Source organism: Triticum aestivum, chromosome 3B (genome assembly GCF_018294505.1).
Source record: "Triticum aestivum cultivar Chinese Spring chromosome 3B, IWGSC CS RefSeq v2.1, whole genome shotgun sequence".
NCBI classification, from domain to species: domain Eukaryota; kingdom Viridiplantae; phylum Streptophyta; class Magnoliopsida; order Poales; family Poaceae; genus Triticum; species Triticum aestivum.
In genome coordinates, this window is record NC_057801.1 from 181337926 (window position 1) to 181403671 (window position 65746).

At 46.0% G+C, this 65746-nt stretch overlaps 5 protein-coding genes across 5 annotated transcripts; 4 read left to right on the forward strand and 1 right to left on the reverse strand.

Annotated features, from left to right (window-relative positions):
* Nucleotides 1-2949: 2949 nt before the first annotated feature.
* On the forward strand, nt 2950-6285 carry LOC123069262 (multiprotein-bridging factor 1a). Its single transcript, XM_044492075.1, has 4 exons — nt 2950-3211; nt 4799-4882; nt 5712-5794; nt 5882-6285. The coding sequence occupies exons 1-4, from the start codon at nt 3070-3072 to the stop codon at nt 5999-6001; spliced, it is 429 nt and encodes a 142-aa protein (XP_044348010.1). The 5' UTR covers nt 2950-3069; the 3' UTR covers nt 6002-6285.
* A 701-nt stretch (nt 6286-6986) lies between these two features.
* LOC123069260 (protein MALE DISCOVERER 2) lies at nt 6987-11607 on the forward strand. The gene is made up of 12 exons (XM_044492072.1): nt 6987-7625; nt 7728-7860; nt 8114-8185; nt 8662-8805; nt 8873-8974; nt 9097-9161; nt 9255-9719; nt 9972-10162; nt 10267-10399; nt 10490-10647; nt 10776-10961; nt 11061-11607. Exons 1-12 carry the CDS (start codon nt 7529-7531, stop codon nt 11316-11318), a joined length of 2004 nt encoding a protein of 667 aa, XP_044348007.1. The 5' UTR covers nt 6987-7528; the 3' UTR covers nt 11319-11607.
* Nucleotides 11608-13033: 1426 nt separating this feature from the next.
* Nucleotides 13034-15052, forward strand: LOC123069261 (CBL-interacting protein kinase 5). Its single transcript, XM_044492074.1, has one exon. The coding sequence runs from the start codon at nt 13359-13361 to the stop codon at nt 14751-14753; it is 1395 nt and encodes a 464-aa protein (XP_044348009.1). The 5' UTR covers nt 13034-13358; the 3' UTR covers nt 14754-15052.
* A 1473-nt stretch (nt 15053-16525) lies between these two features.
* On the reverse strand, nt 16526-17174 carry LOC123069263 (uncharacterized). The gene is made up of 2 exons (XM_044492076.1): nt 17030-17174; nt 16526-16948 (listed from the first exon to the last, which is right to left on the reverse strand). Exons 1-2 carry the CDS (start codon nt 17091-17093, stop codon nt 16785-16787), a joined length of 228 nt encoding a protein of 75 aa, XP_044348011.1. The 5' UTR covers nt 17094-17174; the 3' UTR covers nt 16526-16784.
* Nucleotides 17175-32546: 15372 nt separating this feature from the next.
* Nucleotides 32547-40426, forward strand: LOC123067434 (uncharacterized). The gene is made up of 3 exons (XM_044490230.1): nt 32547-32550; nt 32792-33622; nt 39633-40426. The coding sequence occupies exons 1-3, from the start codon at nt 32547-32549 to the stop codon at nt 40214-40216; spliced, it is 1419 nt and encodes a 472-aa protein (XP_044346165.1). The 3' UTR covers nt 40217-40426.
* Nucleotides 40427-65746: the final 25320 nt, after the last annotated feature.

The following is a 65746-nucleotide window of genomic DNA, read 5'->3' on the forward strand; positions in this document are numbered from 1 at the left end:
ATGGCAGCCTCGTACGGCGTACTGTAGCCATGCGTACTCCGGGATTCGGGGGCGGCGTGTTTTACTGTTGCCACGCCCCGTCCCATCGCCATTATATTGGTGCAAACTTTGAGGGCCCAATCCGGGCCGCCTATTGGGGGCCGGCTTCTTGGAGTCGGTCGTGTTGTGGCCGGCTTCTTAGAGTCGGCCATGTGGTGGCCGGCTTTCTGGGGTCGGTCCTCCCGCAGCTTTCTCCAGGAGGATTCTTGGGCCGGGCCGCCTCCCGGTAGTCGGCCGATAGGGTAGCCGGCCGGGGGAAGGCGGCCCCGCGTCTTGGGTGCTCGAAGGCTTGATCAGCCTATTATTTGTTTGAAGAGCCAGGGGGAGCCGGCTAGGCTACCCGTGGTCATTTACTCTGACAGCTCTCACCGGATGTCCTGTGGATCTTCACAAAACGTAATTAGCGGATTTCCGGTCCTCTCCGGATGGCCGGCCATCAGACGTCCGTTTTCTCTCCGGGCATCCGGTACATCCTCAACAGAACATTTTTTACGGATTTCCGATCCTCATCGGATGACCGGTCACCGGACGACAGGCACATTCCGGATGTCCGGTGGCTGTGTGTCTTGTACTGCTATGTGGCCTGTGGATTCCCAGCAACCGGGCGACCGGTAGCCTGTCGGGCGTCCGGTCCAATCTGTGCCACCGGAAGTCCGGTATTGTCCGGACGTCCGACAACTCCAGTACATTAAGTGGCTCAACGGTCAGTTTTTACACTACTACTATATATAGCCTCCTCCCTCCACCGTATAAGGTTGACCATTCACTTTAAGCTTTCCAAGAACACATCTCACTCCCTCTCTTGATCCCCTACACCAAATCCTAGATCCCCAAGGGATTTGGGAACATTTGAGAGAAGTTCTCCAATCAAGTGATAGATCCACTCCTTCCTCTTCTACTCACCAAAGGAATTCATGATTTGAGCAAGTTCTTGAGCTTTCCCCGTCGTTCTTGTTACTCTTGGAGGTTGGAGACTCCTAGACGGTAGGAGTCATTCGAAGAGGAATCGTTCATTGTGATTACCCCCGGAAAGTTTGTGAGGGTTTGGAGACCACCCCAAGGTCTACCATTAGTGTTTGAGAAACGCCTTCATGGTGTTGTCTCAAAGGGAGAATAGGATGAGCCTTCGTGGCGTTGGTGTGCCTTCGTGGTAACATCCACCTCTCTAACAGTGACGTAGCTTCCCTCCAAGGAAGTGAACATCGGCATACATCCTCGTCTCTCGAAGTTGTGGTTATCCCTAATCCTAACTTCCTACTTGTGGTTACTTGTCTCTTAGTCTTTCTTATATCATATTGTGCTTGCTTACTCTCCTACTAGTGTTACTTGTTTACCTTGCTTATCTCATACCATCACACTTGCAATTGTTAGGCTCAACTTCATATTCTGCATTATTGCTTAAAATTGCTAAGTAACAATTAAAATTTGTAATTGTACCTATTCACACCCCACCCCTCTAAGTCCATCTCGATCCTTTCACACAGTCATCTGGATATTATTTATTTTTTCAGATTTTCTACTTTTTAGTTGGATGAAATCAATTGGCATTCAATCGTTCTTTTGTCTGCCATCTATGTGTTGAAAATCTTGCTATTCCCTTTCTTTTTAGCTCTGGGCTGGTTGGTTGTTACCGGGCTGCATTTTTTCCAAGGATACCAGTTAATTTGCGCGCGTGATGTCTTCTGGTTGAGCGCCCCTTCATTTCATAATTTTCTTTTCTCTCCCTGTAGCTGCCTTTTTCTCTTCCCTTATTTTCTTTTCCAGCGGTGATAGCTCAGAGAGGTAGACAGGGAGACACATGGCGATTTTGATTTGGATCTCTCCTTCGCTGCTCAGTTGAAGGTTTGGTCGCGAGACGTCTGGAGCTCTTCAGACAGATGTGGTTGGTTTCATCTCTCATCATCGTTGCATCTCTCTCCTTCGTTCCTAATTTCAATTTATGTTTTTGCTGGTCATGTGTTGTGATATAGGTTTTGTTGATGCTCCCTCGTTAGATGCATGTGTTAGTTCTCCGTAATTATTGCCTGATTCTATTTTCTGTAGCTAGATTTTGAAAAAGTTCATGAAATTGAGAAAACTTCACTAACTTGAGAAACGTCCGCGGATTTGAAGAAGTTAATGAAATTGAAAAAAGTTCACTAACTTGAGAAATTTTTGTGAATTTGAAAAGGTTCACAGATTTTAAAAATAGTTCACAAATTTTTAAAGAAGTTTAACGCTAAAAGTTCATGAAATTTGAAAAAAGTTTGTGGGTTTTGAAAAACTTCGTGAATTTGAAAAAAAAAATCACGCATTCAATAAAAATATCCGTGTATTTTAAGAAATTTATCTATTTGAAAAGTTCATAATTTTGAAATTTTTTATACATTGGAAAAAATCGCGAAAAAACCAAATATGGAAATCTGGAAAAAAATAAATGCGTCATGAAAGTTTTGGGAAGCTTCATCTTCTATTCTTAAATAGTTGCAACCCACTATCTAATTTTCCTCTTACTCCAACAATGACACATCATCAAGTCATGCATGTAGTCATAAGTTATCTTATACAGTACATTAATTTATTCATGCAAAGCTGCTACCTCATCAACTCATGCATACCTGCTTTTTTATGAGCTTAGTCATGCAAAATACTGTTACATTGTTTTAGTTTATTTAGCATTTTATTTTCAACAAGATTCCCGCAGCAAATCGCGCGGGGCATTGTCTAGTTTCACGAGCGAGTGTGAGTTGCCAAAATGAAGGAAAAAATGTGGTCACTAAAGAGAGAAAAAACTAAATGGGCCGAACCCAAGGTGAACTGCGACCGAAACTGATGAGAACAAAAAGAGAGGTCCAAGTCCGCTCCGACACGTTACCAGCCCATCAGGTTCGCGGAAGGCCCATTTGCGTTCACCTCAAGAGGAGTCACGAGACCGTCGCCACCTTAACCCCGATCATTCGCACCGACCACATCCTCATCGTCTCCAACCTCGGCGAAACCCTAGCTAGCCCCACCGAACCGCAAGCCCCACCGAAGCCGGAGCAAGCCGAGATGTCTCGCACCGGACCGATCGCCCAGGACTGGGAGCCAGTGGTCGTGCGCAAGAAGCTGCCCAACGCCGCCGCCAAGAAGGACGAGAAGGCCGTCAACGCCGCCCGCCGCGCCGGCGTCGACATCGACATCGCCAAGAAGCGTACGCATCCTTCCTGGCCCGACCTTTTCGACCCCTTGTCTCGGAGTAGAAAGGAATCGCTTGACGCGGCGGTGGATTTGGTTTGGCCGCGTAGTGGCGAGTTCGCCTTCGAGTAGGCGCGGGTTTTTCGTCAGATTGGCGTGCGATGCTGCGAATCCTAGGGCGTTGGATAGAGTCTCCTTGATTATAATCGTACATCGGCGTGGTAATCCGAAGCATGTTCTTGTTTCACGCGAGGGTTTTCGGTAGAATGGATTATTTGGCCGATTTTTTTCCAGGGGAATGAATTATTAGGAATTTTTGGAAGAATAAATTATCTGTGAACTTTAGAAGACTAGAGCATGTTCTTGTTTGGTCATTTGTTAGTCCTAAGCATCTTATTTTCATGAGATTTTCTTTATTTCTTTTATGATTCACTTGTTTGATTGGTGATGATGCAGCACTTGTACTGAATCTGAGGTTAGAACATACGGTTAGTGGGGTTTATTTTTTGTAGTCTGTATTGCAGCAGTGGCTCATTGGTTGCATCTCTGATGTGATTGTGCATTTGGATTTTGTACTGCAAGTTAAAATATCTACACTCTTTCACTGCATGTAAAGTCATCAAAAAGTGTTGATAAGAACCTGTGATATGTTGGGGCAAGATCTGTATAAGTAGAATGATGTTGCATTAATGTTGTCTTGGTTCTGGATGGAAGTAATACTGTAATAGTATGTTGGGGTGATGTTGTGTGTGCTAACTGGTTTAGGGTGCACTATTGTCTTGTCAATTAGCATGTCGAAAGTTTATGGAAGTTTTTGGAATAAAAAGAACAATATTTATACAACATTTATATACCTTATCAAAAAAGTTCAATCACACACTGAGAAACAAAAGAGATAAATCATGGTGTGGACTATTCACAGCAATGTTTGTCCCTTCTTTTCTGAGATTTGTGGATTGAACTTGGATTTGAAAATTAGCGTGTTTGGTAAATCCATGATGTATCAATCTTTTTCTAAATTATAAATAGGATTCTACATGGATATTAGTATTTTTAATTATGCTTTTAGTGCACCTGTACACCTCGTGTGCCTAGTCCCTAGTGCACTCCTATTGTGTTGAAGTGTGGATTATATGATCCATATGTTTTAATTGTTTATTTTTCTGGATAACGGGAGTTAGTGATGTCTACCATCTTGGTTGTCTTTGCAATAACGCACTTCATGCCAACATCAAATAGTACTTTCTCGCTCATGTCAGTTAAGTGATTGCCATTGAAAAGGCTTAAGCTGGTCATGGAATACCTTCTCATGTTGGTTAAGTGATTGCCATTGAAGAGGTTTAAGCTTGTCATGGAATACTTTTCTCTTTTATGATGAGTTATTTTCTAGTTTTCTTATGCATGTTATGGGCCTTATGTCCATCATAAATGCTTGTACATGATCAGTATGTGATATCTTGTATAATAGGCGGTGCTGTAAAAGAGACACTTCCATTGTATGATCAGAACATCTATCTGTGCTTCTTTTGCACACTTTGTTGAGATAGATATGTGAGAACTTTATATATTGCTTTAACTTTGATGGCATTGTTGATGAATGCAGATAATGCTGGGACAAACAAAGCTGCTCATAGCACCACATCGCTCAATACAAAGAGGCTTGATGATGATACAGAGAATCTTGCTCGTGAGTTCCATGCACTTTTACTTCTATATGTTTCAAAAAGGAATAACTACCTAAAATAGCTGTTTATTGTCCAATCATTTTGTTTATGTGGTGTGTGTATGTCAATCTTGTTTATGTGATGTGTGTATGGCAATCATTTTATTTATGTTATGTGTGTATTTCTTTCTCAGTTATATCCAATAATATCTGTGAAATATGGCAAAGATTTTTCCTTTGTTTAAAAGGAACTATACAGGAGTATGCTTGTCAGTTGATCAGTTTCTCTTTTTTCTTAATGCATTGACATGCATTTCAGTATATATGTACTTATATCTTGTAAAGTATGTTGGGTTTGCTTGAGTGTTCCACACTATTGAGGTGACACTTGTTCCTAATTTATGTACCATCATGGACTCATGGATTACCCTATTTTTTGATGAATTTTTTGAGGTTTGGAATAAACATAATTTGTTGTGATGTACAAGTCAGGTTTTTCTTAGTTTCTACTGATATTCAACTGTTGATCACAAGGAAAATTAGGTTCGTCTATAATGTACCTGTACTGTCCTTTCAGAGCAAATTTGCTGCTTAGAAGCCGTGTGTATCCTGCTGCATTTGATTTCATATTCTATAAATATGGTAATCATGATTTTTCTATGGGTGCTGTACTTTTATTAGGGCTACACTGTTAAAACTTAAGTTACATTATAGGAATGTTATTCTATGAAAATTTACTTTTACTTTAAAGGAATTTGAATTTGAATCCTTCAATGGTCCTTTACTTTTCATTGTTATTGAATGCCAATACGTCTTTTATTGCTTTTTAACCATTGGGGGTTATCTTGAACAGATGAGCGTGTGCCGTCAGACCTGAAGAAGAGCATTATGCAGGCTAGAACGGACAAGAAGCTCACACAGGCACAGCTTGCACAGGTATGATGAATCTTACTTAACTGCCAACCTGAAATCTGTAACATCTCTCTGCCTTTCATTCCCTAAGACACATTGTTTGATTACCAGCTGATCAATGAGAAGCCACAAGTCATCCAGGAGTACGAGTCAGGCAAGGCTATCCCAAACCAACAGATCATCGGCAAGCTGGAAAGGGCTCTTGGCACAAAGCTGCGAGGCAAGAAGTGAAGCTGCGTGCATCTGACAGGAGTCGAGTCTTTCAAGAGAGGAGCTTGGCTGGGCAAGTTTACCGCTAAATAAAGCTTGTCTACTAAATCATGCGACTTAAGAAAACCCTGGAGTTTGGTATTTCGCTCTGGTTTGGGTGAATGTAATTATTAGCTTCTGTGAACAACTCTGTATCTGGGTTTCGTTTCGTCAGTGTGTCGTCGTGAATGTGAACTCTTCTGAATGCCTGAACCTTTATATAACTTGTCTCTGTTACTAAATGTCTCTGCATTATTAACACTTAATTGCTCCTGCGTGTTTATTTTTATTTTTTGAAGACAATGGGAGTTTGCGACTCAGTTGGTTTTTATTTCTACTAGTACGATGGGCCCTTTTAGGTTTGAGCGTTTTGAAAATGCATGAATTGGATGCGATGGTGTGTTGAATTCTAGAGAATTGAATGTTTAATAAGATGTTTTGGTTGTGTAAAAAACAGAAAACACACAATTTTAAAGAATTCCAGAAGAACTGAAATGCGTCATTGAAAGAAAGAAAAACATCTATGGAAATCTTCTTTTGAAAATGCACTAGGCTGTGGAGAAAAATAACTGTTTTCAATATGGAAAAAGCCACATGGTACATACTCCTCCAAAAATAATTAAAAATTCTCTGGAAACAAAATATCTCTAAATTTCTGGTACTCCCTCTTTTTTTTTAACTCTGCATAGTTGCTTTGTCTTGAATCAAACTTCCTGAAGTATGATCAAGCTCGTAGAAAAAAATATTAACATCTAGAATATCAAATAGGTACAATATGTAAATATATTCCATGATGATTCTAATAGTATTGATTTGATATTGTAAAGCTTCATATTTTTCCGTACAAATTTAGTTAAATTTTAAAAAGTTTGACTTAAAAATAAAACTATACTATGCGGACTAAAAAGACACGGAGGGAGTATAGAATTCTTTTGAAGCAAAGATGACCTGAAATGGCCATGCTCTATTTCTGCGGTTTGCCGCGCGCGGCGGCGACGGGGACGCGCCGCCGCCAACCGTCTTCGCGGCCTTCCCTCCCTCCCCCGTCCGAATCTGACCACCACCCACCGCCTTCGCGCGCGGAATCCCCCCTCCCCTTCGCGCCGCCGCCAACCGCACATCCCGGCAGGAACCTATCCAGCTCCGCCGGGACAACCCCCCAGCTTTCGCGGAGCAGGAGGCCAAACCCGGGCAGCAGCTGCCTCCCTCCCTCATCCACCCATGGCCGCCGGCGAATAGCTCGCCGGAACCAGCGCACGCCGCGGCGTCCTGCCCTCCCCCTCTTCTGCTCTCCCGGCATGATAGATGGCCAAGCCGAGGAGAAACGCCCGCCCTGAGGCAAGGCCCGACCGGAGCTAGCGCCTCCCGGCCGGCCGTGCGGTTCGTCCATCGGTCTCGTCCTAGTTACTCGTCTTATTCTGCCCCGCTCTGAGAGGCCGCGGGTGTCCGAGGACGGCGTCGGTGTGTCCAGCCAGCGAGTGGCCGCCGGGAGGCGCCCGCGTCGTAGCCATGGGTGGCGCGCGTCGGGGGCTCATGCTGCTCTTCGTCCTCGTCGTACTGCTCCAGGCGCAGGCGTGGGCTGGCGCCGCTCCGCTCAACGGCGAAGGTAACTCACAATGCCATCACACGAGAGACCGATGGTAGCACTCGATTTGTGGTTGTGCCTTGGATGATTCATGGGTGTGGTGCCATCATGTACATCTGCTAGGATTGGCTTTGCTGGAGCTGAGGGCGAGGGTGGAGGGAGATCCCCATGGAGTCTTCCATGACTGGGATCCCATGGACAACAATCCCTGCAGCTGGTCCGGCGTCCAATGCTCTGACGGCAATGTGGAGATTCTGTAAGTCTGTTTTTTCCCCCTCTATATTCTTCCAAATGTTGACGCAATGCCTCCACGCAATTATTTATGTGCCGAATTTTGTAATTGCCTACGTTGTTCAAATCATATCTGTGCCAGATTTATGTCAGGAAATAGTTTTCTTTCCACGTTGAAATTCAGATGTTTGCAAATCATTTGTGCCAATACGATTAGCTAAAGTAGTGTATTAATTGTGCATCATGTGCCTTTAGTTCTTATTTTCTTCAACATATAGGAATTTAACAGGTCATGAACTGGCTGGAACCCTCGCACCTGAGATTGGAAGCCTACAATGTCTAAGATCACTGTGAGTATTTTAACTATACTTTATCTGGACTATAAGAGGTTAATTTAGAATTCCATTGTTTGATTCTTATCTCTATATAATGGCGTATTCGATCAGGATAATTCTGAATCACAGACGGTTGCATTTGCAAGCATTGCATGTAGCACTTACAGCCTTTCTGGTTTCGAAAAATCATGCAAAAAAGCATGGCATACATTACACTATATCATGTGCACCTATAAACTTTCATTTAATGTTATGAGTTTTTGTACCTTGTACAAAAACAAAAGGACATAAATGAACTGTATCGGGTACTATTCACTTATCTCTTGTTTATTTCGTACATGTCAAAAATGATGTTAGTTTTTGATGAAAATTTCTAGATGCACCATTGCACTTACGTTAGCAAGCGTTTGCGCAAAATGTTCTTTTGTTTGGTCAATATTATGTGAATACGTGTGTTGGGTCATATTGGCTTAATTCTTATTTCTGTCTAGTTTACTTCCAAAGAACAATTTCCATGGGCAAATCCCCAGAGAGTTTGGAGGGTTATCTGCCCTTGAAGTACTGGATTTGAGTGCCAACAACTTGGATGGAACAATTCCAAAAGAACTAGGGACGATGCCACTACTCAAACAGCTGTAAGGCCAATTGCATCATTTGTGATCTCTTCTTTGCTTCGTAGAATGAAGTACCATTGTGTTTCAGATCACTTCACAACAATCAGTTCCAAGAAGGCGTCTCATCTTTCAACATACAAGGTGGAGCTGCTGAGCAGACATGCTGCTTGAGCAGAAAACTAGGTTGCTGGTAAGTGGCTACATGGATGTGCCCGGCCCTACTTTTGTGGTCACTCAACTTAGCCTTCAACTATTCATAGGTTTCATTTCTGAAAGTTTTATTTCACATCCTAACAGATTTTCGTTTTACAGGCTGGGGTCTAAGAATTGGATTTCTTTCAACGTCCTCCGTGGGAAATATTGCAACAATCTACCAAGTAATTGGGCATTGTCAGGATGTAGACTCAACATTTTTTGTCTGATGTGTTAGTGTGTTACACATCATTAAACAATTACATTTTGTCTGTCAGGTTTTACCGAGTCACACATAATGCAGAATTTGCAGTCCATAGCAAGTGCAATGCGCCGCAGGCTGCTTGAAGCTGGCAATCTGCCTGCTCTTTCAGGGAATAATGACCTGGAAAATTCAACAGGAATCCAGAGACCTGCTGATGTTCTATCTCTAGGGACTGGTTCATTTCCTGCGTTCCCAAAGTCGGATGGCCAAATCCTGATGCCTTCGGTTCCAGAATCCGTTGAGAATGTTGATGCTGCAACACCAAAGCAGGTGCCTGCCGCAGTGACCCAATCAGACGACAAAGAGTCATCTGTTGCGAAGTATGGCATTTGGACTTATGTCCTCATATTTCTAGCTGCAATACTGCTCATTAGCCTGATTATTGCGCCGATCTTGGTCTGTCGGAAGCGAGGGGATGGATCAATAGCCCCCTGGAAAGCGGGGCTAAGCGGCCAACTTCGGAAGGCATTTGTAACAGGCAAACATTCTAACTATCCTATTGGCTTTTATTGTTTATGAAGTCAATATATCTCATGAAAGAAACATAATAAATACATGCATAGCCTGACAACATTTCAAGAACATGTGGGTCTTCTGTGATACAATTTGTATTTTATATGCACCAGATATTCTTACTTTAAAACTACTTGTGCTTCCATTATATTTGTTGAGATGCCATTGCCTCCGGGTAATACAATTTAACTTTCGATAGCTCAATTCTTTCATTCAGGTGTTCCACAGCTAAACAGACTAGAACTCGAAGCCGCTTGCGAGGATTTCAGCAACATTCTCAACGCTCTGCCTTTCTGTACCGTGTTCAAGGGGACATTATCCAGTGGAGTCGAGATCTGTGTTGTCTCCACTTCCATTTCATCGGTCAAGGAGTGGTCCAAGAGTTCAGAAACGTTCTTCAGAAAAAAGGTGATTCCTTACATCTTCTAGTAGTAGCCAACAATAAACAAGTTGCAAGTAGTAAAAAACGTGAATTCTAGTAACCTTTCTAATCACCCCATTTCCTTGTGTAGATAGATACAGTGTCAAGAGTCAACCACAAGAACTTTGTCAATCTCCTCGGATATTGCATAGAAAATAAACCCTTCATGAGGATGATGGTGTACGAGTATGCTCCGAATGGAACTCTTTCTGAGCATCTTCATCGTAAGGAATTTTACTTTCGCATTACTTCCTTGCGCATAAGCTATGTATACTCTATATATCCGCCTCCAAACTGAATTACTAACCTCGCAGTCAAGGTGTTTGAGGATCTCGACTGGCCTGCGAGGATGAGGATCATCATGGGCCTGGCGTACTGCCTCCAGTACATGCACCATGAGCTCAATCCGCCTGTGGCGATAAACGATATACGCTCCGACGCAATCTTTATGACAGATGACTATGCTGCAAAGGTATCCATTTGAAGGAAATCAGTTTTTTTTTCTTCTGAAACACGGAGTTCAGTGAAGGCATGGTTCATTAATAAGCTACCACATTATAATTAACACAACCACTGAGTGAGATGGACACTGATTTGCAGATTGCCGATGTTGGCATGTGGAAAGAAATCGCGGACAGAGCAAAGGCTGCAAAGCAGGACGGCAGCAGCCGCTCTGAACCTCCTCCCGATCTCGCGGGCAGCGTCTTCTGCTTCGGCATGCTTCTGCTGGAGATCATATCCGGAAAGCTTCCTGAACCAGGTGGCCATGAAGTGACCTGCATCTGGGTATAACACCACGAACGAACCGCGCAACTCCAAACTCCAAACTTAATTTCCGACAACATTGCATCGTTAACAACTGTGAACTTGCTTTCTGCCGCGCAGGCTGCCAAGCATCTCAAAGCCAAGAACTATGTCGAGCTCGTCGACACTGTGCTGGAGGAACACAAGGCCAACGAGCTGGAGGCCGTCTGCGAGGTGATCGAGGAGTGCACCGACCCCGACCCGACGCGGCGGCCAGCAATGCGAGACGTGACGGGAAAGCTCAGGGAGGTTCTTGGCGTCTCGCCGGAGGCGGCGGCGCCGCGGCTCTCGCCCCTCTGGTGGGCTGAGCTCGAGTTACTGTCCATAAAGTCGACCTAGTAGGATTGCTGCTGCTGCTGCTGCTGCTGCTGCTGCATATATACCATTTGTTTGGGTGGGCACCAACGTGCCGTGTAACATCATCCCTCCTGATCCTACGAACAGTTTCGCTGTAAACTTTTGCTGAACGCTGTGATCACCCGTGCAGGGAAAAAGGTTGTAAATGATAGATGTGATGCAGCTAATGCACATGTTGATCATTTTTACTCAAGATGAGGGAATACCATACCATGGGCATGTAGTACTGAGTATTTTATTTTATTATTAATTTTTATAATTGGTGTGAAAAGTCAAACAAGTGCCTGGTGCTACTGCCTACCATTTGAATCTTCAGTTTTTAGTTTCTGAACATGGCAGCTGGTTCAAAAGCATTGATGGTAAACTAGGTCTAACCAATGCATTGTACTCCTATAAGTTTCCCATGGCAATTCATCCATTTGAAACATGTTCTTTTTCTTCTTATTTTTTTGCGATGGAAATATTTTTTTTTCTTGCCTGTCTCTCTGCTACAAATTATGGAATTCAGGTGTTATTTTTAACCTAGCTTGTTGCAAACCATGCATTCAACACGTGGCACGACCATGGCCTACAACCACACCGAATTGGACATTAAAGTGTGGCAAAAAAAAATGATACTAACCAAAAATTAGCGTCGAACTTATGTCCAATCGATGAGTATCTTTGATGTCACAGCCAGGCAGTAATGGTGAAAGAAATTTTGCGCGGTCGACACGTGGATTTAGCTGGCTAACCGTACACGTGTGCCGATCACATGGTCGGGGAAGGAACCGCGCGATCTCGTCTACGGCTGAAGCATGTCGATTCTGTTGACGGATATATACCGCAGAAAGCCATGGGAAAGAATTGGCCACGCAGGGACAGAACGGCATGGATTGGATGTGGGTTACCGATTAATCAACATCTGAATGCGACATGAGTTTCAAGAAGAAATAAACTGAATGTGACATGGCGAGTGCTGCATTCTCTGAATCAAGTTTCAGCCAACCAAATATGGCACCTGACGTTTGTGGCAAGAGACTAAACTAGGCTCAGTGTCCTGGAAGGTTCTCACCATCGTCCATTTGTCAGCTAAAAATGAAAAAAAGGATGGGACACCTATTGCCAGGATTCAGAAAGAAAGGAAAGTAGCACCTGAATGCATATGTACAGCATGCGTGTGGTTCTGTCTCTGATTGTGGAGAAGTGAGAATTCTTCAAGTAAAAACACAATGTATGTAAATGAAAAACAAAGGAAGAAGCAAAAGGAGGTTGGCATCAGTTGCATCCAGATCACGCAAGATGTGGAGCAACGACGGCCAAACCACCCCAAAAACATATGCCTCATCACATGCATTGTTGCACCCTCAACCCAGCAAACTGGTCGATTACGGAAAACCTAACGTCTTGGCTCGGAGACATCAACCGTGATGGCCACATGCGCGGCCCAAGCTAAGTGGTCACCAGCCCAACACCTCACCCACCCCACTCCTTGTTAAACAAGCCAATCATGGATATGACATTCAATTACTACTATTCACATAATGCAATGCACCAGCAAGCAGTTCCCATCACGAAAGACACATGTAATTGTTGCACAGAAAGATGGAAGGCTGGGATGGAAGGCTAGGATGTGTGGATGGATTCATTCAGAGCAGGCCGGTGAGGCTCCCCCTGCCTACAAATAGCACCAGAAACCACAGCCATCCAACACAACGTACCTGGCTTATTATTAGGCGGCCTGTTCCAGCTCCAGAGAGGGAAGGGCGAGCTCCTGGCCTCATGTCGCGAGGAAAGCTCTAGCCACCGCAGACTATTCTTCTCTCCCACCATCCTCTCCTTCATCCTTGGAGGATTCTGAGAAAACAGACCAGTCGTGTATTAGTTTTCCCCCCAATCACAGCACGCTCTCGCCCTTCACCTCTCCTCCCTCTCGGGGAGGGAGGGACACAGAGGCACGAAGTGGCGCAGAGTAGACGCTTGTGACAACCCAATTTACCTCCACCAGCTTGCTGCTGCTCTTGTGCACAAGGATCCGATAGGATGGAGAGGAAGTCCACCATTCTCATGAACCGGTACGAGCTTGGTCGTATGCTCGGGCAAGGCACCTTCGCCAAGGTGTACCATGCGCGGAGCCTTGCGACCAACCAGAGCGTCGCCATCAAGGTCATTGACAAGGAGAAGGTGTTGCGTGTCGGCATGATTGACCAGATCAAGCGGGAGATCTCCATCATGCGCCTGGTTCGTCATCCAAACATCGTCCAGCTGCATGAGGTCATGGCCAGCAAGAGCAAGATATACTTTGCCATGGAGTATGTCCGGGGCGGCGAGCTCTTTGCCAGGGTGGCCAAGGGCCGGCTCAAGGAAGATGCTGCAAGGAAGTACTTTCAACAGTTGATAGGGGCTGTGGACTTCTGCCACAGCCGTGATGTCTATCACCGGGACCTCAAGCCGGAGAACCTCCTCGTGGATGAGCACGGAAACCTCAAGGTGTCCGACTTCGGGTTGAGTGCCCTCAAGGAGTGTCAGAAGCAAGATGGGCTGCTGCACACAACGTGCGGCACACCTGCATATGTTGCGCCAGAGATAATCAACAAGAAGGGCTATGATGGAGAAAAGGCAGACATATGGTCTTGCGGTGTCATACTTTTTGTTCTGCTTGCTGGCTACCTCCCATTCCAAGACTCAAATTTGATGGAGATGTACCGGAAGATCAGCAAAGGTGATGTCAGGTATCCACAGTGGTTCAGTTCTGATGCCCGGAAGATTCTATCCAGGCTGCTCGACCCAAATCCAAACACAAGGATCACCATGGACAAGCTCATTGAGCACCCGTGGTTCAAGAAAGGGTACAAACCAGCAGTGACTCTGGCAACGCCACGTGCCTCAAAGGATCTTAATGATGTCCAGGCTGCTTTCAGCACGGACCGCAAGGATGGTGAAGGCAACAGGGCACAACAACCAAATAGCCCATTGAAGCCAGCGAGCTTGAATGCGTTTGACATAATCTCCCTCTCCAAAGGTTTTGATCTCTCTGGCCTATTTGAGAAGGACCAAGAGCAGAAGTCGAACTCGCGGTTCATGACCCAAAAACCCGCATCAGCAATAGTGTCAAAGCTGGAGCAGATAGCTGAGACAGAGTCCTTCAAGGTGAAGAAGCAGGACGGACTGGTGACGCTGCAGGGATCCAAAGAAGGGAGGAAGGGGCAGCTTGCGATTGATGCGGAGATCTTTGAAGTGACTCCATCCTTCTATGTTGTTGAGGTGAAGAAGTCGGCAGGAGACACATTGGAGTACGAACGGTTCTGCAAAAAGGGCCTACGGCCTTCTCTCAAGGACATCTGCTGGAACGGTCCGTCAGAGGAAAAGCTTCCATCAGTATCGGAGTCAGTACCTCCAACTCCGTCCTCCAAGTCGACCAAAAGAAATGGCATTTAAGTGTGATATCTTCTGAGATGCAATTACAATCTATTCTCCTCTCTCTTTCTTCCCTCCTCAAAGAGCTGAGACTTTGCTCACTTGAGCATCAAGCTTTAGGGCTCTTTGTTAATCTTTTTTACAGTTTCCAATTTGTGGTAGCAATTGTAGTATATGGTTCTCCTGTTCTGTTCACCAATAGAAGCACAAAAGGTGACAGTAACACTCTTACAGTGTTGCTTTGGGACAAGCATACCATCACCTGCAAAAAAGATCTTGTAAGAGCCAAAGCTATTATAGGATGATTAGAACTTCATAAATCACCATGGCAGATAGCATAGAACAGATTCCTCATATTCCTGGTATGTTGTCTTGCGACTTGAGTATATCCTACTTGTTATGAAGTTCTAAGTAAAATACAGATGCATTAAACAAGTAGCACGGATTTGATGGAGTGCAGAAATAAAATTCTGAAGTTTCCAACAATTATTTATTTACGTGTTATACCGAAATATACTAAAGCAGAAATAAATCACGGGACCAATATTATATATAACCTGTTAACCACCAGAGTTGCTCATACAAAATAATCAACCTCTTCACTTGGTGATGTCACAAATGCATGCATCTACCAGAAACGAATGATTCTGGTCAAGCAACTTAGGATAAGAAATCTTCAGCAGAAACAAGCCACAATCAACTTACATATATATCAAAATCATGTGAAATATACAAAGTGACATCAGCAGAAGTCAAAGAAGCAGAGAGCTTTATCTTTGTTGTCCATACATGGAAAATATGAAATCACGGTCTTATGATGGCATTATTGACTTATTGTTCTAATTGAGTAAACATTATCAAACCAGTTGACATAAAAAAAAAACTTCAAATGAAATTTGAACAACATAGTTGATGACCTTTCACCCACCCAAACTTCTTGATATAACTTTATTTGCGACAGATCCAAACCAGGAAAGAACCTTGAATCAAACTTGACAGAGGCGGATTGTATTGGAGAAGTCCACAGGGTAAATCAAGAATTAGATGGTTTATAAAGAGCCCTTTTGCGAACCTGAAGACATAATACTCTTATGTATTTGAAAACTGCCAACATATCACCTACTCAAGCAGTTACACTAACAATTATTCATAGCCATTAAAAAAAATCTCCATGTTACCATCAAATCTGCCGTGGTCACTGAAATCACATAGAAAGCAAGAACAATACCATGGCTTCTGGAATGCTATAGCACAGATGTTATCAAGGAAGTGGATAATGTCCATACTAAAATCAAGAGTGTCCCAAGACCTGGTCTAGAAGGAAACCTACATGGTAAACACACAAACATTTAGCTGTCTAGTTGCTATAAAGAAGAGTTTTTCCATCGACTTTAAATTCACCCTAGTTGCTGCAAGAATCTGATAGAGCAACAACAAGAACCTAAGGATCCTAAAAATCCCTTGCAGCATGAAATAAATGTAGTTTTCTCCATTGTAAGATCAATTCACAGAACCCTTAACTGCAAATCAAGAATCCCTAATTGCATATGCTTATAGTACTTGGCAAAAGTTGATCCTAAGCATCACATAGACAGAAAAAAAGCCCCAGAGTGTTTATATGTTACTTCAATCTGTGCATACTGTTGAAGTAAAAGAGAAAAACGTTTATAACTAGGAGAATGCTGCAACTCTGGTTTTACCAGTAAACTACCTATGGTTTGATGAGCGGTTCTGCCAAATTACCACATGAACATCGGACAAAACAACATTGAAAGCTTTTCTGATAGAACTAATAACATTTAAATCATCGCAATCTCACGACTCTATAGCGAACAAAAGTGTAATATTATTATTCATCAGGACACAGCTGAGCAGGTGGATTCAAGCTCGCATCATTCACAATTTCACATTGTAAAAAAAAGGATGGTCATCGATTCATGTCATCACAACACATTATACAAACAGAATAAGTGGTACTATTTTTTCCCCTTTCGCGAGTGGCAAGCAACATCGCGAGAACCCTAACCAGCAAAGACGGCCCCTCCTCCGAGGTCAGGGCTTTGCGGCGGCGACGGCGCTCGCGGGAGACGCGTCGGCTGCTACCAACACGGCGGAGTCGGAAGTGGCTGCGGCCGCTGCTGCCTCAGCCGCGGCGGACGCCTCCTCCTGCTTGCGCTCGTGGTCGAGATACATGTTGATGGCCTTGGTGCAGATCACTGCGGTGACAGAGGCGTTAGGCCCCGCTGGCTAAAGCATATGAGTACAGGAATGTAAAGCAGAGAGAGCAGGATGCGCACCCCCGGCGCCGATGAAGGAGAAGAAGCGGAGAACCGTGGTGGAGGCTTCGCCGGCGGCGGACATGGCGGTGGGGGGAACTGCTTTGGACTGGGCTATGATTTCCGGGCTTATTTTCTTGGTTTCCTTTTCGGGCTATGTTGTTGTTTCTGTGCGAAATACAGACATGGGCCATGACATGTATAGTCAGCATTTCGCTTCAACAACTTCTAAATGAGCTGGCAACTAGCACACGGCCCATTAACAGATACTCCTACATTATTATATGTTGAAATTATGTTTTTCATTTAACATGCTCTAGAAACCATGTTAAGATATAAAGAAAAAAAATCATACATTGCAAAAAAAATGGAAAAAGTTTCATGGACTAGGATGTAATAAATGTTCACATATTTGAGATGAAGTTTTATCTCATGTATTTAAAAATGTTCTTGTATACAATAAAATATTCATGTATTTGAAAAAGGCCCATTTGTTGAAAAGAGTTATTTGTGCATGTATGAATATATGTTAATATTATTTTAAGAAGATCATGTATGCCACCATAAAAAGCAAAAATTAAAGTAAAATATAATTGGAAATGAAAGTAATCATGAACGAAAAGGGTGATAGGAAGTCAAATGGTTTCAATTTCACCGTGTAAATAAATTACTAAAATTGTAGTGAGACTTGAATTTGAACTAGTTTCAAATGTACCCTAGATTGATCTTGTTTCAAATAAGGTCTTGTTGTCAGAAATCCATAAACTTTGATTCAAAAAGATATAAATTATCTAAAAACAACAAAAGAAATAAAATGGTTGCCAAGGTGGAGATGAAATGGATCACATACAGGGCCGAGAAAGAGTACAGTGGTCTGGCAGACTGGGTCAATGCCTCCAGATGATCACGACCTTTGTATTTGTGGTATTGTTGTTTTTGTTTCTTTTTTTCTGATGCTTTTCTTGCCCTAGGACCTGTATAGCTCTTTTATTTTATTTTGGTACCTTCTTTGTATTTATTTATTTTAAAAAAATACACAGCAGAGCCCTGCTATTTCCCTAAAGAAAATGGTTGCATTTTTTACGGTGAGCAAGACCGCGGAATGTTGCATGCAACCATTCCTCTCTCTTAAGTTCTCCGTAACAAAAGCCAACACAAATAAAAGCCCGAAATATATTTCCATGTATAGCAACAGCCATGCATCAATTAAACTAGTTTTTGAATAATACTCCATCCGTTCGGAATTACTTGTCTCGGAAATGGATGTATCTAGAACTAAAATACGTCTAGATACATCCATTTGTGCGACAAGTAATTCCGAACGGAGGGAGTAGTAATTACTTCCTCCGTCTCATATTAGTTGTCGCTAAAATGAATGTAGAACTCCAAAAACAATAAAGGATTCCAAAAACGCGGGAATAGGAAAAATATACAATTGCAATGTCATGCCCATATGAATCCTACAAGATTTTGGTTTGTTTGATTGGCCCATATAAACAATAAAGGATTCTTTCCAAGCGGTTTGAGTGCATGCTAAGGGCTCCTTTCATTGAAATGATTTGTATAGAAATTTGGAAGATTAGGATCCTTAGAAAATTCTCTTATGTTGGTTATTTGATTCACATAATTGAATCCTAGTAATTTTTTTCCTTTAGATTTCTCTTTTCCCTATGGTGTAGCCAACCCTCAATTTAGTGCAAAACCCTAGCGAAACAATCTAATGCTATATATTTGAGTTTTGGAAATTCTTCCATCAAAAGAACCCGATATATATACAGTTATTATTTTGGGAGAATGCTACAATGAGAAAAGAAGAAGCAGGAGGAGATGTATATTATGTGTGACACTAGGTCGTTTCAATTTGCAAAAGGTAAACATAAACAAAGTCGACTGCTAACTTCCATTCTACAATCGTCACATGATTATGACTATTAGCACATGCAGAAAAAGATGAACGAATGCCATTACTAGAAGGAGAAAATCACATGCATTATTTACCACAATTTCAATTCTAAGTCAGGGAAGAAAAAAAAAAGAACAAAGAGGGAATGTATGAGTGTGTACAGTATGAGTATGTACATTAGGGCTAGAGTATGTGTGCAGACTTGTGAATACTCTACCCTAGAATTTATAAAAGCAGCTTAGTTAATTAGAACCCAAAATTCCTTTCACAACAAAAGAAGAACACAAAATTCCAGTGCGTGTTCTTTTTTCTTTTTTTTTTTGCGTGCTTAGAGCATCTCTAGCCGATTCTCTAGAAAAATAGAGTAAACCATCTTGGCAAAGCTTAGTGGAGAAATTTTAGTCCAATAAATATTTGCAAGATCTAGCCAATCCTCTAATTATAACGGAGTAAAATTTTGTTTTTTCGAACTTATTTCAATTCTAGTTTACACTGCAACTACATATTAGCACACATATAAAAACCAAACATAATAATGAAGGTTCACGCAAATCACGAATATAGTTTACAAATCGAATCCAAAGTTTACAAACCAAATTATTCAAATTCAAACACACTGAATGGTTCAAATGAAGCAAATAACATGATCCGAGTCAAACTAGGCCGTGTCCGATCATCACGTGAGACGGACTAGTCATCATCGGTGAACATCTTCATGTTGATCGTATCTTCTATACGACTCATGTTCGACCTTTCGGTCTCCGTGTTCCGAGGCCATGTCTGTACATGCTAGGCTCGTCAAGTTAACCCTAAGTGTTTTGCATGTGTTCCGAGGCCATGTCTGTACATGCTAGGCTCGTCAACAACCGTTGTATTTGAACGTCTGAATAAAACACCCGATCATCACGTGATGTTTTGAAACAACGAACTGTCGCAACGGTGCACAGTTAGGGGAGAACACTTCTTGAAATTGTTGTAAGGGATCATCTTATTTACTACCGTCGTTCTAAGCAAATAAGATGTATAAACATGATAAACATCACATGCAATCAAATAGTGACATGATATGGCCATCATCACTTTGCTCCTTTTGATCTCCATCTTCGGGCCTCCATGATCATCATCGTCACCGGCATGACACCATGATCTCCATCATCATGATCTCCATCATCGTGTCTTCATGAAGTTGCCTCGCCAACTATTACTTCTACTACTATGGCTAACGGTTAGCAATAAAGTAAAGTAATTACATGACGTTTAAGTTGACACGCAGGTCACAAATAAATAAAGACAACTCCTATGGCTCCTGCCGGTTGTCATACTCATCGACATGCAAGTCGTGATTCCTATTACAAGAACATGATCAATCTCATACATCACATATATCATTCATCACATCCTTTTGGCCATATCACATCACATAGCATACCCTGCAAAAACAAGTTAGACGTCCTCTAATTGTTGTTTGCATGTTTTACGTGGCTGCTATGGGTTTCTAGCAAGAACGTTTCTTACCTACGCATGAACCACAACGTGATATGCCAATTGCTATTTACCCTTCATAAGGACCCTTTTCATCGAATCCGATCCGACTAAAGTGGGAGAGACAGACACCCGCCAGCCACCTTATGCAAGTAGTGCATGTTTGTCGGTGGAACCGGTCTCACGTAAGCGTACGTGTAAGGTTGGTCCGGGCCGCTTCATCCCACGATGCCGCCGAATCAAGATAAGACTAGTAACGGCAAGCATATTGAACAATATCGACGCCCACAACTACTTTGTGTTCTACTGCAAAGAATCTACGCAATAGACCTAGCTCATGATGCCACTGTTGGGGAACGTAGCAGAAATTCAAAAAAATTTCCTACGTATCACCAAGATCTATCTATGGAGAGACCAGCAACGAGTAGAAAGGAGAGTGCATCTACATACCCTTGTAGATCGCTAAGCGGAAGCGTTCAAGTGAACGGGGTTGATGGAGTCGTACTCATCGTGATTCAGATCACTGATGATCCTAGTGCCGAACGGACGGCACCTCCGCGTTCAACACACGTACAGCTCGACGATGTCTCCCACGCCTTGATCCAGCAAGGAGAGAGGGAGAGGTTGAGGAAGACTCCATCCAGCAGCAGCACAACGGCGTGGTGGTGAAGGAGGAGCGTGGCAATCCTGCAGGGCTTCGCCAAGCACCTACGGGAGAGGAGGAGGTGTCACGGGAGGGAGGGAGGCGCCAAGGGCTCAGGTATGGATGCCCTCCCTCCCCTCCACTATATATAGGGGCAGGGGAGAGGGGGGAGGCGCAGCCTTTCCCCTTACTCCAAGAAAGGGGTGCGGCTAAGGAGGGGGGAGGAGTCCATCCTCCCCAAGGCACCTCGGAGGTGCCTTCCCCCTTTAGGACTCTCCCCTTTTTCCTTTATCTTGGCGCATGGGCCTCTAGGGGCTGGTGCCCTTGGCCCATGTAGGCCAAGGCGCACCCCCTACAGCCCATGTGGCCCCCCGGGGCAGGTGGCCCCACCCGATGGGCCCCCGGGACCCTTCCGGTGGTCCCGATACAATACCGATGACCCCGAAACTTGTCCCGATGGCCGGAACAGGACTTCCTATATATAAATCTTTACCTCCGGACCATTCCGGAACTCCTCGTGACATCCGGGATCTCATCCGGGACTCCGAACAACATTCGGTAACCACATACAAACTTCCTTTATAACCCTAGCGTCATCGAACCTTAAGTGTGTAGACCCTACGGGTTCGGGAGACATGCAGACATGACCGAGATGTTCTCCGGTCAATAACCAACAGCGGGATCTGGATACCCATGTTGGCTCCCACATGTTCCACGATGATCTCATTGGATGAACCACGATGTCAAGGACTCAATCGATCCCGTATACAATTCCCTTTGTCTAGCGGTATGGTACTTGCCCGAGATTCGATCGTCGGTATACCGATACCTTGTTCAATCTCGTTACCGGCAAGTCTATTTACTCGTTCCGTAACACATCATCCCGTGATCAACCCCTTGGTCACATTGTGCACATTATGATGATGTCCTACTGAGTGGGCCCAGAGATACCTCTCCGTTTACACGGAGTGACAAAATCCCAATCTCGATTCGTGCCAACCCAACAGACACTTTCAGAGATACCCGTAGTGTACCTTTATAGCCACCCAGTTACGTTGTGACGTTTGGCACACCCAAAGCACTCCTACGGTATCCGGGAGTTGCACAATCTCATGGTCTAAGGAAATGATACTTGACATTAGAAAAGCTTTAGCATACGAACTACATGATCTTGTGCTAGGCTTAGGATTGGGTCTTGTCCATCACATCATTCTCCTAATGATGTGATCCCGTTATCAACGACATCCAATGTCCATGGTCAGGAAACCGTAACCATCTATTGATTAACGAGCTAGTCAACTAGAGGCTTACTAGGGACATGGTGTTGTCTATGTATCCACACATGTATCTGAGTTTCCTATCAATACAATTCTAGCATGGATAATAAATGATTATCATGAACAAGGAAATATAAAAATAATCAATTTATTATTGCCTCTAGGGCATATTTCCAACAGTGTTCGGCGTCTCGAGTTAGGCCTTATATGCATCAGCTCCGAATCATGTCTTTGGTCAAATGTTGGGTTTGCCCGTCTCCTGTGTTTTGCTGCCTTATGTTCCGCTCTATCGGCTAACGCGACACCAGGAGAACTACTGCGATTGTGCCCCAGTTCGGCCTGGTGAGCACCTCAGTAGAGAAAGCCGAAAACTGACTGTCATGATATAGCGAGAGACTGGTCAACCACTCGATGGACCACCGGAATGTTTAGAATTCCTCCGCATTAATGAAGGACCGCTTCTCGGTCATGCACATACGCGCCCCGAGTTCGGGAGAGCGCGGCGCCCCCAGGGGCTATATAGTAGCCCCACCATCGAACTCCTATGGCTAAGTGAAAGTGATAAAGCATTATAGTCCGGTTGCCTAGTTTGCTACGCTATCACCTCCTTTACAGGACCAAGACATTGGATTAAGTGTGAAAATGCGCTTTTTTGCAAACACCCCCGCACTATGTGCGCGGGGGCTGAAGCCGAAGACTGCCATCTTTCAGGTTATATACACATATACATCAACGGCCGCGCAGGAGGTATTTTACTACTTGACCGCACAAGTATAAAAAGCTCTTATATTATATTGAAACATTGTTTCACAAATCATACATGTCATTTTAACATAATATCCTTCGAGCACTGTGTCTCTATTAAACAAGCGCCCTGCAGGACTTCCTCAAAATAGTGCTCGGCAGGTACTCGGCTTCTGTCCGAATCCTGGGATGCAACGTCGGTGGCCTTCATCTCCGCCCAGCATGTCTTGACATGGGCAAGAGCCATCCGCGCACCCTCTATGCATGCCGACCGCTTCATTGCATCGATATGCGGCACCGCATCATGGAACTGCTGCACCAAGCCAAAATAACTCTTCGGCTCGGGCCTTTTCGGCCACAAATGAGTCACAACATCCTTCATGGCAAGTCCGGACAACCTATTCAGCTCAGCCCATTCGGCTAACCGATCGGTTAATGGAAGTGGACGCTCTGGACTATGGAACTGCGACCAAAAAAGCTCTTCCATTCCGTGATACTTTTGGCCTCGGAAGTGCGCAACCGCGTCTGCGGCACTCGCCGCCAAATCTAGATAAGCATCCTCCGCACCCCACAGCTGGCCCAACTGAGCATACTTCGGATCCGTGAATTTCCTCCGCAGCAGAAAGGGCTTTCCAGCCGCGATATCCCCTGCTTGACGTAGCTCCTCCTTTATAGCTCTCATCATGGAGCGGGCATCCTTGGCTTCGGCGATGGCCTTCTTCAGGTCCTCTATCTCCGCTCGGCGTTCTTCTTCAAGAAACTCGCAGCGGTCGGTAGCATTCTTCAACTTCCCGGCCATCTCGGCCATTTCCTCCCTGGTTCGGCAGTGAGCAGCATGTCCGGCTTTTAGCTCCTCGGCCGCCCTCAAGGCAGCCGCATCACTTTTTCTGGCTTGCTCCTTGACTCGGGCTAGCTCCGCCCGAAGGTTCTCCATAGCAGCGGCACCATCTGCATAAAGCACACATGCTGTAAGGCATGGCCGTCAAGCTCCCTTACCAGGTGTCCGTGGAGAAGTTGCATACCTTGTGACTCGTCAAGCCGCTTATTGACAAGCGCGATGTCCGCATCCGCCACGTCAAGTTGCCGCTTCAGTTCGGCAAATTGATCAGTCCGGCTGGCCACTGGACGCTCCGCCACCTATATAGGACAGGCAACATCTTAAAACTGAGATTATGATCCTCGGCGTGCTATCACTTTCGACAACGTACCGAGTCTCAAGGGCTACTATCTATACAGGGCGCATTCTATATGCAAAACTGTCAGAAGGTATATCATTTTTGCGTACCTCAAACCCCCTCAGTAAACTTCTGACGGCTTCATGCAATCCGCTCTCAGCAGATGAAATCCTTTCAATCACCGTACCCATTAACGCACGGTGATCTTCTGAGATAGACGCTCGCCCGAGCAGATCCTTCAGCTCCTCTGACCGTACACCAGTTGGTGCCGGACCTTCCGGCCCCGCCGGACTCGGGGAAACCCTCCGCGACGACACCTCAGGGTCGTCCGCCCTGCATGACGGTGCGGCAGATGGAGGCGTTTCGCTCTCCATCATCTCCGGACGAAGATCCCCCGAAGCTGAGCTCTGCTGAGAAGGGTTGAGATCCGAACTACAAGGTAAAACTTCGGTTATCTTCAGAAATAAAAACAGGGATGTCCCTTATTACAAAACTCCCCTTTCTACTTACGGCTCGCTGGAGGGCTGATTCCCTTGGGGAAATAGTGCGGCCGAGGCTTCTTCTGGCGCAGGACCCTCTGGTGAAGATTTCTTCCCCCGCTTTGAGGCCTTGGCCTTAGGATCTTCAGAAGCGGTCCTCTTCTCCCCCTAGAAGGAGGGATTCTCAGTCCCCCCTTCTTTGAAAGCCTCCTTCACGGAGGCAGTAGTTTCCTTGTTCCCCCCTTTGCCCTCTTTCAAAGGCGCAGCCTCCAGCATCTTGGTTAACACAGGATCCGGCATGGTCTCAGGGAGGGGGGCCGGACACCTTATTAGTTTTGCTTTCGCTATCCACTCCTGTTCAAGGGACAGCTCTTTAAAGGGCAAGTTTATGATAAATGTATGGATAGCATGTCCGGGCATAGGACTACTTACTTGAGTATCCGGGCGATTGCAGCTCAGACCTGCATCCTCGGTCAAGTCCGGACACATCTCTTGTGATCCGAAGAACAGTTCATACATCTCCGCGGGCGTCGCGCCCATGAAGTGTTGGAGAGCTCGTGGTCCCTCCGGATTAAATTCCCACACACGGAGGGGGCGACATTTGCAGGGCAGAAGGCGCCGAATCAGCATGACCTGCGCCACTACGACCATATTGATCTCTCTCTCTTGGAGGTCTCGAATACGGCCCTGCAGCAGAGGAACGTCCTTGGACGGCCCCTAGTCGAGCCCTTTGTTGACCCATGACGCCAGCCGCTGTGGAGGACCCGGGCGGAAGGCAGGTGGCGCCACCCATTTGGTGCCCCTGGGAGCGGTGATGTAAAACCACTCCTGTTGCCATAAACCAAGCACCTCTTGAAAAGAGCCCTCAGGCCATGGAGCGTCAGCATTTTTGCTTATAACAGCCCCTCCGCACTCTATCTGCTGCCCCTTGATCATCTTCGGCTCCACTTTGAAGGTCTTAAGCCACAATCCGAAGTGAGGGGTAATGCGGAGGAAGGCTTCGCATACGACAATGAACGATGAGATGTGGAGGATGGACTCCGGATCCAAGTCGTGGAATTCCAGCCCATAATAGAACATGAGCCCCCTCACAAAGGGGTCCGTCGGGAAGCCTAAACCCCGAAGGAAGTGAGACACGAACACCACGCTCTCACCAAGCTCGGGAGTAGAAATAACCTACCCTTGGGCAGGCAGCCTATGCAAAATTTCGCCGTTAGATACCTGGCGTCTCTCAGCTTTAGCACGTCTTCTTCCGTGACAGAAGAAGCACCCGCCGGCTTGCAGGTCGGAGCCGGACATTATTGAAGGTCCGAAGCGCCTGAATCTGGAGCTTTGGGTGTTGGAACTCGAGGCGAAGGGCGGACTCGATTGAGATTGAAAGAAAGGAGAAGGCCTTGGTCTCGTTATAAAGAGGTTGAATACCAAGCGCCCTCCCCGTGGCTGTTTGGCACTCGCCTTCGATATAGGGGGCGTGCCAGCGGGCACGGTTGGGTTACCCATGCCCGTATTGATGAGGATCCCGGAATAAGGGGGCACGATCTCCGCTTTGATAAGACGTGCCGAGGAAACCGCCTCGCTAAACGCGCTGAGGTGGGACAGCAAAAAACGATTCGAATAAAGGCCTAGCCGTCGTGTGATGTCACGCCGCGGAATATGTCAGCAGATCTGTGTAAAGATTATTCTCTCTATGGTGGTATGTGGAACTTATTTTGCAGAGCCGGACACTATCCTGGTGTTCAAAATCTTCTATGAAGTATTCGGGGGAGGAACCCGCCTTGCAATGCCGAAGACAATATGCGCGCTGGATTCGTCATCATTGAAGCCTGCTTCAGGGGCTACTGAGGGAGTCCTGGACTAGGGGGTGTCCGGATAGCCGAACTATCATCTTTGGCCGGACTCCTAGACTATGAAGATACAAGATTGAAGACTCCGTCCCGTGTCCGGATGGGACTTTACTTGGCGTGGAAGGCAAGCTTGGCGATACGGGTATGTAGATCTCCTACCATTGTAACCGACTCTATGTAACCCTAGCCCTCTCCGGTGTCTATATAAACCGGAGGGTTTTAGTCCGTAGGACGAACAACAATCATACCATAGGCTAGCTTCTAGGGTTTAGCCTCTTTGATCTCGTAGTAGATCTACTCTTGTACTACCCATATCATCAATATTAATCAAGCAGGAGTAGGGGTTTACCTCCACCGAGAGGGCCCGAACCTGGGTAAAAACATCGTGTCCCTTGTCTCCTGTTACCATCCGCCTAGACGCACAGTTCGGGACCCCCTACCCGAGATCCGCCGGTTTTGACACCGACACTTGGGTTTGTCTTTCAGTCACTCACGCAACCCACCATAAGCAAATCATAAACATATTGCAAACCCTACAGTGAGAATCCCTCACGCTTGTGCGACACGGAGGGAACAATAGGACAACACCAATAATAAAACATGCAACTCAAACTAGTCACGATCATCAATTAACCCATAGGACAAAACGGATCTACTCAAACATCATAAGATAGCCATACATCATTGGGGAATAATATATAGCGTTGAGAACCATGTTTAAGTAGAGATTATAGCAGGTAAGAGAGAGGTTACACCGCTGCATAGAGGGAGGAAGAGTTGCTGATGAAGGCGGTGAAGTTGTTGGTGAAGATCGCGGTGATGATGATGGCCCCCGGCAGCGCTCCGGCGCCACCGGAAGCAAGGGGGGAGAGCTCCCCTTCTTATTCTCCTTCCTTGACCTCCTCCCTAGATGGGAGAAGGGTTTCCCCTATGTTCCTTGGCTCCCATGGCTTGGGAGGGGCGAGAGCCCCACCGAGATTGGATCTATCTTTCTGTTTTTGCGTTCTCAGATTCTACCCCTTCACCGTTTCCTTTATATCTAGAGATCCGTAACTCTGATTGGGGTGAATCTTTCGCCCAGATCTTTCTCATAAAATTAGCTTTCTTGCGCCAGAAGAAGAGCGTCAACTGCCTTACGGGTGGCCCACGAGAGTCCAGGGAGCGCCCAGGGGGGAGGGCGCGCCCCCCTGTCTCGTGGCCACCCCGGACACTGTTTCGCGTTGATTTTACTTCTCAAAAATCATAAATATTCCGAAATAAATCTACGTCCATTTTTATTCTGTTTGGACTCTGTTTGATATTGGGTTTCTGCGAAACAAAAAACATGCAACAGATAGGAACTGGCACTAGGCACTGGATCAATATGTTAGTCCCAAAAATTAATATAAAAAGTTGCCAAAAATATATGGAAGTTGAAGAATATTGGCATGGAACAATCAAAAATTATAGATACGATGGAGACGTATCAGGCATGGCTTCATCCGGTTCCATGAGGAGGCCACCGTGTGCTAACTAAGAAGACATGCTGCACAAGTGGAAGAACGCTTCTTTGGACAAGGTGAAGGAGAAAGATGTGAAGATTCCGCCATGTTGGTGTGGAGATGGTTGCAAGGTGAAGGTGTCCACCGTCCAAAATAAGTCATGGACGGAAGGAAGGAGATATTTTGTTTGCCCCAACTATGCTTATGATCGTGCGCTTCCAACTAACGCCTATGACCTTCCACCAGTATGCTAGAGAAGTAACATGTTACCCCAAAATGTGTGTCAACACCAACATCCATTTTATATGCAGTCACCGCCTCCTCTATGCAAGTACTTCACGTGGATAGATCATGAAGTGCCAAAAGATGTCCAAAAGGACCAATATGAAGATTGTCTTAGGTGCCAGCGGCTGTTCGAAGAAAGGTTTCAAAGAGGCTTGGAGGAAGAGCGTCGTCAGAAAGATAGGATGGAGCAGAAGCAACACAAGGAGGAGAGGGCATGGCAAGCTTCGCAAAGGCTCGCAAGGCACAAGAGGAGGATGAGGCACGTGACAAGAAGGGGAAATTGCCCCATATGACTCAGTAAAGCCTTCGCTTCGGTGGACTCGTCATGTAACCGGATGAAGCCATGCCACATTTCTCATTTATCATGAACTATGTAGTACTAAGGCAAGAAGCCATGTGTCATGAACTTGTCGTGAATGAACTTGCCATTTGTATTGAGTTTGGTGTGGAGATGTTTGCAAGGTGTCGTGAGAACTTTTGTTTGTCAGCAATTTCTGTGATTTATCAACAATTTATGTGATGATTTTTATTTATAAACTGCTGTGCTCAGATGAGGGGCAGAACAAAGGGAAGGCCTTTGTTTTCAAGCCTACCGCCACACACCCTGGCGGTAGGTTGCTGGACCCTACTGTAAGGGCCCATGGCGGTAGGGGGGCATAGTTTCTGTTATGAAGAAAAGCAACCCCTTGGTGGTAGGCTCAAACCCTACCGCCACAGACCCTGGCGGTAGGTTGCTGGATCCTACCGCCAGAGCCCATGGCGATAGGGGGCGGCATAGTTTCTGTGACGAGAAAAAACACCACCTTGGCAGTAGGATACGCCTATCGCCAGAGCCTGTGATTTTTCTGTGATTTTTCTCGTCACAGCAACTATGCCGCCCCCTACCGCCATGGGCTCTGGCGGTAGGATCCAGCAACCTACGCGATTTTTCTCGTCACAGCAACTATGCCGCCCCCTACTGCCATGGGCTCTGGTGGTAGGATCCAGCAACCTACGCCAGTGTCTGTGGCGGTAGGGTAAAAAAGAGCAAGTTCTCTGTTCTGCCCCACATCTAAGGCCAACTCTAAAAATATACCCACTTCTATCAAATATTAGAATGATTCTCACAAGCACATACATAACTCAACTCAACATAGTTCATTACATCCACGAATAACACATGTTCAAATTAATTAAAACATGATCCGGTTCATATGACATCTTTCGAAACTAATAGCTCAAGCTCAACGACACATTTTCTAAACAGGTAACATATTTATCATACTTATTGGACGTTCAATTTGATCGTCACGCGCTTGACTACGCTTCAGTTGAAAGTCGGTGGATCCCGCCCAATGACCCAACACACCATTCGTTTCACGGAACCAGGCCATGCAGCACGGCGGGCCGGATTCTCTGACATGCCTTGTTTGATTGCCCATCCTATGACCTGGCCGGGTTTCCTCAAGTCCATCTCATGGAATTCTTCTTTGCTAGCAGTGAACACAATCTCAATTGCCAAAGCGTGTCTACAAGCATATTCCCGGTCTTGCACCTCATCAAGCATCCTCTCTTTCTCGTTCGCAAGCTTTCGGAAAGCTTTTTTCTCCTTAGCATCAGAAGGTTCCTCGATAACGTGATACTTGCTGAAATCCTTCATGGCCGCATTTGCCTCATCACAAATCTTCAACAATGCTTCACATTCCCTCTTCAAGCAACAGTGTCGCTCCGACATGAGCTTCTCACACGCTATGTTCATAGTCATGGATCGAATGTCCATCCTACATGAATATACGTGTTTAAGATGACATAGAACAAAACAGAAAATAAATTCAATGGAGTATAACACTTGGTTACTTGATATGACATACAACACAAGTTCTTAATGAGTTCAAATGTTAAGGGTACAAGTCATAGTAGTTCAAATGACGACCAAGCAAAGGGTACATGTCATTATAGTCCAAATGACAAAGATTACATAGCCTCATGCAATTCTATTTGGCATATAGTCCCGGGTTGCAACAAATAATATCATTTCTTTCCTTGACCCATGCCCAACGAGAAGCCCGCTTCTTGTCTGACGAGAATGGTTGGCTCGCTAACCAATCAATGACCTGACCATGATTTCTTATGTCTATCTCAGCATATTCTCCCATTGTTGCACACTATGCAATTTGCATTGCAAGATCACGCCTACAGTTTTTTTCTGCCGTTTTGAGCTTGGTGATCTGCCTCTGCTTTTTTTTGATAAAATTTTTAGAACGGTCATTAGTGAAATAATAATCTGAAAAGGCCCTACATGCCGCATTCAACGCATCAATGGCTTCCATCCAGGAGTTCATATTTTCCTCAATCACTTCGCGTTCACGCTTCGCCACCGCCTCAACAGAAGCTTCAAAGAAGACGAATGGTGCCATCCTACATTTCGAAAGTTGCTATTAAAGTGAACATAGGTTTAATTGCTTTATCAAGCCTAACCCAAGCCCAATTATGTACACTAATACTAGCACTAGATCTAGGTACACGAACAATTTTACAAACAATTCTGGGCACATCATACATAAGGAAATCACAAACATAACCCTAAATGGATCATAGTAATTGATTTGACCACATGAGCTAGGGTTTGCAACCAAATGAGCAAATGCAAACTAAACAAAGATATCAACCAATCAAAATGAGGGGAAATGAGAATGCTACCTTGGGTGATGAAAATGGTAAGAATCCATCGGAGAAATCTCAAACAAATGAGAGAGATTTGATAGGCTCTTGTGCTTCAAAGAGAGAGGGGGAGACTTGAGCTCGGGGGAGAGGTGAGGAGTGGGTGGGCTGAATGAGTGGTTGAGGAGTGGGGGAGGAAATATCCAGCCCCTCCCACCCTTATCCACTTCCCAGGACCCTACCGCCAGAGGAGTTGTCAGTAGGCTTCAGTACCCTACCGCCACATCCCATGGCGGTAGGCCCTTTTCCACGTCAGCACGAGCCGACGGCCGTTAGACGCCGCCACCCCTGACGGTAGGCAAAAGGGTCAGATCCCCAAAAAATTCAAAGGGGTCAGATCCTGAAATTGTTAGCAAAAGGGTCAGAACACAAAATTTTGCCGCCAATGAGTAAACTATTTACTTTGCTGTACGGTTTAGGAGATCGGCTAGCTTTTTAGGGATCGGCTAGAGTTGTTAGAGAAAAAGTGAATCTGTTTGGACACTTGACGGTGGTACGTGAGTGACGTGAGCGTATGGCTTCTGCCACAAGTTGCGCTGACCGTCTAGGCCTTGTACAATGGGAGGTGCCTAAGAGCATCTCCAACAGCCGCGCTAAAGCGCCGCGCGCAAAAAACCTGTTTGCCGCACGCGCTGCGGCTGGTTTAGCGCGCCCGCCTGCGCTGGCTCCAACAGACGCGCTATAATGCAGCGCGCGCGCGGCTCCAGCAGAGCGCAAAAATACAGCGCGCGCGACTCGCCATATATGATATTTTGGACACAAAATGAGTTTGAAACATTCATCAAAATGCAATGAACATGTGAAATTTGACACAAACAAGTTGATGAATAAAAGTTCATGCCCACAAGTTCAAAATCATGCCCACAAGTTCATCCAACCAAGTTCAAATGCAAACTAAAGTTCAAGACATGAAAGACACATCAATCTTCATCTTCCTCGTCTTCGTCCTCATCTTCCGAAGACGACTCTTCCGCCTCCGAAGATGAATCTTCCTCCCTTTCCTCATCACGCACCGCATCACGTGAAGCTCCGACGGTGTTGGCAAGATCTTCAACGGCATCTTCATGGGAATGTGTGTGAGAAGGCACATCGAAAGACATTCCACCCATGGCGGCCGGAGGTGCACCCATGCCTCCCATGAGAGAAGCAAAACTCATGCCTCCCATGGCGGCCATAGTGTCGGAGGGTGCTCCAAAGCCCTGCAAGCTTCTTTCCCCTCGCCTTCGTGGTGCCGGAGCCGTCCGCCGCCTTGTTTTTCTTCGCGGATGTTTTGCCCTTCTTCGTCTGCGCCGCATTGGGGACCTTCTTCGACGGTGCGGCGGCGGCACGGGACGGCGCCGGCGCGACGCCACCCGGCGCCGTGGTCATCCGCGGCGGCAAGAAGAGGCTGCGCGCGAGGCCGACGCTCGGCGGAGCTCCGGCGGTGGCGAAGCCAGCGCTTCCCGCGCTAGGGTTTCCGGTGGCGGTGGCGGCGGCGGGGTCGCGGCTGTACAGCGGGGTGAGCGGGGCGCCGGTGTGCGCGTCCATGGGTGGGTGGCAGGGCGCCGGCGCGTGCGGGGCGTAGGACGAGGAGAGGAGAGAGTGCGGCGCGAGCGCTCGAGTGTGTCGCGCACTGTAGCTGGCGCCCGAAATACGCCGCGGGGGTAGTGTTTTCAACCGCGCGCTCAACCCGTTATAGCGTGCGCCATTTTTGCGCGCCCGCTGGAGCAACCCGCCGTGTTGCGCGCGCGCTAAAACGCCTAATTTGCGGGCTGTTGGAGATGCTCTAAGCCTGCAACACCAAGCACTTCCACCCCGTCCCTAGCGTCGCGCCCTCGATGCACCAAAACCACCTCGACACGGACACCCAGTCTCTGCTCATCGTCGTCGACTCCGTCCTCGCCGACGCGCAGGCCACGGAGTGGGCGGATGCCCGTCCCGCTCTGGTCGTGCCGCCCCAAGCGGCCGCGGCCTCGTCGCCCCCCACGCTCGTTGCGGCACCGGATCTCGCAGAGGCGACGCCGCAGCCGCAAGAGGAGGGGTCCACGTCGACGATGCTTCTTCCGCTCCCTGCCTCGGTGGCGGCAGCGAGCCCGCCTCCGCCTCTCGCCGGGTCCGACGCCGAGCAGGGGCTGGAGCAGCTCTCCAGGGTTCTCGCCTCCCTGGGGTACAACGAGTTGGCGTCGGAGGCGCCGCTCCTCGCCCTCTCGCTGCCGCTCGCGAGGTGGCCAGGGGCGATCACCGTCTTCGCGGCCCCCAACTCCTTCCTCCAGGCCTCCTGCCCCATGTGCTCGCGCCGAGACCTCCTCGAGCAGCACATCGCCATGGGCTACTACCCCTACTCCGAGCTCACCGCCGCCGCCACCATGAAGATCCCGTCCGCCTCCGTCGGCTTCTGCATCCAGGTCCTCACCGAGCGGGGCCCCTTCGGCATCCACTACGCCAAGATCTACGCCGATGGCATCGAGGTGTCCCACCCCGAGCTCTACAACGACGGCCGCTACGTTGTCCACGGCATCCACGGCTTCCTGCGCCCGCTCACCCACTCCTGCTTCGGCGGCCCGCACCACCACCTCCTCACCGGCACCGCCCGCTCCGCCGCTGCCTCCGCGGCGACCGCCTGTCAGGCCTGCCCAAAGCGGAAGCTCATCTGATAATCCACAGTGTTGTGAGTTTTGTCTGGAGGAGCTAGGACCGTTGATCTGTGATCGGGCGGCGAGGTGAAGTACTTACCGCTTCGCCATTTAAGGGTGTCCATCAGCCGTTGATCTTCATCTGGATGGCTGGAATCGTTTCGCTCTACTTTTTAAAAGTTACCGCGCTGTCCTTTTACCTGCCGAACCTGTCGCTATCTACTTTACCTGAATTTTGCTTTATATAACCCCCTCCGGCTTGTGGAGAGGGGCACGCTGAATTATTCCGGGCTTGGCCCTTGTAGCCGCCGTGTTCCGGCTGGCGAAAACCCTAGCTTCCTGTTTCGGATCTGAGTCAATCGATCCCCAAATTTCCCACCGAATTCCTGTGTTCTTTCCAATTGTGTGCAAATTCAGAGATCGCCCTCACTAGGTCCTGTCAAGTGGTATACAGAGCGTAGGTTGTAGTCCTTGGAGGCGGAATCCGAGCCCAGATCCGATCTGGTCTCTCGACCGGTGCGGCGGCAGTATCGACGGCGAGTGGCGGTGGAGGATCGATCGGCAGCAGAAGGTGGAGTCGTGGTTTCTGAAGAACTTTTCTTCAGTGCAAAATCCCACCCAACCCTCCCTTCAGGCTGTTGCTTTTGAGGCGCTATTCTGTCAGATCTGATGAGTGAAATCGGTTCCGAGTGGTGGGTTTCCGGGCCACCGGTGTAAAATTCCTTCCGTTCTTCTCAAGTTTCGCCCTTGGACCAGATCTGCAAGGAATGACCAACAAAAACCCGGGAGACATGGCAGGTGAGACGCAAGACACTGACTGTTTGGAGCTTGAGTCACCGCAGCTTGACATAAAAGCACTCCGGCGAGAAAGAGAGGAAGACAGAAAGGAATTCTATGATTTCACAGATTCGGTGAACAAGAATTTCGCTAGCATACAGAAGAATTTCAAGAAAATTCAGACCACCCTGCTGAAGCTAACTGCAGAATAAACAGGGGAAGAAGACGAAGAGGAGGAAGAAAGACCAGATCCATTATCTGGCCAAGGAAGCACAGTGGTTCCTCCAGGGAGACCAAAACAGCTGCCGAACAACCATTTTCCTCCTGATAAACATGAGCCTGCAACTGTCGGATCTGCTGTTCTGGTGGACAAAGCTACAGGCAGAGAACTGGATATGGATGGCACTCCTAAAGGACCTTATAGGCATCCTAACCATGATGTTAATAAGCAGGAATTCATCACACCTCCACAGCAACAAGGACAAGTCATAAGACAAATTATGACAGTAGAGGAATTGCCTGAAGCAGAGGGGAGAAGAGAAAGAAACAGACCCTATGTTCCTGAAGTCAGAAGAAATCTTATGAGTGTTAAACCTGCAAAATTAAACATTGCTGAATTTGATGGAGTGGATGCTGACTCATGGATACAAAACATTGAACAATACTTCTCAGCTGCAAGAACACCAATTGAACAGAGGACTGAGATAGCTGTTTCCTATTTGAAGGGAGAGGCCATACAATGGTGGAGAGGTACTGGGTTCATTGCTCATCACACTCCTTGGCACAAGTTCTGCTCTGCTATTAAAAGATTTGCCATAACATCTGTGTGTGAAAATGTGAAAGCATTCCACAAGTTAACTCAGCAAACTTCAGTTGCCCAGTATATAGCTGATTTCGAGCAGCACATGAACTTGATGAGAAGGGACAACCCTGCAGTACCAGATGACTATTACATGCATAGTTTCATTGCAGGTCTGAATCCTTATATCCAAAGTCACTTGGAATGTTTAGAACCTACTGACATGACCAAAGCTATGTGGTTAGCTAGAAGAATTGAGAAATCATGTCCTGCAACTACAACTCACAAGTCCTATGTGCCAAACTACAAAAGAGGAACTCCAGGAGAAATCTCTAAACCTGTGATCCCTGCAAGTACATCACTTGCTACTGTTATACAACAGGCCAGAGAAAAGGGCACTTGTTATAAATGCAGAGAGCCATGGTTTCCAGGACATAAGCAGGTGTGCAAACTGTCACAGAAAGCTCAAATTCAAGCATTACAAGAACAAGCAGAAAATCCTGACATCATCTACATAGTAGATGTAGAGGAGGTACAGTCAGATGGGGAGGAAGAGCCTCCTGATCAGCAAGAGCTCAAAATTTCTATGCATGCTGTTACAGGAGTACCTGAAGACAAAAAGAAAAACACTTTCACTCTGCAGGTCCAAATTGGAAACACCGTAGGCCTGGCTTTAGTGGATAGTGGTAGTACTACCACCTTCATTTCTCCTGCCCTAGCCTTACAATCGGGATGCCCAGCCACACCAGTGAACCAAGTGCAAGTAACTGTTGCAAATGGGGGCAAGCTATACAGTGACTTCTCTCTCTACAACACCAAATACACTGTCCAAGGGGTGGAATTAACGTCTGATTTCAGGATGTTGAAACTTACTGGATATGATATTATACTTGGAGCTGACTGGATGTTTAAGCATAGTCCTGTTATTTTTGATCTGCCCAACATGAAGCTTGGAATTAAACTTCTAAATGGAAAACAAATAACCTTCTTGGATGAGAGCTTGCCCACAAGTCCCTGTACTCCTTTACTGCAAGATATGGAGAACATAATGGATGACTTGCTCACTGGAGCCCTGATGTGGATGCAACCAGTGCAACTTGAAACCATAGATGACTCTGTCAAGAAACCTGGAATTCCTACACTTTTAGATAACTTCAAGGATGTTTTTGCAGAGCCTACTGGTTTACCTCCTCAAAGAGAATGTGACCATGCAATTAACCTGGAGCCAGGAGCCCCGGTTATAAACCAGAGAGGATACAGGTTGCCACATCACCAGAAAAATGCTCTAGAGGAAATCATTAAAGATCTCCTCAATAAAGGAATTATCAGACTAAGTCACAGTCCATATTCCTCTCCTGCTATTCTAGTAAAGAAAAAGGATATGACTTGGAGACTCTGCATTGATTACAGGAAACTGAATACTCACACCATCAAGAACAAGTATCCTATACCAATGATTGAGGATCTTTTGGATGAACTTAATGGAGCAAAAATATTCACCAAACTGGATCTGAGGAGTGGTTATCATCAAATCAGAATGAAGGAAGGGGACATTGAGAAAACAGCTTTCAGCACACACATAGGCCTGTTTGAGTTCCTAGTAATGCCCTTTGGAGTAACCAATGGCCCCCATACATTTACAGAACTCATGCACACAGTATTGGGACCCCTTCTGAGACACTGTGTGCTAGTTTTCTTTGACGATATCCTCATCTTTAGCAAGACATACAAGGAGCACTTGGAACATGTAGCCTTGGTTCTGGAAGCACTCAGAAAACATCAATTGTATGCAAAGCTCTCTAAGTGCACATTTGCACAAAACAAAGTGGAGTACTTGGGCTATGTGATCTCTGACAAGGGAGTTTCTACAGACCCTGCTAAAGTAGAGGCAATTTTAAATTGGCCCACACCCCAGAATGTGACACACTTGAGGAGTTTCTTGGGATTAGCTGGGTACTATAGTAGGTTTGTTCAGAATTATGGTCTGATCTGCAAGCCACTATTTGATGCCTTGAAAAAGGATGGATTTATCTGGACTGAAACACAACAAGCTGCTTTCCAACAACTTAAGAACAGAATGACCTCTGCCCCAGTTCTTGCCTTACCTGATTTTTCCTTGCCCTTTGTATTGGAAGCAGATGCTTCTGGATATGGAATTGGAGCAGTCCTAATGCAAAAAGGACAGCCTATTGCATACATGAGCAAAGCCTTAGGGCCTAAAGCTGCTGGATGGTCCACTTATGATAAGGAAGCATTGGCAATCATTGAAGCAATTAAGAAATGGAAGCACTACTTTGCTTCATATTCTCTGATTATCAGAACTGACCAGCAGAGTTTGAAATACATACAAGAGCAAAAGGTCACTGAAGGGATTCAGGACAAACTTCTCATTAAATTAATGGGTTACAACTTCACAGTGGAATACAAGAAAGGCAAGGAAAACAGAGTAGCAGATGCTCTTTCCAGAGTTAAACATGCTCTCAATATTTTGGGTTCTAGCACAACAATTCCATCCTGGATTACTGAAGTTGTGAACAGTTACAAGGGGGACACTAAATGTTCTGAACTCATTACTAAACTTGCAATTGATCCAGCTGCTCAGCCTCCTTACACTCTTACCAGTGGAGTACTCAGGTACAAGGGCAAAATCATGGTTGGCAATAACAGTGAACTCAAAACCTCCCTGTTGACTTCCTTCCACAAATCTGAACTAGGAGGCCACTCTGGAGAAAGAGCTACATATCACAGACTGAAAATCCTTTTCACTTGGCCTGGCATGAGAAAAGCTGTGCAAACCTTTGTTCAACAGTGCCCTATCTGCCAATTGAACAAAGCCCAACATGTGCACCCTCCTGGCTTGCTGCAACCTCTCCCAGTTCCTGATTTTGCTTGGACTCACATAAGCATGGACTTTGTAGAAGGCCTACCAAAATCTGAACACAAAGACATGATTTTGGTGGTGGTGGATCGTTTCACCAAATATGCTCATTTTGTTGCTATGAGGCACCCAATTACAGTCAAAACAGTAGCTCAAGCTTTTACTGACAATATATTCAGACTGCATGGACTGCCCACTGTCATAGTAACAGACAGAGATAGGATTTTCACTAGTCATCTTTGGCAACATCTGTTCACCAAAATGGGAGTCAAACTGCACATGAGTACTTCCTACCACCCACAATCATATGGTCAAACTGAAAGGGTGAACCAGTGTCTGGAAAATTACTTAAGATGCATGGCTTTTGCTCAGCCCAAGAAATGGCACTCTTGGCTCTTCATGGCTGAGTGGTGGTACAACACCACCTTCCACACTTCTCTGAAAATGACCCCTTTCCAAGCTCTGTATGCAAGACCTCCTCCCCTAATTGCAGAACTAATGCTACCACCAGTGGAAGGAGACGATCACCATGCTCAGTTGGACAGGGACACAATAGCTCAACAGATAAAAGACAACTTGCTCAAAGCACAAGAAAGAATGAAGTTCTTTGCTGACAAAAAGAGATCTGAAAGACAGCTTGCAGTTGGAGATATGGTCTATGTAAAATTACAACCATACAGGCACACTAGCCTAAGTATACACAGACATCTGAAGCTACATTCCAAGTACTATGGTCCCTTCAGAGTCATGGAAAGAATTGGAGCTGTAGCTTATCGCCTCCTTCTTCCTGAGGGCTGTCAGCTCCACCCCACCTTCCATGTCAGTCAACTCAAAAAGCACATTGGGCCGGAAGCTGTCCCAAACCCATCCTTACCGCTCCTCGATGAACAGGGTCACATTCTAATTCAACCTGAAACTCTGCTGGACAGAAGGTTGATCCCTCGGGTTCAGGGTGATATTAGTATTCCAGTGGTGCAATGGCACATCAAGTGGCTCAATTTACCAGTAGAGAATGCAACCTGGGAGGATGCGGCTTTCATACAGAAGATTTTCCCAGAATTCCATCCTTGAGGGCAAGTCTGTTGTTAGCAGGGGGGAATTGTCAGGCCTGCCCAAAGCGGAAGCTCATCTGATAATCCACAGTGCTGTGAGTTTTGTCTGGAGGAGCTAGGACCGTTGATCTGTGATCGGGCGGCGAGGTGAAGTACTTACCGCTTCGCCGTTTAAGGGTGTCCATCAGCCGTTGATCTTCATCTGGACGGCTGGAATCGTTTCGCTCTACTTTTTAAAAGTTACCGCGCTGTCCTTTTACCTGTCGAACCTGTCGCTATCTACTTTACCTGAATTTTGCTTTATATAATCCCCTCCGGCTTGTGGAGAGGGGCACGCTGAATTATTCCGGGCTTGGCCCTTGTAGCCGCCGTGTTCCGGCTGGCGAAAACCCTAGCTTCCTGTTTCGGATCTGAGTCAATCGATCCCCAAATTTCCCACCGAATTCCTGTGTTCTTTCCAATTGTGTGCAAATTCAGAGATCGCCCTCACTAGGTCCTGTCACCGCCGCCTCCGTGGTGCGCATCATGATCCGCGACGCCATCGCGCGTCTCCGCGACCGGGGCTACGGCTTCATGGCGCTGGCCATGCGCGTCAAGCTCGCCGAGCTCGAGAGGTTCGCCAACCTGACGCTCTTCGCGCTCGACGACCAGGCCATCTTCGTCGGCGGAGGCCACCACTACGTCTCAGCGTTGCGCTTCCACATCGTCCCCGACCACCGCCTCACCCACGCCGACCTCCTTCGCCTCCGCCCTGGCATGATCCTCCCCACGCTGGCCGGCGAGGGCCAGAGCCTTGTCGTCACCAACGGCGCCGGCTCCGCGTCGGCCTACAACATCGACGTCAGCATCAACTACATACCCATCAAGGAGCTCGACGTGGTGGTCAACTCCCGCATCGCCGTCCACGACGTCTACATGCCGTTCCCCCGACCCCGCCTCAACCTCGCCAACCTCGCCGCCTCGGTGGCCGCTGCGTCCGCCGTCCAGACCAGCACCTGCAGCGTCGGGGGACCCTTCGGCGACTGCCCCTCCTCAGCGATGACTTCTCCCAAGAGGCAAGTAGCTCCTGGTGAGTGATGCGTGAGTCTTCTCGATCATTTTGTTCTTCTGTGTTTCTAGCCATGAAGGATTTGCTACTAGTAGTTCGAACGAGAGACTAGACAGTCGTATCGTGCCGTGATGAGTATGTAATGTGTTCTACTCCTGGTCACGTATGCAATGTGTTCTACTTCTGGTCACATTTTTGTCCAGTATTGCTTGAATGGATTTTGGTATGAATTTGATTGATCTGGTTGCTCTGCCTCTGTTCATGTTCGTGTACAGATTTCGGCTTACACCGACTGTCTGTCTTGCACTCTTGCTTGTGCTAATTTCGTCCTGTATGCATCAGATACCATTTATTAATATGCATGGTTCACTTTGCTTCCAGATTATTTCCAACTTGTACTCCGAATCTTGAACTGCATGTAATGATCCGATCTCATGTTAAGATGTGAAGTAGATTGGATGATCATGTAATGATCCGATCTCATGTTTTTTGTGCTAGTTTCTGTGAAGTTACTATGTAGGAGTACTAGTTTCCTACAATTGTGTCTGATTAAGCATTTCTATAGAGTTAGTTACTGCTCTAAATTGTCGTGGGGCAAGTTTCTGCCAAGTTACTAGTTAGTTTCCTAATTCTGTCTTATTAAGCAGCTTTCCAGAGTTGCGCTGATGCAATTTACAGTTAGTCAAGTTCTCTAAAATTCTGCATTGATGAACTTCCCATCATGGTCTTTAGCCTGTAATCTCGCTCGCTTACATGCATGTGTTTTTCGAGAAGAGGAAAGGAAGTGCAGAGAAAAATGTTCAGATTACATGAATGGACACAAGGAAAATATGCTTTGGAACATGGTGGTAATTACACATGATAACTGATTTTATTTAAAAAATATTCAGTACTTCCTCCGTTCCTAAATATAAGTCTTTTTAGATATTCCAATATGGACTACATACGAAAAAAAGAAGTGAATCAACACTCTAAACTATGTCTATATACATCCGTATGTAGTCAATATTGAAATCTGTAAAAGACTTATATTTAGGAACGGAGGGAGTAAAAGTCAAAACACTCCAAATTCTATTTTCAACAAACTTGAGCTGTCGTTTCTGTGTACAAAAATATTCTGTAACGGAATATTCTCTGACAAAAATGACAAATATTCTCTCGCAATAGCATGAACATTACCTCGTATATAGTGACAAATTTATTTTTTACGTCCACAACAACATGAAAGTCATTTCTTCGTGAAAGATTTTATATGAGTGCAACAATAAATCTACTTTGTTTGCAAAAAGTTTCGGATTTTTTTGACTTTCTTACAAATTACTATTTTTTTTTAAAAAAAATATCAGGTATAATTACACCCGAAACCCAAATGTTCCCGTCCATGGGCACAAGCCCTACTCTGCATTTTGGTGAACAAAGATGCTTCCACACTCTTGAGTTCTAAATCACATAAGGGCGTGTTTGGTAGCCCACATAGAGGCCAACCAGGCCCGCACGGGAAGAAAATGGGCTGTTTGATGTCTTGCATTCGTTTTTGGGATTGCATCGCACGGACCTCAAAGCACCTCCCAGCCAGGCCCGCTGGGAACGCTCAAATCGGCAGTTTTTCCAGAGCTAGGCCCGCTCGATGCACGTGGATGGCGGCAGCTGCACGCGGGGAACCTCGCTCGAGAAGCCGTGTTGCTTCCCGAAGCGTCGGCAATAATTACCGCCACCTTCCCTCGCCACTCTCTCTTCCCTCTCCCCACTCTCTCACTCCCACCGGCGGCAGCGGTGTTCAGCGGATCGGAGAACAACAAGACGACCACCGACCTTCATCACCGGCATTCGATCCGCAACATCACCCACAACACTTCGGCAATGGTGGTAAGCACTTTTTTCACCATCACCACTTACTTCGCATTCGATTTGCATTCTAGGGGAATGGGTAATCAGGGTAAATAGCCATAGTATTGATTAACATCATCATGAGTTCCTAGTAGCGATGGATTTTAGGGTTCCGATCAGGATTGAGTACAAGGGGAATGGGGATTGGCGGTAAATCTTACACATTAGTTTCTAATCTTAGCCCCGGCGACCCTTGAGGCTGTTGGAGTGACGGGCGGCCTTGGACTTGTTCTTGTCCTCCGCCTGGACCACCATATCATCATCCTCGCCAGAGTCCAGGTCGACTGGCAAAGTATGATAGCCTGGCTCCGGCGCCCTGATAACAATCTCCACCGCTTCTTCCTCCTTCGGCTCCAAACCGATGACCTCCGGCGCCACCAAAGTTCTATTCCAGTATGCTGCGACACGTTGGTCATGAGGAGCCCTGTACTCCCTTGTAACACCCCCAGTGTCAAGCTACAGTAATCTCCCTCTAATGGTGCCATGTCATCACCTTTTGCTAATCCATTTGTCATTTGAGCAAAATTCAAATCAATTTCAAATTTAAAATAAAGTAAAAATAATATTTATTCAAACAGCAAAATAAAAATGTTCATTCTATTGCAAATAATCAATGAGTAATTTTCATGTTGAAACCCATATTTTATAAAGTTTTTAAATGCCGTAAAATAGATAAAACAGGGGCTAAAACAATTATGTAAATGCTTTTTAAATAATAAAGATTGCAAGGTATTGTATTTAAGTACTAAACTAAATTTGGCAGTGGCATAATTAATAATAGTAATTTAGGGACTAGGTTTATATTTTATAAAACTAAAATAAAAGGAAATTAAAAAGAAAACAAAAATGAAAAAAAAGGAAAAAGAGAAAGCCTCCTGCCCCATTGGGCCTCAGCCCACCATGCGGGCGTGGCCACCCCCAATGCCCATCACAGCCTCGGTTGTCGCTGTGGCGGCCATCGGGCGGCTCCCTGGCGCCCTCAAGACACCCATCCCCATCTCGACGACCCGAACCCAAGCTACCCCACGCATTCCCTCTCGCTCAGATCCCCTTTTTGTTGGGGAACGTAATAATTTCAAAAAAATTCCTACGCACACGCAAGATCATGGTGATGCATAGCAACGAGAGGGGAGAGTGTGTTCACGTACCCTCGTAGACCGAAAGCGGAAGCGTTAGAACAACGCGATTGATGTAGTCGTACGTCTTCATGGCCCGACCGATCAAGCACCGAAACTACGGCACCTCTGAGTTCTAGCACACGTTCAGCTCGATGACGTCCCTCATACTCTGATCCAGCCGAGTGTCAAGGGACAGTTCCGTCAGCACGACGGCGTGGTGACGATCTTGATGTTCTACCGTCGCAGGGCTTCGCCTAAGAACCGCTACAATATTATCGAGGAGGACTGTGGTGGAGGGGGGCACCGCGCACGGCTAAGAGATCAAGAGATCAATTGTTGTCCCTATGGGGTGCCTCCCTCCTCCATATATAAAGGGGGGAGGAGGCGCGCCCAAGGGGGGCAATCCTACTCCAAGTAGGATTCCCCCCTCTTTCCTAGTCCAAGTAGGAGAGGGGGAGGAAGGGAAGGAGAAGGAGAAGGAAGGAGAGGGAGGAAAAAGAGGAAAGCGGGGCCGCCCCCCTAGTCCAATTCGGTTTGGGCTAGGGGGGGGCGCGCGCCCTGCCTCCTCTCTTCCACCACTTGGCCCATGAGGCCCATTGCTTCTTCCTCGTATTCCCGTAACTCCCCGGTACCCCCGAAAATATCTGAATCACTCGGAACCTTTCCTATGTCCGAATATAGTCGTCCAATATATCGATCTTTACGTCTCGACCATTTCGAGACTCCTCGTCATGTCCCCGATCTCATCCGGGACTCTGAACTACCTTCGGTACATCAAATCACATAAACTCATAATATAACTTTCATCGAAACCTTAAGCGTGCGGACCCTACGGGTTCGAGAACTATGTAGACATGACCGAGACACGTTTCCGGTCAATAACCAATAGCGGAACCTGGATGCTCATATTGGCTCCTACATATTCTACGAAGATCTTTATCGGTCAAACCGCATAACAACATACGTTGTTCCCTTTGTCATCGGTATGTTACTTGCCCGAGATTCGATCGTCGGTATCTCAATACCTAGTTCAATCTCGTTACTGGCAAGTCTCTTTACTCGTTACTAGAGTCAATAATCTAGTTCACATCGCTATGTGATTAACACCCAAAGAGTACTAAGGTGTGATCATGTTTTGCTTGTGGGAGAAGCTTAGTCAACGGGTCTGTCACATTCAGAGCCGTATGTATTTTGCAAATATTCTATGTCTATAATGCTCTGCACGGAGCTACTCTAGCTAATTGCTCCCACTTTCAATATGTATCCAGATTGAGACTTAGAGTCATCTGGATTGGTGTGAAAGCTTGCACCGATGTAACTCTTTACGATGGGCTCTTTTATCACCTCCATAATCGAGAAATATTTCCTTAGTTCTCACTGAGGATATTCTTGACCGATATCCAGGGATCTACTCCTAGATCACTATTGTACTCCCTTGCCAAATTCAGAGCAAGGTATACAATAGGTTTGGTACATAGCATAGCATACTTTATAGAACCTATGACTGAGGAATAGGGAATGACTTTCATTCTCTTTTCTATTTTCTACCGTGGTCGGGATTTGAGTCTTACTAAATTTCATACCTTTGCAACACAGGCAAGAACTCTTTCTTTGATTGTTCCATTTTGAACTACTTCAAAATCTTGACAAGGTATGTACTTATTGAAAAAACTTATCAAGCGTCTTGATCTATCTCAATAGATCTTGATTCTCAATATGTAAGTAGCTTTACTGAGGTCTTTCTTTTAAAGAACTCCTTTCAAATACTCCTTTATGCTTTCTAGAAAAATTCTACATCATTTCTGATCAACAATATGTTACTCACATATATTTATCAGAAAGGCGGTAGTGCTCCCACTCACTTTATTGTAAATACAGGCTTCATCGCAAGTCTGTATAAAACTATATGCTTTGATCAACTTATCAAAGCGTATATTCCAACTCTAAGATGCTTGCACCAGTCCATAGATGGATCGCTGGAGCTTGCACATTTTGTTAGCACCTTTTGGATTGACAAAACCTTCTGGTTGCATCATATACAACTCTTCTTTAATAAATCCATTAAGGAATGCAGTTTTGACATCCATTTGCCAAATTTCATAAAATGTGGCAATTGCTAACATGATTCGGACAGATTTTTAAGCATCGATACGAGTAAGAAAATCTCATTGTATTCAACACCTTGAACTTTGTCAAAAACCTTTTTCGACAAGTCTAGCTTTGTAGATAGTAACACTACTATCAGTGTCCGTCTTCCTCTTTAGAAATCCATTTATTTCTATGGCTTGCCGATCATCGGGCAAGTCCACCAAAGTCCACACTTTGTTCTCATACATGGATCCCATCTCAGATTTCATGGCCTCAAGCCATTTTGTGGAATCTGGGCTTATCATCACTTCCTCATAGTTCGTAGGCTCACCATGGTCAAGTAACATGACTTCCAGAAATAGGATTATCGTACCACTCTGGTGTGGATCTTACTCTGGTTGACCTACAAGGTTCGGTAGTAACTTGATCTGAAGTTTCATGATCAATATCATTAGCTTCCTCACTAGTTGGTGTAGTTGTCACAGGAACCGGTTTCTGTGATGAACTACTTTCCAATAAGGGAGCAGGTACAGTTACCTCATCAAGTTCTACTTTCCTCCCACTCACTTCTTTCGAGAGAAACTCCTTCTCTAGAAAGGATCCATTCTTAGCAACAAAAGTCTTGCCTTCAGATCTGTGATAGAAGGTGTACCCAATAGTCTCCTTTGGGTATCCTATGAAGACACATTTCTCCGATTTGGGTTCGAGCTTATCTGGTTGAAGTTTCTTCACATAAGCATCGCAGCCCCAAACTTTAAGAAACGACAACTTTGGTTTCTTGCCAAACCACAGTTCATAAGGCGTCGTCTCAACGGATTTAGATGGTACCCTATTTTAACGTGAATGCAGCTATCTCTAATGCATAACCCTAAAATGATATTGGTAAATCGGTAAGAGACATCATTGATTGCACCATAACAAATAAAGTGCGGTTATGACGTTCGGACACACCGTTACACTGTGGTGTCCACGTGCCATGAGTTTGTGAAACTATTCCACATTATTTTAACTGAAGGCCAAACTCATAACTCAAATATTCATCTCTACTAACAGATCGTAGAAACTTTATTTTCTTGTTACGATGATTTTCCACTTCACTCTGAAATTCTTTGAACCTTTCAACTATTTCAGACTTATGTTTCGTCAAGTAGATATACCCATATCTACTCAAATCATCTGTGAAGGTCAGAAAATAACGATACCCGCCACGAGCCTTAATACTCATTGGTCTACATACATCAGTATGTATTATTTCCAAGAAGTCAGTAGCTCGTTCCATTGTTCCAGAGAACGGAGTTTTTAGTCATCTTACCCAAAAGGCACGGTTCGCAAGCATCAAATGATTCATAACCAAGTGATTCCGAAAATCCATCTTTATGGAGTTTCTTCATGTGCTTTACACCGATATGACCCAAATGGCAGTGCCACAAATAAGTTGCACTATCATTATTAACTTTGCATCTTTTGGCATCAATATTATGAATATGTGTATCATTACGATCAAGATCCAACAAACTATTTTCATTGGGTGTATGACCATTGAAGGTTTTATTCATGTAAACAGAACAACAATTATTCTCTGACTTTAAATGAATAACAGTATTGCAATAAACATGATCAAATCATATTCATGCTCAACGCAAACGCCAAATAACATTTATTTAGGTTTAACACTAATCCCGAAAGTATAGGGAGTGTGTGATGATGATCGTATCAATCTTGGAACTACTTCCAACACTCATCTTCACTTCCCCTTCAACTAGTCTCTGTTTATTCTGTAACTTCTATTTCGAGTTTCTAATCTTAGCAGCCGAACAAGTATCAAATACTCATGGGCTACTATAAACACTAGTAAGGCACACATTAATAACCTGTATATCAAATATACCCTTGTTCAGTTTGCCATCCTTCTTATCCACCAAATATTTCGGGCATTTCCGCTTCCAGTGACCATTTCCTTTGCAGTAGAAGCACTCAGTTTCAGGCTTTGGTCCAGCTTTAGGCTTCTTCGCGGGAGTGACAACTTGCTTGTCATTCTACTTGAAGTTCCCTTTCTTTCCCTTTGCCCTTTTCTTGAAACTAGTGGTCTTGTCAATCATCAACACTTGATGCTCTTTCTTGATTTCTACCTTCGTCGATTTCAATATCACGAAGAGCTCGGGAATCGTTTTCGTCATCCCTTGCATACTATAGTTCATCACGAAGTTCTAGCAACTTGGTGATGGTGACTAGAGAACTCTGTCAATCACTATCTTATCTGGACGATTAACTCCCACTTGATTCAAGCGATTGTAGTACCCAGACAATCTGAGTACATGCTCACTGCTTGAGCTATTCTTCTCCATCTTTTAGCTATAGAACTTGTTGGAGACTTCATATCTCTCAACTCGGCTATTTGCTTGAAATATTAACTTCAACTCCTGGAACATCTCATATGGTCCATGACGTTCAAAACGTCTTTGAAGTCCCGATTCTAAGCCGTTAAGCATGGTGCACTAAACTATCAAGTAGTCATCATATTGAGCTAGACAAACATTCATAACGTCTGCATCTGCTCCTGCAATAGGTCCGTCACCTAGCGGTGCATCAAGGACATAATTCTTCTGTGCAGCAATGAGGACAATCCTCAGATCACGGATCCAATCCGCATCATTGCTACTAACATATTTCAACACAGTTTTCTCTAGGAACATATCAAAATTAAACATATGAAAGCAACAACGCGAGCTATTGATCTACAACATAATTTGCAAAAATACTACCAGGACTAAGTTCATGATAAATTTAAGTTCAATTAATCATATTACTTAAGAACTCCCACTTAGACAGACATCTCTCTAGTCATCTAAGTGCTCACGTGATCCAAATCAACTAAACCATGTCCGGCCATCACGTGAGATGGAGTAGTTTTCAATGGTGAACATCACTATGTTGATCATATCTACTATATGATTCATGCTCGAACTTTCGGTCGCCGTGTTCCGAGTCCATATCTGTATATGCTAGGCTCGTCAAGTTTAAACTGAGTATTCTGCGTGTGCAAAACTGGCTTGCACCCGTTGTAGATGGACGTAGAGCTTATCACACCCGATCATCACGTGGTGTCTGGGCACGACGAACTTTGGCAACGGTGCATACTCAGGGAGAACACTTTTATCTTGAAATTTAGTGAGAGATCATCTTATAATGCTACCGTCAATCAAAGCAAGATAAGATGCATAAAAGATAAACATCACATGCAATCAATATAAGTCATATGATATGGCCATCATCATCTTGTGCTTGTGATCACCATCTCCGAAGCACCGTCGTGATCACCATCCTCACCGGCGCGACACCTTGATCTCCATCGTAGCATCCTTGTCGTTTCACCACCTATTGCTTCTACGACTATCGCTACTGCTTAGTGATAAAGTAAAGTAATTACAGGGAAATTGCATTGCATACAATAAAGCGACAACCATATGGCTCCTGCTAGTTGTCGATAACTCGGTTACAAAACATGATCATCTCATACAATAAAATATAGCATCATGCCTTGACCATATCATATCACAACATGCCCTGCAAAAACAAGTTAGACGTCATCTACTTTGTTGTTGCAAGTTTTACGTGGCTGCTACGGGCTGAGCAAAAACCGTTCTTACCTACGCATCAAAACCACAATGATAGTTCGTCAAGTTAGTGATGTTTTAACCTTCTCAAGGACCGGGCGTAACCACACTCGGTTCAACTAAAGTTGGAGAAACTGACACCCACCAGCCACCTATGTGCAAAGCACGTCGGTAGAACCAGTCTCGCGTAAGCATACGCGTAATGTCGGTCCGGGCCGCTTCATCCAACAATATCGATGAACCAAAGTATGACATGCTGGTAAGCAGTATGACTTGTATCACCCACAACTCACTTGTGTTCTACTCGTGCATATAACATCTACGCATAAAACCTGGCTCGGATGCCACTGTTGGGGAACATAGTAATTTCAAAAAAATTCCTACACACACGCAAGATCATGGTGATGCATAGCAACGAGAGGGGAGAGTGTGTCCACGTATCCTCGTAGACTGAAAGCGGAAGCTTTAGAACAACGCGGTTGATGTAGTCGTACGTCTTCACGGCCCGACCGATCAAGCACCGAAACTACGACACCTCCGAGTTCTAGCACACGTTCAGCTCGATGACGTCCCTCGTACTCCGATCCAGCCGAGTGTCGAGGGAGAGTTTCGTCAGCACGACGGCGTGGTGACGATCTTGATGTTCTACCGTCACAGGGCTTCGCCTAAGAACCGCTACAATATTATCGAGGAGGACTGTGGTGGAGGGGGGCACCGCGCACGGCTAAGAGATCAAGAGATCAATTGTTGTCCCTATGGGGTGCCTCCCTCCTCCGTATATAAAGGGGGGAGGAGAGGGACGGCCTAGGGGAGGAGGCGCGCCCAAGGGGGGCAATCCTACTCCAAGTAGGATTCCCCCCTCTTTCCTAGTCCAAGTAGGAGAGGGGAAGGAAGGGAAGGAGAAGGAGAAGGAAGGAGAGGGAGGAAAAAGAGGAAAGGGGGCACGGCCCCCTAGTCCAATTCGGTTTGGGCTAGGGGGGCCGCGCGCCCCTCCTCTCTTCCACCACTTGGCCCATGAGGCCCATTGCTTCTTCCTCGTATTCCCGTAACTCCCTGGTACCCCCGGAAATACCCGAATCACTCGAAACCTTTACGATGTCCGAATATAGTCGTCCAATATATTGATCTTTACGTGTCGACCATTTCGAGACTCCTCGTCATGTCCCCGATCCCATCCGGGACTCTGAACTACCTTCGGTACATCAAATCACATAAACTCATAATATAACTGTCATCGAAACCTTAAGCGTGCGGTCCCTACGGGTTCGAGAACTATGTAGACATGACCGAGACACATTTCCGGTCAATAACCAATAGCGGAACCTGGATGCTCATATTGGCTCCTACATATTCGACGAAGATCTTTATCGGTCAAACCGCATAACAACATACGTTGTTCCCTTTGTCATCGGTATGTTACTTGCCCGAGATTCGATCGTCGGTATCTCAATACCTAGTTCAATCTCGTTACCGGCAAGTCTCTTTACTCGTTACGTAATGCATCATCCCACAACTAACTCATTAGCCACATTGCTTGCAAGGCTTATAGTGATGTGCATTACCGAGAGGGCCCAGAGATACCTCTCCGACAATCGAAGTGACAAATCCTAATCTCGAAATATGCCAACTCAATATGTACCTTCGGAGACACCTGTAGAGCTCCTTTATAATCACCCAGTTACGTTGTGACGTTTGGTAGCACACAAAGTGTTCCTCCGGTAAATGGGAGTTGCATAATCTCATAGTTATAGGAACGTGTATAAGTCATGAAGAAAGCAATAGCAACATACTAAACTATCAAGTGCTAAGCTAACGAAATGGGTCAAGTCAATCACATCATTCTTCTAATGATGTGATCCCGTTAATCAAATGACAACTCATGTCTATGGCTAGGAAACACAACCATCTTTGATCAACAAGCTAGTCAAGTAGAGGCATACTAGTGACACTATATTTGTCTATGTATTCACACATGTATTATGTTTCCGGTTAATACAATTCTAGCATGAATAATAAACATTTATCATGAAATAAGGAAATAAATAATAACTTTATTATTGCCTCTAGGGCATATTTCCTTCACTTTTCCCCCTCCTCGCCGTCGCCGCGCCACTACCACGGCCACTACCGACCCCGAGCGCCTCCGACGTGCCCACCTGCCTCGCCAGCCTCCGCTACGTCCTCCCCGACCATGAGCTCAAGCCGGGGAGCACCATAGCGCCCGCTCCGTCGTCGCCTTCCTCCTCGGGTCACCGCCGCCTTCTTCGACTCCGGCGACCGCCTCTGCGCTCCCGTCACTCGCCGCGCCTTCTTGCGCACACTCGATGAGCTCCTCACCCTCTCCCCTCTCTCACATAGGCCGCCCTCTCTAGCTCGCTCGCCTAGCAGACGTAGCTCGCCGGCGCCCGGCTCCGTGGTCGCCGTGGCCACGCTCGACGTCGAGCTCAACATAGCATGGCACCATGCCCAACATGCTCCGAGCAGCCCGACCACATGCCAGTTGCCCCTGCCATGCCCTGCGTGAATGAGCTCAAGTTCACCCGAGCAACGCCGGCGCCGTCTCTGGGCACCCTCGGCCTGACCACCACCATGGCTCGACGCGGCTCGACGCCCGCGTCCAAACGCACCACCGCACGCGCCTTCTGGCGCCCCGTAGCACCGTCCTCGGTGAGGCCCGAAGCTAGCCGCCGCCCCCGTCGCTCGCCGACATCGCTCCGGCCAGCCCCCGCACCTGCTGCTGCTTTAGATTGAAGCGCGTTGTTCCCCTGCTTCTGTAGATGCTCGCAGCGGTCCAAACGGCCCCTGATGGCTGTTTTCCGGCCATGTCCGAGCCGTGTCGCCATCAGAAAGGTCGCCGCCCGCTGACGTGGCACCACCTGGGCCCCCTGGGCCACTGACTAGTGGGCCCAGGGGCCCCCTTTGACCCTGTTGACCGCGGTCAACGCTGACTGGGCAGCGCCCAACCGCTCAGTGGGCCCACCGCTAAACTAAGTAATACTTAATTAAATTAATTAGATAAATTAGTTTAACCTAATTACACACTGACATGTGGGCTCAATAGGTTAATTAACTAATTTAGATTAGTTTTAAATGTTGTTAACTAAATTAGTTTTAATTTATAGGCTATGGCACAACCTCTCCAGCGGAAGCACACTGCACCGAGAGATCTGCGCTCCGCTGTCACTGATGGGTATGACCCGCCACGCCGGGCCCCACGTGTCATTGTGATACAGGGAGGTAGGGAGAGTGTAAAAGTGTAGGCCACTATTCATTGTAGCAGTGTTTGCTATGATCCGACGGCCAGGATCGCTCCAGCTGAAGGTCTGACAGCCAAGATACGTTTGAAAACGCAATCCGACGGTCCATACCGCTGATGCCCTGAGAGAGCTTCATTTTGTTCTAGACTCTAACAATAGGATGTTGATATTTTCCTATAAAGTTGATTAAACCTTACGAAGCTTGACTTCATATAAATCTTACTTCTAGAGTAGAAAGAGTCGGATGACTAACTAACTTTATACTGTATATCTTTATGGCGTACTCCCTTCGATCCTTTTTAGTCCGCGTATTAGATTTGGGTCAAGTCAAACATTGCAAAGTTTGACCAAATTTATATTAAAAATATCAACATCTACAGTTCCAAATATATATACTATGATTTGGCATTGTGAATATTGATACTTTTCTCTATAATATTGATCAAAGTAGAGATACTTTGACTTAAGACAAAAGTTATATGCAGACTAAAAAGGACCGAAGGGAGTACATAACAATCGTTAGTCAAATTAAAGATATACTCCCTTTGTCCCAAAATAAATGTCTCAACTTTGTACTAGTTCTAGTATAAATTTACGGAAATGTTAACACCCACATGTGTGGGCGTTTGCACATCGCCCACACGCCTCCATCACCACTCATTTTGCCACGTATGAATAGATGACATCAGCAGAATTTTTTTTGGTTTTCGGCTTAAAAATGTTGTATCTCCTAAATAAAAAAGCGAACTAAAAATCCGTTTTCACCATTAAATCCGTCTCAACGAGATCTTCAAAACTAGACCCCATGTTGATATGTTTCGACGATTTTTTTTTTTGCCAGAAGTTGCCACGATGTTTACACTGCAGTTGCCATAGTGGTTAAACTAAAGTTGCCATGTGGCAATTTTAGTTTGTAGATCATAGCAATTTTAGTATTTTGACGATGGCAACTCCATACTTTGACTATGAAAATTATCTTTTGTATGAACCATGGCAATTTTAGGTGCATGTATCATGGCAATTTTAGTTTATGGTTCATGGCAAGTCTAGTTTCTTAATTCCCCGTTTTATAAATGTCAAAATTTACTTTTAAATGTAGAAGAAAATAACTAAAACATATCATGGCAACTTCAGTGTAAACATCATGGCAATTCATATGCAATAGACATGGCAACTTTTAATCCAGAAAAAATTTCATCAAAACATATCCACATGGGATCTAGTTTCGAAGATCTCATCGGGAGGGATTTAATGGTGAAAACGGATTTTTCGTTTAAGAGATAAAACATTTTAGAAACTGAAAATCCAAAAGGATTTCTGCATGCATGCATGCGATGACGTGTCAATCTGTTTACATTAAAGACGTGTAGTGCGTCTCCCTTCCTGCCACACGTGTGGCAGTTAGCGCGAACCTAAATTTATACTAAGCTCAAGACACTTATTTTGTGACGGAGTGAGTATAAAAACTCATGTCTGACTTATAAACCTGGATACAAGTAGTAGTAGATTAAAGCTACTCCTCTGACCTGATTATTACACTATAAGCGCCGAGCGGCGAGCCTGGCCTCCTGGCGTTCCTCAATGCGGCGAATGTGTTTACGGATGCAAGTCTCGGAGCAGAACGGGAAGAACTCCCGAGGAATCCGATGGGCGCCGATGCCACACTCCACGCACGGACCCCGTACCCGCGTCAGCACCCGGAGAAGCTCGTACCGCCCCTGCTCGTCCACGAGCACCGGATCTCCGAGCGCTACGCCGATGTGGGGCACCCACCACTCGTCGCCCGCGCATCTGACGCAGGTCCTCCAGCCGCGCTTCTCGATGCGGAGCACGCAGTCCCGGAGGCGCGCGTGGTCGCCGTGGTGGGCGCAGACGTCGACGCGGAAGGACTTGGAACAGTGAATGCAGAAGGCATCCCTTGGTAACGGCGAGGTGTAGTCCTGCGCCCTCATGGACTTGGCTATGTCCGGCGGGATCGGGTGCCCGTCCGGCGCCGGCGCCGTCCGGGTTGGGAATATGGGCCGGCCTTCGGTGTCAAGGTCGATGCGTAGGACCCGGAGGTCCGGCCACTCCGGGTGGAAGTGGTGATTGCCGCAGCAGTGGGAGCAGTAAGCCACGACGCAGCGCAGGCAGAAGCGGTCCCGGCGGCACGTCTCGGAGAAGTGGTTGTCGAACTGCAGGCGTTGCCTTCCGAGGCGCACCAGACCCATGGGTATCTCATCTGCGGGCAGAGCAGCCGGCGAAGACATCGATCGGTTCGATTTCTATCTAGTTGATCGCAGGGCCATCCATGTCATGGCTATATATAGACCCATGGCACGTCACGCGACCAATACGAGGTAGGGTTCCGAGTCAGGATCTAGATGAAATTAACGTGGGCCCGGCGACTGCAACTGCGGCCACTACGCCGGGGCGAACGCTCACAATTCGGAAGGCGTAGATTAGAACTAGACTAGAAGGGTTGGCGCTCTGCCGCGCGGTTGGTGTTGTTGAATTTTCATAAAAAGGTTCAAAGCCAGTTGAGCCGGCGAGGCCAACTCATTCATAAAAAGTTACTGTGTCTGTGCAAAATATAAGACGTAGAATATAAATTTTTACTCCCTCTGTCCCAAAATAGAGGAAAGTTTTTAACACTACACTAGTGTCAAAAACGTTCTTATATTATGGGACGGAGGGAGTACTTTTTAGAAAAGTAAAATCTCAATAAGTTTGACCAAATTTATAGAGAAATATGTCAATATTCATAATATCAAATCACCATCGTTAGATTAACCATGAAATGATTTTTTTTCTTATCGTCCATGTTGATTTTTTTTTTGCTTTGACCTTGGTCAGACTTAAAGAAATTTGATTTTCAAAAAACAGATACACATTATATTTTGGAACGAGTATTTGAGTCGACGAGTGAGGGAGATGATGGAGTGTGTATTCTTTTTATTTTACAATACAATTTTTAGTGGGCCTTTCACGATGTGATTATGTATTATCTGCTAACGAACCCATACTTATGTGAGGAACTTTCTACATCGGTGGATGCATATACTCTATTGATGCTACATATCATATATTGGCGTTTCTTTTTTTTTAGGTGGTGAGAGAGTGCGTGTGATTTATATCTTTTTTCTAGTTACCGATTGATTCAAAAAATCGTTGACTTTGTCAAAATCATGAACCAAATACAAAATTGTATACCTCAATCGGGTGAAAAAGCTCCAAGACTAACGAGAATAATTGATTAAAAGAACTCATTGAGAAATTATTGACCCAGTCAAAACTGAATGATCCAATTCTAAATTGGAGACCTCAGTGGATTGTAAGGCCGTAAAAATTAGGAAGCATAGTGTACTGAACTAAAGAGCTCCTTGATAAATTGTTGACCAGATCAAAATTGGGTAACCCAATACCAAATTAAAGACCTTAATTGATTGTGAGACCTTAAAATTACTAGTATAATGCCCGTGCGTTGCCACGGGCTTTTGAAATATTTCGCTGAAGTTATATAAACATAACGCAAGTTAAATTTCACATGTAGAGAAAAGATAGCGTGGGCATAATTGGATAATAATTGAAGTCCACTTCACTTGCAATGTAAATTGATTAAAAAACCTTCACTTGCAATGTAAATTGATTAAAAAACAATTTGACGATGTATGCATATAGAGCGATTATCTAACTAAAAATATGTTACAAATTAAAATTTACTTGATGCACTTAAGAAATTATCTCACAATCAAGAATGTTGTCTATCCAGTTTTTTTAGCTTACCTGCCTAGTCTTATTCTGACCTCAGCCGCTCTCTCACCACAACCAGCCCTCTCACTCTTTCACCCCACGCACCCCTCACTCTATGTGTTCCTGTGCCGACAAAGCTGACAATATGTAGACGATGAAAATGACTGTCATGAACCACATTATTCCTCGTCTCTTCACCCAAATAGATCTTTCTAACATAGTTCCACCAATTTCTTCTATTTTCCGTGATTGTTCGGGATGGATGGTGCAAACGAAATGCTGTAACATGATGTGTCGACTATCCCTCTAAACACCACCACCATCTCCGCCACCTGAGATATCATGTACCCCGCCTTCAAATCCGTTAATCCCCCGCCCCTTCTCATCCAACGATGACCTGCCTCTAATTCTTCTTCTTCCTCCCGTAGCCACAGATTTTTTATTCGACCACTTTGTCAACCCGCCCGCCTCTCCCTGCCTAAGCACCTGCCACCGCCACCCTACAGCCGGCGAGTGTTGCCACACGTCGCCACTTGCTCAAGTCACCACCTCCGTCAACGCTGACGCCAGTCGTTCCTCTAAAACCTACCACCATTTTGGTGCCCACGACCTCCCGCACCCCGCACTCGAGACCACTAACCCCTTGCCTCTCCTCCGCCGCCAACACCCGCTGCTGCTACTACTCTTCTTCCTCCCTCTACATACCTTTTTTCTCCGTCCAGTCTATTGACCCACCCACCTCTACCTACGAAACCACTTGCCACCACCATCAACAGTCAGCAAATGTTGTCACACACTACCTCCCTCTACCTGAGTTGCCGCCCAACCCTCTAAATAGTGCCACAATCTCTAGCACTCACGACCTTCCGCACCACAATAATCAATGGTTGGCCATATATGAAGAAAAAAGAAGGATCAAGATGGTTCTCTGAAGAAGTCATACCATCTCTTGTCACACATCATGTTCATAGATTCTAGGCATACTCTCTTCTCTCAACTTCATTATCATCTTTTTGGACTACAAAATCTAACACTCATGTTCTGAATAATCAGTAGAATAAATTAATTTCAAGACATGTCATGGATGAATTATTTGGGTTCCGTACTTAAAAATAATAACCATTTATGCCTGGGAGATATTTGATAGGTTACACCGAATGCCATGTAGAAGCGATGCCCAATTTGAATGGATGCATCGTCTTTCATGTCCGATAAATATCATTGGCATGCAAACTTGAGATACTTTGCCATCACCTGCGTTAAGTATGGCGCCTCTCCGCCACCAGAAAGAGGTGGGCTTCAGAATCAGATCAATAAAAATAAGTGGGATCCGGGATTTCTGGATTCAATGTATGCCCGTGCGTTGCTACGGGCCTTTTAACTTTTTTTTTCTGATGACTTTTTGTATTGTTGTATAAGACTTGGTGACTTTTTTACCCCTTCCAACAACGTCGTCGGGACCCTTCTTGATGGATTCATTTGGACTTCGACATAATTCATCTCCATCGCTATGAGAGAGAGAGGGAGAGAGAAATACACCTTTTGTATTATTTGTTGGGGAAGGTTGCAGAAAATTAAAATTTTTCCTACGGTTTCACCAAGATCCATCTATGAGTTCATCTAAGCAACGAGTCAAGGGAGTGAGTTTGCATCTACATACCACTTGTAGATCGCGTGCGGAAGCTTGCAAGGAGATGGTGATGATGGAGTCGTACTCGACGTGATTCGGATCACCGATGACCAAGTACTGAACGGACATCACCTCCGCGTTCAACACACGTACGGGACGGGAGATGTCTCCTCCTTCTTGATCCAGCAAGGGGGGGAGGAGAGGTTGAGGAAGATAGCTCCAACGGCAGCACGACGGCGCGGTGTAGTTGGTGCAGCAGTACTCCGACAGGGCTTCGCCAAGCACGTACGGAGGAGGAGAGGTGTTGGGGGGGGGGGGAGGGGCTGCGCCTTGGCTTGTGTGTTGCAGCCCTCCCCTCACCCCTCTATATATATGGGAAGGGGGGAAGGGGGGCCGGCCCTCTAGGGAAAACCCTAGGGGGGGCGGCGGCCAAAGGGAGAGGGGAAAGGGTGGCTTGCCCCCCAAGCCAGGGGGCGCCCCCTTTAGGGTTTCCCCTCCCCTAGCCCTAGCCGCATGGGCCTAGGTGGGGAGGCGCGCCCAGCCCACTAGGGGCTGGCTCCCTGCCCCACGCAGCCCATGTGGTCCCCCGGGAGGGGTGGCCCCACCCGGTGGACCTCCGGAACCCTTCCGGTGGCCCCGGTATGACCCCGAAACTTACCGGTGTCCGTTTGACAACTTCCCATATATAAATCTTTACCTCCGGACCCTTCCAGAACTCCTCGTGACGTCCGGGATCTCATCCGGGACTTCGAACAACATTCGGTAGTCACATACTAGTCTTCCTAATAACCCTAGCGTCACCGAACCTTAAGTGTGTAGACCCTACGGGTTCGGGAGACATGCAGACATGACCGAGACGCTCTTAGGTCAATAACCAACAGCAGGATCTGGATACCCATGTTGGCTCCCACATGCTCCTCGATGTTGTCATCGGATGAACCACGGTGTCGAGGATTCAATCAAACCCTGTATACAATTCCCTTTGTCAATCGGTACGTTACTTGCCCGAGACTCGATCGTCGGTATCCCAATACCTTGTTCAGTCTCGTTCCTGGCAAGTCACTTTACTCATACCATAATGCATGATCCCGTGGCCAACACCTTGGTCACCTTGAGCTCATTATGATGATGCATTACCGAGTGGGCCCAGAGATACCTCTCCGTCATACGGAGTGACAAACCCAGTCTCGATCCGTGTCAACCCAACAGATACTTTCGGAGATACCTGTAATGCACCTTTATAGTCACCCAGTTACGTTGTGACGTTTGATACACCCAAGGCACTCCTACGGTATCCGGGAGTTACACGATCTCACGGTCTAAGGAAGAGATACTTGACATTAGCAAAGCTCTAGCAAACGAACTAAACGACCTTTGTGCTATGCTTAGGATTGGGTCTTGTCCATCACATCATTCTCCTAATGATGTGATCCCGTTATCAATGACATCCAATGTCCATAGCCAGGAAACCATGACTATCTGTTGATCACAACGAGCTAGTCAACTAGAGGCTCACTAGGGACATATTGAGGTCTATGTATTCACACGTGTATTACAATTTCCGGATAATACAGTTATAGCATGAATAAAAGACAATTATCATGAACAAAGAAATATAATAATACTTCTATTATTGCCTCTAGGGCATATTTCCAACAGTCTCCCACTTGCACTAGAGTCACCAATCTAGTTACATTGTGATGAATCGAACACCCATAGAGTTCTGGTGTTGATCATGTTTTGCTCGCGAGAGAGGTTTAGTCAACGGATCTGCGACATTCAGATCCGTATGTACTTTGCAAATTTCTATGTCTCCATCTTGAACATTTTCACGGATGGAGTTGAAACGACGCTTGATGTGCCTGGTCTTCTTGTGAAACCTGGGCTCCTTGGCAAGGGCAATGGCTCCAGTGTTGTCACAGAAGAGTTTGATTGGCCCCGACGCATTGGGTATGACTCCTAGGTCGGTGATGAACTCCTTCACCCAAATTGCTTCATGCGCTGCCTCCGAGGCTGCCATGTACTCCGCTTCACACGTAGATCCCGCCACGATGCTCTGCTTGCAGCTGCACCAGCTTACTGCTTCACCATTCAACATATACACATATCCGGTTTGTGACTTAGAGTCATCCGGATCTGAGTCGAAGCTAGCGTCGACGTAACCCTTTACGACGAGCTCTTCGCCTCCTCCATAAACGAGAAACATGTCCTTTGTCCTTTTCAGGTACTTCAGGATATTCTTGACCGCTGTCCAGTGTTCCTTGCCGGGATTACTTTGGTATCTTGCTACCAAACTTACGGCAAGGTTTACATCAGGTCTAGTACACAGCATGGCATACATAATAGATCCTATGGCTGAAGCATAGGGGATGACACTCATCTCTTCTTTATCTTTTGCCGTGGTCAGTGACTGAGTCGCGCTCAATCTCACACCTTGTAACATAGGCAAGAACCCTTTCTTGGACTGATCCATTTTGAACCTTTTCAAAATCTTATCAAGGTATGTGCTTTGTGAAAGACCTATGAGGCGTCTCGATCTATCTCTATAGATCTTGATGCCTAATATATAAGCAGCTTCTCCAAGGTCCTTCATTGAAAAACATTTGTTCAAGTAGGCCTTAATGCTGTCCAGAAATTCTGTATTATTCCCCATCAAGAGTATGTCATCTACATATAATATGAGAAATGCTACAGAGCTTCCACTCACTTTCTTGTAAACGCAGACTTCTCCATAAGTCTGCATAAACCCAAACGCTTTGATCATCTCATCAAAGCGAATATTCCAACTCCGAGATGCTTGCACCAGCCCATAAATGGATCGCTGGAGCTTGCATACTTTGTTAGCGTTCTTAGGATCGACAAAACCTTCCGACTGCATCATATACAGTTCTTCCTTAAGATGCCCGTTAAGGAATGCCGTTTTGACGTCCATCTGCCATATCTCATAATCATAGTATGCAGCAATTGCTAACATGATTCGGACGGACTTTAGCTTCGCTACGGGAGAGAATGTCTTGTCGTAGTCAATCCCTTGAACCTGTCGATATCCCTTAGCGACAAGTCGAGCTTTATAGATGGTAACATTAGCATCCGCGTCCGTCTTCTTCTTAAAGATCCATTTGTTTTCTATCGCTCGCCGATCATCAGGAAAGTCTGTCAAAGTCCATACTTTGTTTTCATACATGGATTCTATCTCGGATTTCATGGCTTCAAGCCATTTGTTGGAATCTGGGCCCGCCATCGCTTCTTCATAGTTCGAAGGTTCACCGTTCTCTAACAACATGATTTCCAGGACGGGGTTGCCGTACCACTCTGGTGCGGAACGTGTCCTTGTGGACCTACGAAGTTCAGTAGCAACTTGATCCGAAGTACCTTGATCATCATTATTGGTTTCCTCTTCAGTTGGTGTGGGCATCACAGGAACATTTTCCTGAGTTGCACCACTATCCCGTTCGAGAGGTAGTACTTCATCGAGTTCTACTTTCCTCCCACTTACTTCTTTTGAGAGAAACTCTTTTTCCAGAAAGCATCCGTTCTTGGCAACAAAGATCTTGCCCTCGGATCTTAAGTAGAAGGTATACCCGATAGTTTCCTTAGGGTATCCTATGAAGACGCATTTTTCCGACTTAGGTTCGAGCTTTTCAGGTTGAAATTTCTTGACATAAGCATCGCATCCCCAAACTTTTAAAAATGACAGCTTAGGTTTCTTCCCAAACCATAATTCATACGGTGTCGTCTCAACAGATTTAGACGGTGCCCTATTTAAAGTGAATGTAGCTGTCTTTAGAGCGTATCCCCAAAATGATAGCGGTAAATCGGTAAGAGACATCATAGACCGCACCATATCTAATAGAGTGCAATTACGATGTTCGGACACACCGTTTCCCTGAGGTGTTCCAGGCGGCGTGAGTTGTGAAACGATTCCACATTTTCTTAAGTGTGTACCAAATTCGTGACTTAAGTATTCTCCTCCACGATCTGATCGTAGGAACTTTATCTTTCGGTCACGTTGATTCTCCACAACATTCTGAAATTCCTTGAACTTTTCAAAGGTTTCAGACTTGTGTTTCATTAAGTAAACATACCAATATCTACTCAAGTCATCAGTGAGAGTGAGAACATAACGATATCCTCCGCGAGCCTCAACGCTCATTGGACCGCACACATCAGTATGTATGATTTCCAACAAGTTGGTTGCTCGCTCCATTGTTCCGGAGAACGGAGTCTTGGTCATTTTGCCCATGAGGCATGGTTCGCATGTGTCAAACGATTCATAATCAAGAGACTCTAAAAGTCCATCAGCATGGAGCTTCTTCATGCGCTTGACACCAATGTGACCAAGGCAGCAGTGCCACAAGTATGTGGGACTATCGTTATCAACTTTACATCTTTTGGCATCCACACTATGAACATGTGTAATATTACGCTCGAGATTCATTAAGAATAAACCATTGACCATCGGAGCATGACCATAAAACATATCTCTCATATAAATTGAACAACCATTATTCTCAGACTTAAATGAGTAGCCATCTCGTATTAAACGAGACCCAGATACAATGTTCATGCTCAAACTTGGCACTAAATAACAATTATTAAGGTTCAAAACTAATCCCGTAGGTAAATGTAGAGGCAGCGTGCCGACGGCGATCACATCGACTCTGGAACCATTCCCGACGCGCATCGTCACCTCGTCCTTCGCCAGTCTCCGTTTATTCCGCAGCTCCTGCTTTGGTGTTGCCGGCCTTCTTATCCGCTAAGTATTTGGGGCAGTTCCGCTTCCAGTGACCCTTCCCCTTGCAATAAAAGCACTCAGTCTCAGACTTGGGTCCATTCTTTGACTTCTTCCCAGTAACTGGCTTACCAGGCGCGGCAACATCCTTGCCGTCCTTCTTGAAGTTCTTCTTGCCCTTGCCCTTCTTGAACTTAGTGGTCTTATTAACCATCAACACTTGATGTTCTTTCTTGATTTCAGCCTCTGCTGACTTCAGCATCGAGAACACTTCAGGAATGGTCTTTTCCATCCCCTGCATGTTGTAGTTCATCACAAAGCTCTTGTAGCTTGGTGGGAGCGACTGGAGGATTCTGTCAATGACCGCCTCATCTGGGAGGTTAATATTCAGCTGGGTCATTCGGTTGTGCAACCCAGACATCTTGAGTATGTGCTCACTGACAGAACTGTTTTCCTCCATCTTACAACTGTAGAACTTGTCGGAGATGTCATACCTCTCGACCCGGGCGTGAGCTTGAAAAACTAGTTTCAGCTCTTCGAACATCTCATATGCTCCGTGATGCTCAAAACGCTTTTGGAGCCCCGGTTCTAAGCTGTAAAGCATGCCGCACTGAACGAGGGAGTAATCATCAGCGCGAGTTTGCCAAGCATTCATAATGTCTTGGTTTTCTGGGACGGGAGCGTCACCTAGCGGTCCTTCTAGGACATATTGCTTCCTGGCAGCTATGAGGATGATCCTCAGGTTCCGGACCCAGTCCGTATAGTTGCTGCCGTCATCTTTCAGCTTGGTTTTCTCTAGGAACGCGTTGAAGTTCATGTTGACATGAGCGTTGGCCATTTGATCTACAAGACATATTTGCAAAAGGTTTTAGACTAAGTTCATGATAATTAAGTTCTAATCAAATTATGAACTCCCACTCAGATTAGACATCCCTTTGGTCATCTAAGTGTTACACGATCCGAGTCGACTAGCCCGTGTCCGATCATCACGTGAGACGGACTAGTCATCGTCGGTGAACATCTTCATGTTGATCGTATCTTCCATACGACTCGTGTTCGACCTTTCGGTCTCCGTGTTCCGAGGCCATGTCTGCACATGCTAGGCTCGTCAAGTTAACCCTAAGTGTTTTCGCTGTGTAAAACTGTCTTACACCCATTGTATATGAACGTAAGAATCCATCACACCCGATCATCACGTGGTGCTTAGAAGCGACGAACTGTAGCAACGGTGCACAGTTAGGGGAGAACACTTCTTGATATTTTGTAAGGGATCATCTTATTTACTACCGTCGTCCTAAGTAAACAAGATGCATAAACATAATAAACATCACATGCAATTATATAGTTGTGACATGATATGGCCAATATCATATAGCTCCATTGATCTCCATCTTCGGGGCTCCATGATCATCTTGTCACTGGCTTGACACCATGATCTCCATCATCATGATCTCCATCATCGTGTCTTCATGAAGTTGTCACGCCGACGGCTACTTCTACTTCTATGGCTAACGCGTTTAGCAATAAAGTAAAGTAAGTTACATGGCGTTCTTCAATGACACGCAAGTCATACAAAAATTAAAGACAACTCCTATGGCTCCTGCCGGTTGTCATACTCATCGACATGCAAGTCGTGAATCCTATTACAAGAACATGATCTCATACATCACAATTCATCATTCATCACAACTTCTGGCCATATCAAATCACATGATCAATCGCTGCAAAAACAAGTTAGACGTCCTCTAATTGTTGTTGCATCTTTTACGTGGCTGCAATTGGGTTCTAGCAAGAACGTTTTCTTACCTACGAATAACCACAACGTGATTTTGTCAACTTCTATTTACCCTTCATAAGGGCCCTTTTCATCGAATCCGCTCCAACTAAAGTGGGAGAGACAGACACCCGCCAGCCACCTTATGCAACTAGTGCATGTCAGTCGGTGGAACCGGTCTCACGTAAGCATACATGTAAGGTTGGTCCGGGCCGCTTCATCCCACAATACCATTGAAGCAACAAAAGACTAGTAGAGGCAAGTAAGTTGACAAGATCCACGCCCACAACAAAATTGTGTTCTACTCGTGCAAAAAGAACTACGCATAGACCTAGCTCTGATACCACTGTTGGGGAACGTTGCAGAAAATTAAAATTTTTCCTACGGTTTCACCAAGATCTATCTATGAGTTCATCTAAGCAACGAGTCAAGGGAGTGAGTTTGCATCTACATACCACTTGTAGATCGCGTGCGGAAGCTTGCAAGGAGATGGTGATGATGGAGTCGTACTCGACGTGATTCGGATCACCGATGACCAAGTACTGAACGGACAGCACCTCCGTGTTCAACACACGTACGGGACGGGAGACGTCTCCTCCTTGATCCAGCAAGGGGGGGAGGAGAGGTTGAGGAAGATCGCTCCAACGGCAGCACGACGGCGCGGTGTAGTTGGTGCAGCAGTACTCCGACAGGGCTTCGCCAAGCACGTACGGAGGAGGAGAGGTGTTGGGGAGGGGAGGGGCTGCGCCTTGGCTTGTGTGTTGCAGCCCTCCCCTCACCCCTCTATATATAGGGGAAGGGGGCAAGGGGGGCCGGCCCTCTAGGGAAAACCCTAGGGAGGGCGGCGGCCAAAGGGAGAGGGGAAAGGGTGGCTTGCCCCCCAAGCCAGGGGGGCGCCCCCTTTAGGGTTTCCCCTCCCCTAGCCCTAGCCGCATGGGCCTAGGTGGGGAGGCGCGCCCAGCCCACTAGGGGCTGGCTCCCTGCCCCACGCAGCCCATGTGGTCCCCCGGGAGGGGTGGCCCCACCCGGTGGACCTCCGGAACCCTTCCGGTGGCCCCGGTATGACCCCGAAACTTACCGGTGCCCGTTTGACAACTTCCCATATATAAATCTTTACCTCCGGACCCTTCCGGAACTCCTCGTGACGTCCGGGATCTCATCCGGGACTCCAAACAACATTCGCTAGTCACATACTAGTCTTCCTAATAACCCTAGCGTCACCGAACCTTAAGTGTGTAGACCCTACGGGTTCGGGAGACATGTAGACATGACCGAGACGCTCTTAGGTCAATAACCAACAGCGGGATCTGGATACCCATGTTGGCTCCCACATGCTCCTCGATGTTGTCATCGGATGAACCACGATGTCGAGGATTCGATCAAACCCTGTATACAATTCCCTTTGTCAATCGGTACGTTACTTGCCCGAGACTCGATCGTCGGTATCCCAATACCTTGTTCAGTCTCGTTCCTGGCAAGTCACTTTACTCATACCGTAATGCATGATCCCGTGGCCAACACCTTGGTCACCTTGAGCTCATTATGATGATGCATTACCGAGTGGGCCCAGAGATACCTCTCCGTCATACGGAGTGACAAACCCAGTCTCGATCCGTGTCAACCCAACAGATACTTTCGGAGATACCTGTAATGCACCTTTATAGTCACCCAGTTACGTTGTGACGTTTGATACACCCAAGGCACTCCTACGGTATCCGGGAGTTACA

Coding starts and splice junctions, on each gene's coding strand:
- LOC123069262 (XM_044492075.1), top strand. CDS start 3,070: ATGTCTCGCACCGGACCGATCGCCCAGGACTGGGAGCCAGTGGTCGTG. Junction 4,883..5,711: donor TGATACAGAGAATCTTGCTC/GTGAGTTCCATG, acceptor TATCTTGAACAG/ATGAGCGTGTGCCGTCAGAC. Junction 5,795..5,881: donor CACAGGCACAGCTTGCACAG/GTATGATGAATC, acceptor TTTGATTACCAG/CTGATCAATGAGAAGCCACA.
- LOC123069260 (XM_044492072.1), top strand. CDS start 7,529: ATGGGTGGCGCGCGTCGGGGGCTCATGCTGCTCTTCGTCCTCGTCGTA. Junction 8,806..8,872: donor ATGCCACTACTCAAACAGCT/GTAAGGCCAATT, acceptor ATTGTGTTTCAG/ATCACTTCACAACAATCAGT. Junction 10,962..11,060: donor ATGAAGTGACCTGCATCTGG/GTATAACACCAC, acceptor TCTGCCGCGCAG/GCTGCCAAGCATCTCAAAGC.
- LOC123069261 (XM_044492074.1), top strand. CDS start 13,359: ATGGAGAGGAAGTCCACCATTCTCATGAACCGGTACGAGCTTGGTCGT.
- LOC123069263 (XM_044492076.1), bottom strand. CDS start 17,093: ATGTCCGCCGCCGGCGAAGCCTCCACCACGGTTCTCCGCTTCTTCTCC. Junction 16,949..17,029: donor CTCCTTCATCGGCGCCGGGG/GTGCGCATCCTG, acceptor CTGTCACCGCAG/TGATCTGCACCAAGGCCATC.
- LOC123067434 (XM_044490230.1), top strand. Junction 33,623..39,632: donor TGCCTCCGCGGCGACCGCCT/GTCAGGCCTGCC, acceptor CGCCCTCACTAG/GTCCTGTCACCGCCGCCTCC.